We start from the raw sequence: 72,089 nt of genomic DNA on the forward strand, positions 1-72,089 counted from the left end.
GGGACGAGCACGCGGAGTCTACCATATGTCCGGTGTGCGGCGTCACTCGATACAAGAAGAGGAAGAAAGCTCCTCGAAAAGTGGTGTGGTACTTTCCGATCACTCCTTGTCTGCAGCGGTATTTCGCGGACCCTAAGGTAGCAAAGCTCTTGCGTTGGCACGCGGATAGAGAGGAGAAGAAGCGAGAAGATGACGCAAATGATCCGAAGATAGATAAAAAAGACAAGATGCTGAGTCACCCTAAGGATGCGAGCCAGTGGCAAGCGTTGAACTTCGAAGACCCAGAATTTGGAAACGATCCAAGGAACATCGTGCTGGGCGCAAGCACCGATGGAGTCAATCCGTTTGGCAGCCAAAGAAGCACATAGTACCTGGCCTGTGTTTGTGTGGATGTACAACCTTCCCCCCTGGTTGTGCATGAAGAGAAAGTACATTCACATGAGTATGCTAATTGAAGGACCGAAACAACCAGGGAACGACATCAATCTGTATCTGGGGCTGCTGAAAGAGGAGCTTGACATGCTGTGGAAAACGCCAGCCAATACGTGGGACGCCGCAGAGAAAGAATATTTCCCTATGAGAGCCGCGCCGCTCACGACGGTGCACGACTATCTCGGTTACGGATATGTCGCGGGGCAGGTGGTCCATGGATTTTCTGGATGCGTTAGGTGCATGGATGACACAACATATCGCCAGCTAGATAGAGATCCCGGGACTTCGAAAACCGTGTTCATGGGACATCGAAGGTGGCTTCGCGACGATGACCTGTGGAGAAAATGCAAGGATCTGTTCGATGGTGAAACCGAACCCCGAGGACGCCCGCGTACGAGGATCGGCGAGGAAATAGACGAGCTATTGAAAAATTGGAAAGACTGCCCACTGCCGGGAAAGAAGTAAAAGGCGCCAGAGCCGGGAAAGAAGCGAAAGGCGCCAGAGCCGCTGCTGAAGGTATGAAAAACGAGGTCTATTTTCTGGGACTTGCCGTACTGGAAGATCCACCGTGTGCCTCACAGCCTTGATGTAATGCATATCATGAAGAACATGTGCGAGAGTCTGCTTGGTACCCTGCTCAACATGCCAGAGAGGACCAAAGATGGGCCGAAAGCAAGGGCATACTTGAAATCAATGGGCATCAGGCAGGAGCTTCACGCTATATATGATGATGATGATGATGATGATGATGATAAGGCGAAGCAGGACACGGAAAGTCGTCGCAAAGGCAAAAAGGCCAAGAAGACCGGAAATGACTACCCTCCCGCGTGCTTCACTCTAAGTCAGGAGGAGATCGAGCAGTTTTTCACCTGCCTCGTAGGAGTAAAACTTCCTTACGGTTACGCGGGGAAGATAAGCAGATACCTAGACCCAGCGAAGCTGAAGTTCAGCGGGATGAAGTCTCACGACTGTCACGTGCTGATGACGCAGATACTTCCAGTTGCAATCCGTGGGATCATGGACGCGCACGTCCGTGAAACCCTATTTGGCCTATGCAACTTTTTCGACGTCATCTCTCGGAAGTCTGTTGGCGTGAGGCAACTCAGAAGGCTACAGGAAGAGATCGTGGTGATACTATGCAAGCTTGAGATGTACTTCCCGCCCGCATTCTTCGACGTTATGGTGCATCTGCTAGTCCATATCGTGGACGATATCATCCAACTCGGGTCGACGTTCCTGTTGGGGAACGTTGCAGAAAACAAAAATTTTCCTACTCGTTTCACCAAGATTCATCTAGGAGTTCATCAAGCAACGAGTGTTCAGATTTCATCTACATACCTTTGTAGATCGCGAGCGGAAGCGTTCCAAATCACCGATGACCAGCGCCGAACGGACGGCACCTCCGCGTTCAACACACGTACGGGACGGGAAACGTCTCCTCCTTCTTGATCCAGCAATGGGAAGGAGAGGTTGATGAAGAACCAGCAGCACGACGGCGTGGTGGTGGATGCAGTTCGTCACAGCAGCAGGGCTTCGCCTATACTACGCAAGAGGGAGATGTAACAGGGAGAGAGGGAAGCACCAAAAGCCGTGGGATCAAGTCCCTCCTCTCCCCCACTATATATAGGGGTGCTAGGGGGGCGCCGGCCCTAGTAGATGGAATCTACTAGGGGGGGGGGGGGGAGGGGCGGCGGCCTAGGGTGGGGCTTGCTCCCCAAGGCAAGGGGGCGCCCCCTCTAGGGTTTCCCCTTAGCCCTAGCCGCATGGGCCCCCTAGGGGCTGGCGCCCCAGCCCACTAGGGGCTGGGTTCCCTCCTATTTCAGCCCATGGGACCCTCCGGGATAGGTGGCCCCACCCGGTGGACCCCCGGGACCCTTTCGGTGGTCCCGGTACAATACCGGGTACCCCGAAACTTGTCCTGATGGCCAAAACTGCACATCCTATATATAATTCTTTACCTCCGGACCATTCCGGAACTCCTCGTGACGTCCTGGATCTCATCCGGGACCCCGAACAACATTCGGGTTACTGCATATACTTATCTTCACAACCCTAGCGTCACCGAACCTTAAGTGTGTAGACCCTACGGGTTCGGGAGACAAGCAGACATGACCGAGACGACTCTCCGGTCAATAACCAACAGCGGGATCTGGATACCCATGTTGGCTCCCACATGCTCCACGATGTTCTCATCGGATGAACCACGATGTCGAGGATTCAATCAACCCCGTATGCAATTCCCTTTGTCAATCGATATGTTACTTGCCCGAGATTCGATCGTCGGTATCCCAATACCTCGTTCAATCTCGTTACCGGCAAGTCACTTTACTCGTACCGTAATGCATGATCCCGTAACCAGACACTTGGTCACTTTGAGCTCATTATGATGATGCATTACCGAGTGGGCCCAGTGATACCTCTCCGTCATACGGAGTGACAAATCCCAGTCTTGATCCGTGTCAACCCAACAGACATTTTCGGAGATACCCGTAGTCTACCTTTATAGTCACCCAGTTACGTTGTGACGTTTGGTATACCCAAAGCACTCCTACGGTATCCGGGAGTTACACGATCTCATGGTCTAAGGAAAAGATACTTGACATTGCAAAACTCTAGCAAACGAACTACACGATCTTTATGCTATGTTTAGGATTGGGTCTTGTCCATCACATCATTCTCCTAATGATGTGATCTCGTTATCAATGACATCTTATGTCCATAGTCAGGAAACCACGACTATCTGTTGATTAACGAGCTAGTCAACTAGAGGCTTACTAGGGACATGTTGGTGTCTGTTATTCACACATGTATTATGATTTCCGGATAACACAATTATAGCATGAATAAAGACAATTATCATGAACAAGGAAATATAATAATAATGCTTTTATTATTGCCTCTAGGGCATATTTCCAACAGTCTCCCACTTGCACTAGAGTCAATAATCTAGTTACATTGTGATGAATCGAACACCCATGGAATTCTGGTGTTGATCATGTTTTGCCCTAGGGAGAGGTTTAGTCAACGGATCTGCTATATTCAGGTCCGTATGTACTTTACAAATATCTATGTCTCCATCTTGAACATTTTCACGAATGGAGTTGAAACGACGCTTGATGTGCCTTGTCTTCTTGTGAAACCTGGGCTCCTTGGCAAGTGCAATAGCTCCAGTGTTGTCACAGAAGAGCTTGATCGGCCCCGACGCATTGGGTATGACTCCGAGGTCGGTGATGAACTCCTTCACCCAAATTGCTTCATGTGCTGCCTCCGAGGCTGCCATGTACTCCGCCTCACATGTAGATCCTGCCACGACGCTCTGCTTGCAACTGCACCAGCTTACTGCCCCACCATTCAAAATATACACGTATCCGGTTTGTGACTTTGAGTCATCCAGATCTGTGTCGAAGCTAGCGTCGACGTAACCCTTTACGACGAGCTCTTCGTCACCTCCATAAACGAGAAACATTTCCTTAGTCCTTTTTAGGTACTTCAGGATATTCTTGACCGCTGTCCAGTGTTCCTTGCCGGGATTACTTTGGTATCTTCCTACCAAACTTACGGCAAGGTTTACATCAGGTCTGGTACACAGCATAGCATACATAATAGAACCTATGGCTGAGGCATAGGGGATGACACTCATCTCTTCTATTTCTTCTGCCGTGGTCGGACTTTGAGCCGAGCTCAATTTCATACCTTGCAGTACAGGCAAGAACCCCTTCTTAGACTGATCCATATTGAACTTCTTCAATATCTTATCAAGGTATGTGCTTTGTGAAAGACCTATGAGGCGTCTCGATCTATCTCTATAGATCTTGATGCCTAATATATAAGCAGCTTCTCCAAGGTCCTTCATCGAAAAACTCTTATTCAAGTAGGCCTTGATGCTATCCAAGAGTTCTATATCATTTCCCATCAAAAGTATGTCATCTACATATAGTATGAGAAATGCTACAGAGCTCCCACTCACTTTCTAGTAAACACAGGCTTCTCCATAAGTCTGCGTAAAACCAAACGCTTTGATCATCTCATCAAAGAGAATGTTCCAACTCCGAGATGCTTGCACCAGCCCATAAATCGAGCGTTGGAGCCTGCATACTTTGTCAGCATTCTTAGGATCGACAAAACCTTCCGGCTGCATCATATACAATTCTTCCTTAAGGTAACCATTAAGGAATGCCGTTTTGACGTCCATTTGCCATATTTCATAATCGTAGAATGCGGCAATTGCTAACATGATTCGGACGGACTTTAGCTTCGCTACCGGTGAGAAAGTCTCATCGTAGTCAACCCTTGAACTTGTCGATAACCCTTAGCGACAAGCCGAGCTTTATAGATGGTCACATTACCATCCGCGTCTGTCTTCTTCTTAAAGATCCATTTATTTTCTATGGCTCGCCGTTCAACGGGCAAGTCAGTCAAAGTCCATACTTTGTTTTCATACATGGATCCTATCTCGGATTTCATGGCTTCTAGCCATTTGTCGGAATCCGGGCCCGCCATCGCTTCTTCATAGTTCGAAGGTTCATCGTTGTCTAACAACATGATCTCCAATACAGGGTTGCCGTACCACTCTGGTGCGGAACGTGTCCTTGTGGACCTTCGAATTTCAGTAGCAACTTGATCAGAAGTTTCATGATCATCATCATTATCTTCCTCTCCAGTCGGTGTAGGCACCTCAGGAACATTTTCTTGAGTTGCGCCATTTTCCGGTTCAAGAGGTAACACTTCATCAAGTTCTATTTTCCTCCCACTTACTTCTTTCGAGAGAAACTCTTTCTCTAGAAAGGATCCATTCTTGGCAACAAAGATCTTGCCTTCGGATCTGAGGTAGAAGGTATACCCAATAGTTTCTTTTGGGTATCCTATGAAGACACATTTTTCCGACTTGGGTTCGAGCTTTTCAGGTTGAAGTTTCTTGACATAAGCATCGCATCCCCAAACTTTCAGAAACGACAACTTAGGTTTCTTCCCAAACCATAATTCAAACGGTGTCGTCTCAACGGATTTTGACGGAGCCCTATTTAAAGTGAATGCAGCAGTCTCTAAAGCATAGCCCCAAAAAGATAGTGGTAAATCGGCAAGAGACATCATAGATCGCACCATATCTAATAGAGTGCGATTACGACGTTCGGACACACCGTTACGCTGAGGTGTTCCAGGCGGCGTGAGTTGTGAAACTATTCCACATTTTCTTAAGTGTGTGCCAAATTCGTGACTCAAGTATTCTCCTCCACGATCTGATCGTAGAAACTTGATTTTCCTGTCACGTTGATTCTCAACCTCACTCTAAAATTCCTTGAACTTTTCAAAGGTTTCAGACTTGTGTTTCATTAAGTAAATATATCCATATCTACTCAAATCATCAGTGAGGGTGAGAACATAATGATAGCCACCGCGAGCCTCAACACTCATTGGACCGCACACATCAGTATGTATGATTTCCTATAAGTTGGTTGCTCGCTCCATTGTTCCTGAGAACGGAGTCTTGGTCATTTTACCCATAAGGCATGGTTCGCACGTGTCAAATGATTCATAATCAAGAGACTCTAAAAGTCCATCTGCATGGAGCTTCTTCATGCGTTTGACACCTATGTGACCAAGGCGGCAGTGCCACAAGTATGTGGGACTATCGTTATCAACCTTACATCTTTTGGTACTCACACTATGAACATGTGTAGCATTACGTTCGAGATTCATAAAGAATAAACCATTCACCATAGGAGCATGACCATAAAACATATCTCTCATATAAATAGAACAACCATTATTCTCGGATTTAAATGAGTAGCCATCTCGTATTAAACGAGATCCCGATACAATGTTCATGCTCAAAGCTGGTACTAAATAACAATTATTGAGGTTTAAAACTAATCCCGTAGGTAAATGAAGAGGTAGCGTGCCGACGGCGATCACATCGACTTTGGACCCATTCCCGACGCGCATCGTCACCTCGTCCTTTGCCAGTCTCCGCCTATTCCGTAGTTCCTGCTGTGAGTTACAAATGTGAGCAACTGCACCGGTATCAAATACCCAAGAGCTACTGCGATTACTGGTAAGGTACACATCAATTACATGTATATCACATATACCTTTTGTTTTGCCGGCCTTCTTGTCTGCTAAGTATTTGGGGCAGTTCCGCTTCCAGTGACCGCTTCCCTTGCAATAAAAGCACTTAGTCTCGGGCTTGGGTCCATTCTTTGCCTTCTTCCCGGAAGCTTGCTTGCCGGGCGCGGCAACTTCCTTGCCGTCCTTCTTGAAGTTCTTTTTACCCTTACCCTTCTTGAACTTAGTGGTTTTATTCACCATCAACACTTGATGTTCCTTCTTGACTTCTACCTCTGCTGATTTCAGCATAGCAAATACTTCAAGAATGGTCTTTTCCATCCCCTGCATATTGAAGTTCATCACAAAGCTCTTGTAGCTCGGTGGAAGCGACTGGAGGATTCTGTCAATGACCGCATCATCCGGGAGATTAACTCCCTGCTGAGTCAAGCGGTTATGTAAACCAGACATAGTGAGTATGTGCTCACTGACAGAACTGTTTTCCTCCATCTTACAGCTGAAGAACTTGTCGGAGACCTCATATCTCTCGACCCGGGCATGAGCTTGAAAAACCATTTTCAGCTCTTCGAACATCTCATATGCTCCATGTCTCTCAAAACGCTTTTGGAGCCCCGGTTCTAAACTGTAAAGCATGCCGCACTGAACGAGGGAGTAGTCATCAGTACGTGCCTGCCAAGCGTTCATAACGTCTTGTTCAGCAGGGAGGACAGGTGCGTCACCTAGCGGTGCTTGTAGGACATAATCTTTCTTGGCAGCTATGAGGATGATCCTCAGGTTCCGGACCCAGTCCGTATAGTTGCTGCCATCGTCTTTCAGCTTGGTTTTCTCTAGGAACGCGTTGAAGTTGAGGACTACGTGGGCCATTTGATCTACAAGACATATTGTAAAATATTTTAGACTAATGTTCATGATAATAAAGTTCATCTAATCAAATTATAATGAACTCCCACTTAGATTAGACATCCCTCTAGTCATCTAAGTATTACATGATCCGAGTTAACTAGGCCGTGTCCGATCATCACGTGAGACGGACTAGTCAACGTCGGTGAACATCTTCATGTTGATCGCATCTTCTATACGACTCATGCTCGACCTTTCGGTCTTCTGTGTTCCGAGGCCATGTCTATGCACATGCTAGGCTCGTCAAGTTAACCCTAAGTGTTTTGCATGTGTAAAACTGTCTTACACCCGTTGTATGTGAACGTAAGAATCTATCACACCCGATCATCACGTGGTGCTTCGAAACGACGAACTTTAGCAACGGTGCCCAGTTAGGGGAGAACACTTCTTGAAATTGTTATGAGGGATCATCTTATTTACTACCGCCGTTCTAAGTAAACAAGATGCAAAACGTGATAAACATCACATGCAATCAAATAATAAACGTGACATGATATGGCCAATATCACATAACTCCTTTGATCTCCATCTTGGGGCTCCATGATCATCTTGTCACCGGCTTGACACCATGATCTCCATCATCATGATCTCCATCATCGTGTCTCCATGAAGTTGCTCGCCAACTATTACTTCTACTACTATGGCTAACGTGTTTAGCAATAACGTAAAGTAATTTACATGGCGTTTCTCGATGACACGCAGGTCATATAAAAGAATAAAGACAACTCCTATGGCTCCTGCCGGTTGTCATACTCATCGACATGCAAGTCGTGATTCCTATTACAATAGCATGAACATCTCATACATCACATATAGATCATTCATCATTCATCACAACTTTGGCCATATCATATCACAAACCACTTGCTGCAAAAACAAGTTAGACGTCCTCTAATTGTTGTTGCAAGTTTTACGTGGCTGAATTAGGGTTCTAGCAAGAACGTCTTCTTACCTACGTTAAAGCCACAGCGTGATTTGTCAACTTCTATTTACCCTTCATAAGGACCCTGTTCATCGAATCCGGTCCAACTAAAGTGGGAGAGACAGACACCCGCCAGCCACCTTATGCAACTAGTGCATGTTAGTCGGTGGAACCGGTCTCACGTAAGCGTACGTGTAAGGTTGGTCCGGGCCGCTTCATCCCACAATACCGCTGAAGCAAGAAAAGACTAGTAGTGGCAAGAAAGTTGACAAATCCACGCCCACAACAAATTGTGTTCTACTCGCGCAAGAAGAACTACGCATAGACCTAGCTCATGATGCCACTGTTGTGGAACGTTGCAGAAAACAAAAATTTTCCTACTCGTTTCACCAAGATTCATCTAGGAGTTCATCAAGCAACGAGTGTTCAGATTTCATCTACATACCTTTGTAGATCGCAAGCAGAAGCGTTCGTTAGAACGAGGTTGATGTTGTCGAACACGACGTGATCCAAATCACCGATGACCAGCGCCGAACGGACGGCACCTCCGCGTTCAACACACGTACGAGACGGGAAACGTCTCCTCCTTCTTGATCCAGCAAGGGGAAGGAGAGGTTGATGAAGAACCAGCAGCACGACGGCGTGGTGGTGGATGCAGGGCGTCACAGCAGCAGGGCTTCGCCTATACTACGCAAGAGGGAGATGTAACAGGGAGAGAGGGAAGCACCAGAAGCCGTGGGATCAAGTCCCTCCTCTCCCCCACTATATATAGGGGTGCTAGGGGGGGCGCCGGCCCTAGTAGATGGAATCTACTAGGGGGGGGGGGGGGGCGGCGGCCTAGGGTGGGGCTTGCTCCCCAAGGCAAGGGGGCGCCCCCTCTAGGGTTTCCCCTTAGCCCTAGCCGCATGGGTCCCCTAGGGGCTGGCGCCCCAGCCCACTAGGGGCTGGGTTCCCTCCTATTTCAGCCCATGGGGCCCTCCGGGATAGGTGGCCCCACCCGGTGGACCCCCGGGACCCTTTCGGTGGTCCCGGTACAATACCGGGTACCCCGAAACTTGTCTCGATGGCCGAAACTGCACATCCTATATATAATTCTTTACCTCCGGACCATTCCGGAACTCCTCGTGACGTCCTGGATCTCATCCGGGACCCCGAACAACATTCGGGTTACTGCATATACTTATCTTCACAACCCTAGCGTCACCGAACCTTAAGTGTGTAGACCCTACGGGTTCGGGAGACAAGCAGACATGACCGAGACGACTCTCCGGTCAATAACCAACAGCGGGATCTGGATACCCATGTTGGCTCCCACATGCTCCACGATGTTCTCATCGGATGAACCACGATGTCGAGGATTCAATCAACCCCGTATGCAATTCCCTTTGTCAATCGATATGTTACTTGCCCGAGATTCGATCGTCGGTATCCCAATACCTCGTTCAATCTCGTTACCGGCAAGTCACTTTACTCGTACCGTAATGCATGATCCCGTAACCAGACACTTGGTCACTTTGAGCTCATTATGATGATGCATTACCGAGTGGGCCCAGTGATACCTCTCCGTCATACGGAGTGACAAATCCCAGTCTTGATCCGTGTCAACCCAACAGACATTTTCGGAGATACCCGTAGTCTACCTTTATAGTCACCCAGTTATGTTGTGACGTTTGGTATACCCAAAGCACTCCTACGGTATCCGGGAGTTACACGATCTCATGGTCTAAGGAAAAGATACTTGACATTGCAAAAGTCTAGCAAACGAACTACACGATCTTTATGCTATGTTTAGGATTGGGTCTTGTCCATCACATCATTCTCCTAATGATGTGATCTCGTTATCAATGACATCTTATGTCCATAGTCAGGAAACCATGACTATCTGTTGATTAATGAGCTAGTCAACTAGAGGCTTACTAGGGACATGTTGGTGTCTGTTATTCACACATGTATTACGATTTCCGGATAACACAATTATAGCATGAATAAAGACAATTATCATGAACAAGGAAATATAATAATAATGCTTTTATTATTGCCTCTAGGGCATATTTCCAACAGTTCCTGCACAGCATGATGCCGTTCGAAAGGATGAATGATGTCATCAAAGGACACGTTCGCAACATGTCACGTCCAGAGGGAAGCATAGCCAGGGGCTTTCTGACCGAAGAGTGCATCTCCTACTGCACGAATTATCTAGGCATCGAGAACCCCGTTGGTCTGCCCGTCAACAGGCACCTCGGCAGGCTCGCTGGATGGGGTCACCGTGAGGGTCGCCGCGAAATGCATGTCGACTTCGAGGGTCGACTCGCCGACTTTGAAAGAGCAAACCTAGTCGCGCTACAACACATAGACGTGGTCGATCCTTGGGTGGTAGAGCACAAAACCTTTATTAAGAAGACGTACAATGACCGAGGCCAACGGAGGATGGACGGAGATATACTCAAAGAGCACAACTCATGTTTCACGCGTTGGTTCAAGCAGAAGCTTCTGTCGTACCCTTTACATGAGGATTCTTCCGCGGAAGAACAACTCATATTCGCCTTGTCACAGGGCGCCGAGCACAACCTGATGACCTATGAGGCGTACGATATCAACGGCTACACATTCTATACCGAGGCCAAGGACATGAAGAGCGATGGTTATCAGAACTCCGGGGTAACGATGGAATCCTACACTGGTAACGACAAGGAAAGATACTACGGAAGGATCGAGGAGATCTGGGAGCTGAGCTACGCTGGAGAGAAGGTCCCGATGTTCCGTGTCAGATGGGCGAAGAGCGTCCTAAAAGAAGACCGGTATTTCACCACCATGGTTATACCCGAAGCCAAATCCAAGATCGCGGGCGCAAACGTCACCGCGAAAAATGAGCCATGGGTACTGGCTTCCCAAGTGGACCAATGCTTCTTCATTACCGACCCGTCAAAGCCCAGTCGTGTTGTCGTGAGGAGAGGCAAAAGGAAGATCATCGGAATGGATGGAGTAGCCAATGAGCAAGACTTCGACAAGTACGGCGACCCGAGGATCGAACATGACGACGATGATGAAGTAGCAGCATACACCACAAGAAGAAGCAGAACCACCCTACCTAAAGGACGTCCGTTCCACAGAAGAACTCCATTTGCGAAAAAGAAGGGCAAGAAGATTGTGAACAGATAGCTAGCTAAGATCGATTGTATTTAAATCGTAGCCTTCATTTCTCGATTGTATTTCATGGGCACTTTTTGAACTATCATGAATATTTTTAAATTTCATGGACACTCGATCTCGACCCCCCTCCATCTCGATCGCTATCCCACCTCGCCAGAGCCGGTCCCCCTCGCCGCCGAGCACCCCCCGGTCCACCGGCCGCCGCCGCCGACCCCCCGCACCCTCGATTCCCCTACTCAACCGCCGCCGCCGACCCCGCGCACCCCTCCCCTACTCAACCGCCGCCGCCGACCCCCCGCACCCCGCGCACCCTCCCCCGCTCCACCGGCATTACTGTTTGATGATATTTTTTAAAAAATTATTACTGTCTTATAAAAAAATATTACTGTTGCAGTAGCCATCTTATAAAAAAAATATTATTACTGTCTTATAAAAAAAATTATTACTGTCTTATAAAACAAGTTTGAACATATTTAAACACAAATACTAATGGCGCACCGGGGTGAGGTGCGCCATTAGTATGGATGTACTTATGGCGCACCGAGGGGTGGTGCGCCATTAGTATTGTGCCGCCCCCATCCATATTTCCACCCCGGCCCAAACCTATCCCCTCTATCTCCCTCGCCCTTGCCCTCGATCCCCTTCCCCTCTCCTCTCTCGACGCCGCTGCCCCGTCGCCTCGACGCTGCCCCGCCACCTCGACGCCGCCTCGACCCCGCCGCGACGTCTCCAACCACCGCCGCCTCGACGCTGCCCCGCCGCCCCGACGCCGCCCCGTCCACACCACCGTCGCCGGAGCACCACCACCACCCGGACCTCGTCGCCTCCTCCCCTGCGTCGTCGTCGTCCCCGACATCCTCCCCGCGCCCCACTGCCCTATCCCTACGGCCACCGTGAGCTCCCCCCCTCCTCTCCTCCTCTCCCCCTCCTTCCTCCTCCGGATATGTTCTTCTTAGTTATCTGAATCTATTCAAGTCTGAAACTGTTAGTGTGAGGTGTCTGCAACTGTTGCAATCTTGTTGATAAGGGAAAGATGATCTGAAATTGAAACCCCAAATCACATGATTCACAATTAGATGATCTGAATTTATTAAGCAGTTTTAGACAATGGTATGATTTCTGAGTTGGACCGACCAGGAGAGATTGTTCATGATTAGTATATCCCCAAATTCAACTGTTGCTAACTTCCTAGCTATAGTTCTTGATACATACTTAGAATTGGTCCACTGATTATCTAGGTTTGATGCACCGTATTTGTCCCAAGGTTGTCGATGGTTTTCACCAATTGATTGCGTGTTTGCATTGCCTGCTCATGCACTTTACTTTAAATCTGAGCATCCAAGTACTTATATTTACTACAATAGATCTAAATCCAGTAATGTCATGTGTGATCAAGGCTGCATAATTATGTAGGGATTAAGAGTTTCACTTTGATGATGATGCCCTTTGCTGCTCAAGAATTTTCATATATGGGCACTGGAACTCAAGCATCTATTATTTCGCAGTGAACATGTAACCTTTTCGCTTTTGCTCTGCATGTGCTTCTCAGTTTGCTAGCTATATCTCTAGGTTCTTGATTGGCTTCACTAGTTGATTGGTTGTTACAGACAGAGAGTTGGTCCACTAGTTATGTAGTTTTTAGGAAAATGCTAGTAACTTGTGCTTTCATATCCTAGTTATGTAGTTTTTAGGCAAATGCTAGTAACTTGTGCTTTCATATCTCTGTATTGGTTCGTGTTGCTGTTGTAGTTCTTGAATTTGTTCAGTTACCTCCTGGTAGGTTAGATGCAGGTGATTAGTTTCCCTAGTTTAGGGTTTTCTCAGTGTATCAGATTTAATGAGTCAGCTCTGCTTTATTCCTGTGTCTATATGGTTTTCTAGTGCCTTTCACTGGATGTTTTTAAGTGTAATCCCGATGTGTTTTTAGCCCTGTATTGGTTCAGTAGGTGTTTCCTTTATTTTGTTAGTGTTAGATCATCTCACTGAATTTGTGTGTACAAGCCCTGCAGTGCAGATGTATTTTAGTGTAAGCTCAGCAACTTTTGATGAATTCTCAGTGTAATATACCCCAGATGTCAGGACCCCGATCCTAGGTCACACCGATCTAGCATGTAACACATCATATCACTTTGTGGCCTCACGCATGGTATTCCCACGGGTGCCACCTTACCTGGCCCGGGACCGTTTGCGCCTTTTGGCTCACGTATATGATAGTGTCGCTAGCATCCATATGATAAAGAACCCAGGACGACATGGCTAGTCGTGAACCCAAAGCGGCACTAACCCATGGGGACAGGCATACATGAATCAACCTCGAGCATGTCGGTCAACAGCGTGTGAATCCGGGCTGTAGCACTGGGCTAACAGGACTCCGGATGTCACCGCGTGACATTTCCCCGAAGGGACAGACACAGGAACGAAGTGAAACACATGCCGGCCAGTCAAGTGTCCTAAGCAGTAGTGCTGGGCTAGCAGGACTCCGGTGAACCGGGCTGTAGCGGACTACTATCGCTCAGAAAGCACTAGACTACATTTCCCCATATGATAGGCTGCCAAGGATAAACAACTAGATTGTCGGATCCCACTCATAGCAAGCATTTCAATCATACACACAATATGCCCGATATGAGTACATACAACATGGCATCACAACAAGACTCTACGACTCAAGTATTTATTCATTAGGCACTTCTGAAGATATCATTGGGTCTTCATCAGTGTCAACGATCACATCGTCGGAGCAGCGTCTACCGAGAGGGGACAATTACCGGCAAACAAGGAAGAACACAATCAATGCGATGCAACAATATGATGCATGATCATGACATGGCAATATGCTGTTGATTGAGCTAATGCAACTAGCATCAAGTTAAATGGAGTTGGTTTGAACACTAGGTTCAAATTCAAACTCCATATGTGCTTATTTAATTGTCATTTATGCAAATTGCCCTGTACAGCAACCCTAGGTTGTTCAAACATGCATGCAAATGCCATAAACAGATTCCTTGAATTTTTTCTGATAATTTTTCATATATAAATTATTTCATTTGGAGTTACGGTTGAATTTCTATGAATTTTACAAGTTTTGGGTATTTTCTGAAATTTCCTGAATAAGAATAAATCCAGAAAAGCCTATTACTGCGTCAGCATGATGTCGGGGTGACGTCAGCAGGTCAAAGGAGTCCACCAGGTCAAACCTGACCAGTGGGACCCACTGGTCAGTGACTCAGCTAATTGACTGAGTTAATTAGCCCTAAGCTAACACTAACTAAAATGTCAGCAGGGCTGGGCCCACATGTTAGCGAGTCAGTGGGTTAACTAAGTTATTTTTAACACTAATTAAACTAACAGTAATTAACAGGGCCTGGGCCCACACGTCAGGACCCAGGGGAGGTCAACCCGGGGTCTACCCGGGCCAGCGGGGTCAACCCTGCCGGTCAAAGTGGTCAACCCGCCGGCGTTTAGCCACCGACGACCAATTCGCGCAGCGGAGGGCGTCGGGTTTGAGCTACGGTCGACGGTTTCGAGCGCAGTTTGCGGCTATGGGTTGCTGGCACACGCGCGCATCTAAAGGAGGCAGCGGGAGTTGCCGGGGTGCAGTGTAGCGGCGGCGGCAACGGGCGGAGCGGCGGCGGCAACGGGCGGAGCGGCGGCGGCAACGGGCGGAGCGGCGGCTGGAGTTCGTGCGGGGACGCGGTTGCGGTGCGCTAGGAAAGGAACTGGCGGTGGCTTTGGCTTCCTGCGGAGCCGATGAGCATGGTGATGTGCGCGGATGCGGGCTACGGTGGCTCAGACCACGGCGGTGCCATGGTCGGCGGCGACGAGCTCTCGGGCTCAACGGAGCCCGCGGTTAGAGGATGAAATTCGCAGAGGGAAGAGAGGGGTTCGGTGCCGAGGCTCACAGCGAGGCTAACGAGCGCGAGGGGGAGGTCGGGGATGCACTGACGACGGCGTACGGTCGCCGGAGATCTTCACGGCCGAGGGTTGAAGAAGCGGGTGAGGACGACGGTACGGGGCTCCCGGTGTCGTGCGGCTCGGCTATGAGGAAGAGAGGGACGAGGCGGAGCTCGTGGGCGCGTCGGTGAGGCGTGGGGAGCTCGGTGGGCACGGCTATGGTGAGCGTCATCGGCGGTTGCGCTCAGGCGCGAGAGGGGGAGAGAGCAGAGGAGGGGAGGGGCACGGGAGAGGGTGAGAGGGGCCAGGGCTGCGTGGCGTCGCCCGGTGCATCGAGGAGGAGCCAGGCAGGCTGGGAGGGAGGAGGTGGAGGCCTCGGGCGCGCTGGCGTCGACACGCCTCTGCCTACTGGCAGAGGTGGAAGAAGACCAAGGCGCCCCTGGTGGGCTGGCCGATTCTGCTGGGCCACCAGGTAAGTGGGCCTCAGGTAAACGCCAGGTTAGTCCTTCTCTCTCTCTTTTCTTATTTCTGTTTTGTATTTTTATGTAATTGTGTTTGGATTTATTTAAAATGCCAGAGCATTTCCAAAAATCATGCAACTGACTGTGGCCACTGTTTGGAATATTTCCAACAGTAAACATTTCAGTTTGTGATTATTTGGGCATTTAAAATATTTTATAGGATTTAAATGCTCAAATGGAAATACTGTATGATTTAATTCAGTGACCCCCAATTGACCTAGAAAAATGTGCAATATTTTTGGCAGAGGTTCAATACCAATCCAAAGATGATGAACATTTTAGAGGGGCATTTTGGGTTCAGTGAAATGATTTTTATTTGGACCCTAGTTGAGTTTCATTTGCTGCTAGGGTTTATCAGCCCCCATTTCAAAATTAAAAGAAATTGAAATTGATGCATGGATGCAATGCCACTAATTACAAGAAGATTTCTAGGGCTGTGACAACTCACCCCCACTAAACAAGAATCTCGTCCCGAGATTCAAGATGTGAGGTAAGAACACAGAGGGGACACAAAACCGACACGATCTTCACGATCCCGGTTGCATCTCATAAGGTTGTTGACTCGATCACCATCATTGTCTTGATGTCTTGCTCTGAGAACTCCAACCAACATGACAACGAGAGGGAAGGGAAAACTCTAGAAGGATTGATCTTATCGAAGATCGAACAACTCAGGATCAACTCGGGGAGTGAGACGCTGAAACAACTCTTGAGCTGAGACACGAAGCATACATCGAGAGGAATGGAAGAACAACGACGGGGTTTGATTTGGCGGGCAACAATTACACGCCTAAATAGATGGTGAGGGGGTTTCAAAGTAGCGAGAAGTTATGTTGCCCATAATACCATAACGAGGCACCTTAGGAAGGTGGCTCGCAGAAATATTCCCTTAAGTGGAAAAAAGAATTACTTTTGATTCAAAGATCATTGAAACTCTTTATACCAGCCTGAGGTAATCACAATCGATCGTTGGAAGGGGTTCGAAAGAATGGCATACTCCAACTAGGATGGATGATGTGGACTACCTTGTTGAAGACACCGCAATGGATGATTTCTAGCTTATCATTGGAAATGGATGGGACCCATGGTAAGTCCACTTTGAAGTTGATCCTGATCAGCAACTACTGAGGTGCAAGCTAGGAACAAAATGCAAATGTTGGGAATGATTCTGGTAACTGGGGAAGAACTCAACAGTCGAGAGTGAGTCCACTGTTTGAAAAGGTTATAACATAACCGAGGAAACTGGAAGCAAATCCCAGTTATCGCCAACGGTAAATCCTAGTGATTGCGCGTGCTCTCAAGAACTTGAGCATTTCCATATTCATCAAGGTTTTACCAATATCCGTGTCAGGGATCCGGGCGACACAACATACCACCATGATGAATGGTGATGGATGATGCAGATGCAAAGGAAGGTAACACTTTTTCAGATTTCACCTTAGCGAGGCCAAGGAAACAAAATCTGGATGATCGATCGAGAGACATTTAGCACTCCGCTTCTAATGTTCTCCTTGATGTGCTAGGATAACCCATTTATAGATATGGTTTGATATATAGAACATCAAGTAAAAGGTCGGACTTCGGAAGCTCAAGAATCCATAAGGAATAACTATGAAGGCAGATCCTGCGAGATCCTTATGGGGAGGTGACTAACTTCTTCAACCAGGATACTACCATAATAGGCCTTCCGGTTAGGTGTGTTGGCCACGACATCCACGTTACCGGTTACAGAGGGACCAACAATATAGTTCTTGGAGTACGTTCCAACCATCATATCTGCCCGAGATTCAGATCCGGTTGGTGTTAGGATATTCCAGACTCATCGAGTCTAGAAAGAAAATGAAAGTTTGCAACACAAATCGACGAGATGTCATTGCGAGATTCTCAGGAAATGAACTACGATAGCAAGCTCCAAAACATGAGCAGCTTTGCTACAACATGTGAACACGCTGTCCCAGACAAGCATGACCATATAGTAGTCTTATAATAAAAATACTACCGAGTTTGGGTGGGGAACCATCATCAAGGATATTGAAGCATTTACGCGCGCTAGACTCCTTTTCCTTGAACAAGTCAATCAGTGGCTTGGGTGCTAGGAATTCATATGGAACGAAGATGATCAGTCTAACATACCACAGAATACTTTGCACGTGCATGGCTGACTTGGGATGATTCCAGAGGAAGCAAAAACAAGCTTTCTCGAATTCACGGTGACAACTTACATCAAATGCACGTGAATCAAAGGAAGTCACTTATTTCATCCAAACATATACTTCATGAACGGGGCATGAAGAAAATGCTTACACAAGTTTCCAACACTAGCTGGATGTTCAACATGAATCATGGAGGAGACAAGATGCTGCTGATGGTCTCAACAACAACTCATCAGAATTTCCATATCACTGGACTTCCACCATCATGTGAACACGGTGATAGCATTGGTCAGACCAAAAGATATAATGGTGTACGCTCGAGGGATCAACCACGAGTAAGACAACATTACGAACATCGTTGGTTCTGATTTGACTCGATGATAGCCCATACTCAAGTCTAGGTTTTGACAAGGCAATAGATCCAACAACTGATCACGGGGACCAATCGATGGAGATATCATCTTTCTTCAACACACACACACACACACAAAAATTATCCCTTAATGTGAACTAAGTCAGACAAGCTTTTTATCTTCCAACTCTCCAAGTTGTTGTTTAGCTTAACCAACTAGCTCAGGGATATCCAACACGGATTCCTGGAGAAGGAGTGATTTATAAGAAAATCAACTTGATCACGAACTCAACATAGCGGTCAGGTGACAACCTGGTAACACTTCCGAGAAGATATTCGGAAAATCACGAACCACCGATATGTTACTAAGCTCGAGAACAATCTTGCTTTTCAGGGCAAGATGATGTGATCAAGAGAGTGATGGATTGACACAATCCTATCTCATTGATCGAGGAGTGCACCAGGAAAAATGGACTAGGTAGCACGATCAATCTTAGAATGATGATTCAATAACCAACACGCTAAGGATGATAATATTGTCCATTAACTACCAAGCAACATGGTTGCTAGGAGCATTGATTTCACACGTCCTGGTTCACTTGTCGGCATTCCGGTTGTGACAACACGGGACCGAGGGATGAAAATGATAGCGAGAAGTATCATTGCGTCAAGAATTCATAAGAGGTGGTGCAATTCTCATGACAATCATGACATAAGGAGGCAACACTCCAAGGTAGAACAGAACAAAAGCTGGATTGGCATTTCGATCTGCGGAATACAACTGCTTTGACCCAATCTTAGGAATGAATGAGGTACTGGAGTTTGTTTCTCCTAGTCATTCTGGAATAGAATGGCTTGACGGACCACAAGAGTAAAAGGCACCGATAAACACGAATGCACACATACTCTTGACTATCAACTGATAGGCTAAGGTCGGAATACAACTAAAGGGGGACAACTCAAGGAATATATTAACTTTCTGAGTTGTGGATGCATAGGTTAGTATGTCGAACAAGTTCAACATATTTCTTCCGGATAACCCATGCTAGGAGGTAGGTCTGGCAGAGTCACAATTATGAACGGAGAACTCCTCAAGAGTGCTCTAATGGTGATCTTTTGGTTCAAAGAACTTCTGCCTTAATGGTTCATGGTATTTGGAAGAAGGAAATACCATCGACCTCGAGGACTATCGCAAAGGTTACTAATATCCTGAAGGAACGAGCAAACACTATCAACATGAAGTAAGTAGGGTGAATCTCGGGTTCAAAAACCCACGAATAGAATACCTCCTAACTAATAACATCACGGGATGATTTCGAGAACGATGGCCAGAATCATCACACTGGGAATACAAAACATTGCTAGATTACTAGGTGACTCCCTAAGACACCTAGGGTCATAATAATAGCTGCAACATATATGCCGAGGCAACACAGTACCTCAACTCACTGATTAGTGTGCTTATTCTGACCCAAAAGGACATCGGGAACGAAAGAAGGGATTTGCAAATGCATCAGACTATGTAGAGACCTGGGATGACTCGGACAGCATAACAACCGTAAATTCTCAAAAAGATTTGAGACATCCTGCAAAATGGTGGCATAACCACTCAATACACAATATCAAGGTTCTGAGGCCAGCTATGAACATATGGAAGTAGTAGGAACTGAACTGAGGCTTGAACTCAACAATCCTAGGCAACTACGGTTTAGTAACACGTCATCCTGAGAGATAGAAGAGAAGCCTAGTTCTTAACCCCCGTAGAAGAGAAGGGGTTGACTCAGATCAGAAGGCCATGAGGTATAAGGAGTAAAAAGAGCCTTACATTCCCTTCCACAATCAATTCCCTTATATAACTAAAGCATTTCTAGACACGACTTCGACCAGAATGGCTTGGTAACCCTACAGGCAGTCAGGCTCTGATACCAAAGCTGTCAGGACCCCGATCCTAGGTCACACCGATCTAGCATGTAACACATCATATCACTTTGTGGCCTCACGCACGGTATTCCCACGGGTGCCACCTTACCTGGCCCGGGACCGTTTGCGCCTTTTGGCTCACGTATATGATAGTGTCGCTAGCATCCATATGACAAAGAACCCAGGCCGACATGGCTAGTTGTGAACCCAAAGCGGCACTAACCCATGGGGACAGGCATACATGAATCAACCTCGAGCATGTCGGTCAACAGCGTGTGAATCCGGGCTGTAGCACTGGGCTAACAGGACTCCGGATGTCACCGCGTGACATTTCCCCGAAGGGACAGACACAGGAACGAAGTGAAACACATGCCGACCAGTCAAGTGTCCTGAGCAGTAGTGCTGGGCTAGCAGGACTCCGGTGAACCGGGCTGTAGCGGACTACTATCGCTCAGAAAGCACTAGACTACATTTCCCCATATGATAGGCTGCCAAGGATAAACAACTAGATTGTCGGATCCCACTCATAGCAAGCATTTCAATCATACACACAATATGCCCGATATGAGTACATACAACATGGCATCACAACAAGACTCTACGACTCAAGTATTTATTCATTAGGCTCCGAAGAGCGAGATATTACAAACATGGGTCTCATGACCCAACATACAGAGCATACAAGCAACAAGCACATGCGGAAGCTTAACTTGTCTGAGTACAGACAACTACAAATGAAGAAGGCTGAGAAGCCTGACTAACTACCAGATCCTGCCGAGGGCACAAGATCGTAGCTGAGGTAACAAGCTAAACGTCGAAGTCCACGTGCAACTACTAGCGAGACTGAAGTCTCTCTGCAAAACATAAAATAAGCAAACGTGAGTACAAATGTACCCAGCAAGACTTACATCAGAACTAACTACATATGCATCGGTATCAACAAGGGGTGGTGGAGTTTAACTGCAGCAAGCCAGCTTTGACTCGATGGCTATCCTGAACTACGACTGCAAGTAACTCTTTTGAGGTGGCGCACACGAGTCCACAAATTCACCATACCAATACACCACTATGGATCCGCTCCCGTCTCCCTGCGAGAACGCCATCCATAGCACTCACGCTTATCTTGCGCATTTTAGGGTATCCACTTTCACTTGTCTATGAACTGTACAAGGGTTCCAAGTTTCCATATCCGAGGAATCCGGCTATTCGAATAGATAATGATAACCCTGCAGGGGTGTACTTCTTCACACACGCTCTCGCCACTTATAGCCCTGTACACATCATGTACCTCGGCAACCTTCAAGCGGAAGCCAGGCGAGGGAGTCGGCCACGACCTGACTAACCAACAAGTCTCTAGTCCAGGTTTATCACCTATTCGGGTTCCATGCGCAAGGATATCCGGTCGGGGTGTCGCTCACGGCCCCAAACGATGTGTACAGGGTTCCCAAGCCCACCATCCGGGTGCCACTTGGTACACCGTGCCACTATGCCTAGTCTGTCCCAAGCCCACCTGTACCGGGTGCCACTTGGTAGACTACTAACACTACCTACAAACACCAGAAACTAGTTGCAACTCATGGACAGATATCGAGTTGATTAATAAGTCGAGAGGGGCACTTAAGCATTCCAATGCGTGGTAGTAGCTGTTCATGGATCACAAACACAGAACTCAGTTCCTAAGGACGGCTGAAATGAGACAACCCACCATGTAGTCCTACATGGCCTCTCACCGCTACCTTTACCAAATCGTGTTCACACACTTAGCTCTCAACAGTAGGACATGTTCACAACTTTCCAATTCATCCCCGATGAATCAGACCTGACACAACTCTAAGCAATAGCAGGCATGACAAACAAGCATGAATGAGTAGACACATCAGGGATCAAACAATTCCTACTCATACTAGTTGGTTTCATCTATTTACTGTGGCAATGACAGGTCATGCAGAGGAAAGGGGTTCAGCTACCGCAGCATGTAACAGTTGAAACGGTGTTGTCCTATGTAGTAAAAGAGAGCAAGAGCGAGAGAGTGGGATTGTATTGGAATGAACAAGGGGGTTTTTCTTGCCTGGCACTTCTGAAGATATCATTGGGTCTTCATCAGTGTCAACGATCACATCGTCGGAGCAGCGTCTACCGAGAGGGGACAATTACCGGCAAACAAGGAAGAACACAATCAATGCGATGCAACAATATGATGCATGATCATGACATGGCAATATGCTGTTGATTGAGCTAATGCAACTAGCAACAAGTTAAATGGAGTTGGTTTGAACACTAGGTTCAAATTCAAACTCCATATGTGCTTATTTAATTGTCATTTATGCAAATTGCCCTGTACAGCAACCCTAGGTTGTTCAAACATGCATGCAAATGCCATAAACAGATTCCTTGAATTTTTCTGATAATTTTTCATATATAAATTCTTTCATTTGGAGTTACGGTTGAATTTCTATGAATTTTACAAGTTTTGGGTAGTTTCTGAAATTTCCTGAATAAGAATAAATTCAGAAAAGCCTATTACTGCGTCAGCATGATGTCGGGGTGACATCAGCAGGTCAAAGGAGTCCACCAGGTCAAACCTGACCAGTGGGACCCACTGGTCAGTGACTCAGCTAATTAACTGAGTTAATTAGCCCTAAGCTAACACTAACTAAAATGTCAGCAGGGCTGGGCCCACATGTTAGCGAGTCAGTGGGTTAACTAAGTTATTTTTAACACTAATTAAACTAACAGTAATTAACAGGGCCTGGGCCCACACGTCAGGACCCAGGGGAGGTCAACCCGGGGTCTACCTGGGCCAGCGGGGTCAACCCTGCCGGTCAAAGTGGTCAACCCGCCGGCGTTTAGCCACCGGCGACCAATTCGCGCGGCGGAGGGCGTCGGGTTTGAGCTACAGTCGACGGTTTCGAGCGCAGTTTGCGGCTATGGGTTGCTGGCACACGCGCGCATCTAAAGGAGGCAGCGGGAGTTGCCGGGGTGCAGTGTAGCGGCGGCGGCAACGGGCGGAGCGGCGGCTGGAGTTCGGCCGGGTGCGGGGACGCGGTTGCGGTGTGCTAGGAAAGGAACTGGCGGTGGCTTTGGCTTCCTGCGGAGCTGATGAGCAAGGTGACGCGCGCGGATGCGGGCTACGGTGGCTCAGACCACGGCAGTGCCATGGTCGGCGGCGACGAGCTCTCGGGCTCAACGGAGCCCGTGGTTAGAGGATGAAATTCGCAGAGGGAAGAGAGGGGTTTGGTGCGGAGGCTCACAGCGAGGCTAACGAGCGCGAGGGGGAGGTCGGGGATGCACTGATGACGGCGTACGGTCGCCGGAGATCTTCACGGCCGAGGGTTGAAGAAGCGGACGAGGACGACGGTACGGGGCTCCCGGTGTCGTGCGGCTCGGCTATGAGGAAGAGAGGGACGAGGCGGAGCTCGTGGGCGCGTCGGTGAGGCATGGGGAGCTCGGTGGGCACGGCTATGGCGAGCGTCGTCGACGGTTGCGCTCAGGCGCGAGAGGGAGAGAGAGCAGAGGAGGGGAGGGGCACGGGAGAGGGTGAGAGGGGCCAGGGTTGCGTGGCGTCGCCCGGTGCATCGAGGAGGAGCCAGACAGGCTGGGAGGGAGGAGGTGGAGGCCTCGGGCGCGCTGGCGTCGACACGCCTCTGCCTACTGGCAGAGGTGGAAGAAGACCAAGGCGCCCCTGGTGGGCTGGCCGATTCTGCTGGGCCACCAGGTAAGTGGGCCTCAGGTAAACGCCAGGTTAGTCCTTCTCTCTCTCTTTTCTTATTTCTGTTTTGTATTTTTATGTAATTGTGTTTGGATTTATTTAAAATGCCAGAGCATTTCCAAAAATCATGCAACTGACTGTGGCCACTGTTTGGAATATTTCCAACAGTAAACATTTCAGTTTGTGATTATTTGGGCATTTAAAATATTTTATAGGATTTAAATGCTCAAATGGAAATACTGTATGATTTAATTCAGTGACCCCCAATTGACCTAGAAAAATGTGCAATATTTTTGGCAGAGGTTCAAGACCAATCCAAAGATGATGAACATTTTAGAGGGGCATTTTGGGTTCAGTGAAATGATTTTTATTTGGACCCTAGTTGAGTTTCATTTGCTGCTAGGGTTTATCAGCCCCCATTTCAAAATTAAAAGAAATTGAAATTGATGCATGGATGCAATGCCACTAATTACAAGAAGATTTCTAGGGCTGTGACACCAGAATTATAGTGCAATTTATCCCATATTTTGAGTGTATTTGTCAGTGTAATATACCCTAGAATTACAGTGTAATTTAGCCCATATTTTCAGTGTAATCTCCATGATTAAATTTTCTGGTTGCAGTGCAGTTCTTGTTATATATTTCTGGTTGTTAGACTGTTCAGCTATGCAGAGTGAAATACAAGTTCAACATGTCGATAATGATTTTGGCAGCAGTGTGAGGCAGCAGTGTGCGGCACAATTCCTTCATTGGATAATGATTTTGCAGGTACCCCGAGAGGCCCTTGAGTTTGCCGGAATGTCGATTAACTTCCGTTCCGGCAAATTCGGGTACTCCATATGTCCTATTTTCAGCAAAGGTCATGCTGAAATTTTCCGTGAATTTTAGCATGACTTTGCTAAAAATAGGACATATGGGGTACTTGTGACTAATGCATGGGCCGGGTATCTTAGTAGTTAATTAAGTAGGATCAAGTGCCCCGGCGTACTTGTGACTAATGCATGGCTTTTAGGGTGCCTCGGTGTCGATAAAAACCGAAATGATGAAAGCTTAGGCTTTTAGGGTGCCTCGGCGTCGAAAAACCCTCGATGATAAAAGCTTAGCTTTTAGGATGCCTCGGTGTCGACAAACCCTAAATGATGAGACCATGATCTTGTTCCTTGACAATAACCAACTTTTTGACCAAACTTTGTTCCTATTTAGAGAGAAACATGGCCAACAACGATGAGGCCGGGGGTTCGGGCGGCAAGGCATTCTGGCAGCTGTCCCAGGAGATGGAGGAACAACCTCACTTGTATGAGGACACCGCCTTCCCCACCGATCCTGAGACCACTGATGGTACCGCCAAGGATGACCCCACTGATGCCACCATTGATGGTGCCGCCGAGGATGCCACCACTGATGATGGTGGCTCATGCACAGATGGCAGCCAACCGAAGAGGCAACGGAAGGACCGACGCCCGACCGTGCTCCGCACCCTCAAGGAGGAAGTTACTGAAGTGGACTCCCAAGGGAATCCAACGGCGCCCGAACGAATAGTCAAGGGGTACTCGCTTCAGCTCGGGTGCATTCTCCAGAGCACCGTCTCGATCAACACCGAGAACCTGAGGCATCCTGACTGAGGGAATTTGCGCAACCTCCTCTTCACGAAGCTGCACGAACGATACAAGTTCCCCGCTGAATTTGAAAACACAAGCCTCAAAGGGAATAAAGTGAACAGTGCTACCCTCACGAAGATGAGCACGGCCCTGTCTACTTGGAAAAGCAATGTGAAGAGAATGATCGAGAAAGGTGAGAGTTATGAGAAGATCAAGGAGAAAAATCCTTCGATCACCGAAGATGACTACAACGACTTCAAGATCAATTGCTCGAGCACCGCAAACTCCAAATCAAGTAAGTGGGGGAAAGAAATGCGGGAGCTGAACTTAGGGGAACACACACTCGGTCCCGGCGATTACAAAGTGGCGGAGCCTATATGGGACAAGGAGGAGGCGGACCGTGCCGAGCAAGGCCTACCGCCCCTTTTCGATAAATACGGTGACAAGCAGACCAGGAACTTTGTCAGGGCCTGGTACAAGAAGGACCCGAAAACAAAGGAGCTTACCACGGATCCGAAGACCAGGGCGCTTGAGCTTGTTCTGGTAAGGAATACACCGCCGCGTAATTAGCTACATATGGTTGCATTCTAATTAATGAAGCCAAATTTCTAAATGGTTCACATTCCTTCTGCAGGCGACTGAAAGCAGTAGCGCGGGGTCGACTAAGAGCAACCCTTGGGACACCACTCTAAATAGGGCGTTGAATGTAATGAAGAACAAGGATAAGCTCAGTAAGCCGACGTCAGCTGGTCGTGTGGCCGGCAAAGGCTTGTCGACAAAATGGTCGTCATACTATAACACTGGTGGGCGAAAGGAGAAAAAGACCAGCTCGGAAAGCCAGGCGCGCGAGGTTCAAGAACTCAGGGCACAGGTGGCACGGATTCCGGAGATTGTCCAAGAGCAAGTGCAACAACAACTCGGAGCGACGATCACCGCCATTGTGCCTACCTTGATCCAGGGGATTAGTGCGTGGATTGCGGGCAGCCAACAGGGGCCGCCCCCGATTCCTAGCTTCACGGCCAGCAACTCGCAGAACGCGATGGCGGGGCCATTGGTGTCTCCGGCGGAGGCGGCATTGGTGTCTCCGATGCCGGCACGGGAGCTTAATGCACCCGGGTGTATGCCGGCCGGCACCTCTGCAGCAAGCGGCCCCTCCGTCAACTGCACGTCCGCCGCCGTTGGCGGTGCCTCGACATTAGCCGAGCTCGACGCCATCATCACGGTAACTAATTAAGCCTCTCTCGGCCGAGGACTTCATCTCCTTGCCTTTGACTGGGCATCCCTGACGCCCTACATGTTTTCGCAGGGCGCCGCCGACGTTCCGTGCACTCTCCTGCACTTCGTGAACAACGAGTTGGTCGATGTCGCCAAGGGCAAAATCGTTCAACCGGGCAACCCCTTGTTCCACGGTACCCAGATGCCACCCAACTTGTTTAGGGTTCAACTGGTTCGGGTGCTGCCAGGCTGCGACGAGTTGTTATGTCCGATTTGACCCGTCGGGGCCGACGATGATGACGTGATGACCCTCAGCGCCTGCCTGAGCTGGCCCCTGCTTTGGCCGAAGAGCCAGATTCGTTTGGGGGCGGGGGACACCACCCCAAAGAAAACACCGCCAGTCGTGCCGGCGCCAAGTCGGCCCCATGGCAAGACCGCCGCAACGGTGTCGGACATCCCTATGCCACTGGATCCAAACATGGATATGGCACAGGATCAGAACGACGACGACGACGATACATTTGCCAACGTCGATCAGTACTTTGCCGATCATGGGTACGGTGGCGACTTCATGGGGCCTCCTTCTCAAGAACCCAGCCCAACAAAAGACATGCGCGATCTAGCTGGTACCGCGGAGAAGCCAAGTTGCAACAGGCGTCGTCTGCCGTTCAGCTCTCAGGAGACGCCTCCAGCTGCCGACTTCACCGAGCCTCAGATAGGCGAGGTGCGAAATATTATCAGCCCCAACACACTCAGGAAGGCGGTCTGTGAGCAGAACTCGGTCCCATTACAGGAGAAGAAGAAGGCACGCAAAAGAAAGACTAACAAGGGTGCGGGCCAGCCGGCACCGAGTACGATCCGTGCTCAGGACGGGCCACCTTCACCTGAGGATTTAATGAGGAGGCTGCATGTGGCGGGTAGGCCGATGCTACCGAGAAATATGCTTGATGCTGCAACCGGTGCTATGCGGAGTCTGCATGACAGTGTTCTTTCTTTGGAGAAGCGGCGTCTCAGAGAGAAGGATGTGGCATACCCGGTTTTCGCGGCCAAGGTGCCAGAGGGCAAGGGCTTTGTGGATAACTCCATCGGGGGTACGATCGTCCTGCGGTTTGATGACATCCATGCTATGTTGAACCTTCATCCGCTGCACTACACCTTCGTTCGGCTATTTTCGCTGAGTATGGAGATGCAGATCATTCGCGACAAGACCCCGGACATCGTGATAGTCGACCCCTTCTACATGCGTGCCAAGATCTTGGGCAGCGCTGGGGACCGGCAAGTCGCGAGTTCTTACCTCGAAGGCATCATTCTGGCAAACCAAGATAAGGATAACTTCCTCGTGCCTTACTTTCCCGAGTAAGTCCTCCCCTCAACCGCCCCGTAACATATGAATTCTTAGATTTCGATCGTTTTTCTTTTAACATTCCGTGTTTTCTGCAGTGACACACATTGCACGCTCATCCTCCTAAGCCCCAAATATTCCATGGCCACGTATTTCGACCCGGACCGTCAGTTGAACGTAGACTACACAAATGTCAAGAAGGTTCTTGATGATGTTCTCCCCGGCTACGCCAAATCTGGAGGCACCTTCACCAGGCCTATTCGTAAGTACGGCAAGCACGTGTTCTCCCACAATACGACGTTCTGCTGCGTCAAGCAGCCGCCTGGCGGTCAGAAGGGTGCCTACTACGCCATCCATCACATGCGGGCGATCGTACGGGACCAGCATCAACTTCTGCTACCGAGTAAACTCAAAGATTGGGCCGCTAGCGTGTCGGCAATCCAGGACGCGGACATCAGACAAGAATTCTTTCGCATCCAGCCGGAGTTTGCGGAAATCATCCATCAAGATGTCCTTCGTACCTCGGGGCAGTTCTACCTCAGAAATCAACCGTCCAACAGTGACATCGACACAATGCTACAAATGCAGGCTGACAACGACCGTTATTTCATGACTCCCATGATAGACGGCGGCTTCATCCACGCTCCGGTCCCTTGAGTCGAGTCGAAAGCAGTGATGCTGTGTCTAGTTCTGAAATATCGATTGGCTCATGTTGTAATTAAACTTTAATGAACATGTAGTATGTCTCTTTGGTTTCGAGAGTCGTTCAACTTAGATGTAATCGATGCTATTAATGTCTTGCTTTTCTCTTCCGATCGTTCTGTTGCATACTTATATATTGCTTATGTATTGTCTGTGAATTGGTACTAACGTTTCGTTTGGCTACTGCATAGCGATGTCATCGTATGTCGTGTACAAGGGTAAGGTTCCCGGAGTCTACGACGACTGGGAGGAGTGTCGGAGACAGGTTCACCGATTCAGCGGTAACAGTTACAAAGGGTACACCACTAGGGCCGAGGCTGAATCTAGATACACCCGCTATCTAGCGGGAGAGGGGAGGGAGCGCTGGAGGAACCGGATGAAGACGAGTTTCATCGTGATGATGCTCATCGTGATGACCGCAGCTCTCTTTTACGTGATGGTAGTTTAGATGATCGACATCGACTTGTAATGTGAAGACAAACTCGCTACTCGCGATCTCGAGACTTGTAATATAATGTTCTATCTTTTTCGGACTTTTCAATTCGGAGACTAATATGATGAATTGTATTCAGAGACTAATCTTCTATTGTATTCGATGAATCTGTTGTTGATGTGTGATGTCTATATTTTGTTCAATTATACATTTTGTAACCTGTGCAAAAAACAAAAAAATAAAAAATAAAAAAACTTAATATTCATACTAATGGCGCATCACATCACAGTGCGCCATTAGTATGCCAAAGGATACTAATGGCGCATCATTAAACAATGCGCCATTAGTATGCCGAAATTACTAATGGCGCATCTTGTTGTTGTGCGCTATTAGTATGCCAAAGCACCTGGGTATACATGGCCCCCTGGGAGGCATACTAATGACGCACTGTTGTATATACTAATGGCGCATCTGAGATGCGCCATTAATGGCCAAATTAGATGCGCCATTAGTAGCCCTTTTTCTAGTAGTGCATGGACCATTCCCAACGACTGAACAACATCTACTTTATTTCGCAAAAAAAAGAACATCTACTTTCACGTGCGTATTAATTCCTGGCTTCCTTGTGCCTCCGGCCAGCGGCTCCCGTAGCATCTTGATCTCCCCTTTGCCTAAAGCTTGCAACTTCTGATCATCTCGGAGCTGTAAAGACTACCGGTAATGACCCAAATTGACCATGACCCCTTCCTCACAGTAATAAAATATATTATATATCATATGAGGAGTGATATGCGTCAGCCGGCAGATCCTTCGCGACGTGCCAGATCTGGCACAAATCTAATGCCGAGCGTCGTTCTTCACTTTTGCACCATACACTATGTTATAGAACTTTTTTGCAAATGTTGCAACTGATATTTCTTACAAAGGTTGTGTTGTATATATATTTTTGCAACAGATATTATGTTGTAGAATTTTATTTGCATCAGAGGTTATGATCTAGAAATGTTCTCTTGCATCGTCGAGCTGCCACTGCAACATTACCCATGTTTCAGAAACATAGATGATGTTGCAAAAACCTTGTGATATACGGTGGGCGCGGAGCATAGAATCGTCCCGATGATTCTAATCATTTCTCATATCATATAACCAAGTTTTTAAGGAAAACTTTCGATTTATTCATCATCTGTGAAGGCAGTAAAAATACCACTATGAGTAAATATTACACCTACGTCTGTAGACCACCTAGCGCGATGAGGACTGAGCCGAAGGAGGACAGTTGGCGTCACCCCTCCCTTACTGGAGCAGGACAAATATTGTTGTAGTAGACAATTAGAAAGTCGTGGTGCTAAGCCCAATAGGACCAGCGCACCAGAATAAAAACCGCTGCCGATGAAGAAAAGTGTAGAGCGAAAGGATCCAACCTGAAGACACATGAACACTAGCAAACATTGTTGGAGACAAATCAGCGGTGACACCGGTGGGAGGCGGGGAAACCCTAGTCGCCGTGTGGGGAGGAGGTGAAAAAACATTTCCCCGTGAACCTTCCAACCTATATATCATATAGCCTAATATAATAAAAATATATGACCATGTACTAAGCTGCATGCGTGTTACCATGGAGTGAAATAAGGGGACCAGCACCGGATCATGGAATAGGACCAGCATGCGTGCATGCACATGAATGAACCTCTTTTTGTACGTACACACCTGTCTAGCACGCGGAATGTGGCATGCAATGCAACTTTTGCAAGTAACGTATCTCTGCGAATCAACCTGTGGTTGAGTTGGTTAGGTGGACAGTGGTATCCCCAATTCATCAGGGTTCAAATCCTGGTGCTCGCATTATTCCTGGATTTATTTCAGGATTTCCGGCGATGCGCTTTCAGTGGGAGGAGACGTTCTCGTCGACGACGAGGCGCCTACGGTGACTTCGTAAATCTCAATATGATATGCCGGCTCAGTCTCTTGGAGGTGCTCATAGGGGTAGGGTGTGCGTGTGTGCGTTCATAAGGGTGAGTGTATGCGTGTGTATATGAGCACTTGTGTCTGTACTGATGCTAAAAAAAAAAGTAACGTATCTCTCTACGTAGATATAGCTAGCCCTGCTCTGCATCGGCCTCCACAATTCCATATGCATGCATAGATCAGTACTATCTGACTGCTATCCTAGCTATAGCAACCATATATCTTGCATAAATCAATCAATCGCAATGGCGGCGGCCGGCGGCAGCAGCAGCAAGAGGACGTGGGTGGTGGACGTGGAGAAGAAGCTGAAGGAAGCCGACAAGTCGGCGGAGGTGGCGCGGTGGGAGCGCCACTGCATCTACCAAGTGCCGCCCTGCATGACCAACATCAAGAGCAAGGCCTACCAGCCGCAGGTGGTGTCGCTCGGCCCCTTCCACCACGGCGACCGCGACCTGCGCCCCATGGAGGAGCACAAGCACCGGGCGCTGCGCCAGCTGCTCCTCCGCGCGAACCGGCCGCTCGACGACTTTGTCGCCGCCGTGGAGGAGGTGACGGAGGAGCTGGAGGGCGCGTACATGGACCTCGACAACGAGTGGCGTGCCGACGGCGGGGGCAGGGACCGGTTCCTGGCCATGATGATCTTCGACGGCTGCTTCCTGCTCGAGGTGATGAGGTGCACCGCTGCCGACGGGAAGCAGGTCGGCGACTACGCACATAACGACCCGATCTTCAGCCCCCACGGGATACTCTACATGGTGCCCTACATCCGGCGAGACGTGCTCATGCTCGAGAACCAGCTACCGCTGCTCCTGCTTCAGAAGCTCGTTGAGGTTGAGAGCGGAAAGCCTCAGGTACCCTGCCTTTCAATACTGTTGTAAAAAAATATTAAACAATGAAATTGCACACAGTAATTCTATAAAAAATGAACAAAAAGGTACATTATAAATATTCCTCAAATTGTTTTGAAATATGACATGCAGTAATTCACATCATCCTAGTTAACATATATGCAATAATAGTTTTGTTGTGAAGGCCCCGTTGCCAAAAATTTAATTATGTAAAAAGTGGGATGCTAAATCTCAGGCAATCGAGACTTAACCAAGTCTCATGCTTTATTCTGAAGATCTTACATGAAGATTTGTACAAACATTTTTTCATTGAAACTTGATTAAGCCTCGGTCGACTAAGACTTAGCCACACCCATATAAAGTAGGGCACATGGTTATACTACCTTTGATCCATATTATTTGCCCTAGATTTATCTAGATATCGATGTATCTAACAGACAAGTAATATGGATTGGAAGGAGTATGCATATTGCCTAAATTTACAATTTGGGTAAGTCGATTTCGTGATAGAAGGAAGAAGGAGGCATGGCAGACCTTCGAGGTCGAGACAGAGGGGTTAGCTTCTCTCTTTTTTGAGAATTACAGAGGGGTTAGCTGTCCTGTGTTTATTTGCTCCTGCAACCAAATGAGGCCTTAGTGTTGATTCCCACCTGATTTAGAGCGCCCCCTCGCTGGAGGCAAGGACGGCATGGTGAGCTGCAATGAGGCCTGCCATCATAGACGGACGAGAGGAAGAGAGATCGAAGGAAGAATAAAAAAAGAATGATGGAATCCAACATCCCTGAAAATTGACTTACCCAAAATAAAGTTTCAGGCACAAAAATGGGTGTGCTTCGGGACACACCTTTCTTTTTTAGTACACAGTAGATATGTAAGCTGACTGATTTGCAATTTTAGTACTACCTACTATGCCGAGCTGAGATCGGCAGGACACCACCTTGCTTCTCCTGCTAGCTGCCTATTTTCCACCCGTGTCGCTTGTTTTCTCTTTAATTTTGGGCATTTTTGTTTTGTTGCCCCAGCAAACTTATAATTACTTTCGTTACACCTGAACATTTTATATGGACTCGTGATGGTTGATTTATCTATAAGGCGACTATTTCAATGGTGTCTCTTTCTCTTCAACTAATGGATGTTGATGATTGCATGCATGGATGATGGCCAGAGCGAAGACTTCATCAACCGAATGGTGCTGAAATTTCTGGCCCAATCATCTGGGACACTACCAGCAGGCATCGGCCTAGGGCTCCACCCGCTGGATGTCTTTCGCCGGAGCATGCTCACTGGTAAGCACCACAAAATCCGGAGCCCCCAGGACATTGAGGACGACAACGCCATCATCCGGTCAGCAGTTGAGCTCTACGAAGCCGGGATCCAGTTCAAGCCGAGCAAGACACTGAGCCTGCACGACATCCGGTTCCGGCGCGGCACGCTGAGCATGCCGACCGTGTCGGTGGACGACTCCACCGAGTACATGTTCCTCAACATGATGGCGTTCGAGCGGCTGCACGCCGGCGCCGGCAACGACGTGACCGGCTACGTCTTCTTCATGGACAACATCATCGACTCGGCCAAGGACGTGGCGCTGCTGAGCTCCAAGGGGATCATCCAGAACGCCATCGGCAGCGACCAGGCCGTGGCCAAGCTCTTCAACACCATCTCCAGGGACGTGGTGCTCGAGCCCAACAGCGCCCTTGACGCCGTGCAGCGGCAGGTGAACGGCTACTTCCGGCAGCCGTGGAACATGTGGCGCGCCAACCTCATCCACACCTACTTCAGGAGCCCCTGGGCGTTCCTCTCCCTCGCCGCCGCCATCTTCCTCCTCGGCATGACCATCATGCAGACCGTCTACACCGTGCTGCAGTTCTACGGGGGCGACAGCAACAGCCCACTGCCATCGGCACCATCTCCCATGTGATCCATCGCCGCAACAACTTAATAACTAGTACCTGCTACTCGGTCCTGATGCATGAATTCGTTTCGTTTTCTGTTTGAGGTTAATGTTGTTGTCGTACATCATCAAGCCTCTGGGTTATCTACACTGTGCAGGAGCGAAGATAGCATGTGTTGTGTCGTGTTTGTGACTTTGTGTCGCGTTCGTCATGATTCAATTTATTTTTGCAATTCTACATGAAACACGATCATTGCTGAGTATTTGGGCGTGTCCCGGTGTAAACATTACGCCCTATGACCAATGGGTCATTCCTCCCCTAGCAACAAACTAGCTAAGTGTCCGTGCGTTGCCACGGACTAACAAATATATATATATATATATATATATATATATATATATATATATATATATATATATAAAGAAAATTCATGTGACATGAGAGTCAAAGGCCATTTTTATGGGATGATATCTCATGGTCATGATCTAGTAGGTACATACATCTCGTCATTGTCTTTCTTCCACACTCCATGTCTGAGCTACCACACGACACTCGACTTCCTTCTCCCACCATGCATGCTTTTATCTTCTATTTCTCCTACCTCTACCTTGCACGACAGTACCAAGTTTCTTGTCCAACTATCATAATCTTCTCCGTTAGGGCACCCCCTTAGATTATTACTGACTTGTACATGTTGCAAATAAGATCAACGAAAATGGATACTAAATTTCTGATGAGAAATGAGAATTCAGGGCAATATCTTCCCAAGAAAATAATAATTCCAAGACAATCTTTTTATACCTTCTGTCAACATTGGGACACACATTCCACACAATAAGCATGCAATGATGTTGATACTTGATTAATTGTCAATATATGTCTACAGTAAAGATAACTTTACTCAAAACCGCCTACCTTAGCCAAATCAACAAATCTCTCTCATTAATGCAATTTTCTTTAGAAAATAAATAATAGATTCTTTCCTACCTTAGCCAAATCAACGGATCTCTTTCATTAATGCAATTTGCTTTAGCAAACAAATAATAGATTCTTTCCTACCTTAGCCAAATCAACGGATCTCTCCCATTAATGCAATTTGCTTTAGGAAACAGATAATAGATTCTTTCCTACCTTAGCCAAATCAACGGATTCCTCTCATTAATGCAATTTTTCTTTAGGAAACAAATAATAGATTCTTTCCTACCTTAGCCAAATCAACGGATCTCTTCCATTAATGCAATTTGCTTTAGCAAACAAATAATAGATTCTTTCCTACCTTAGCCAAATCAATGGATCTCTTCCCGGTTCGCTGGGCGCGTTTCGCTGGATGGGCGTGGGTGTGGGGGTAATTTGATGGAAAAAACCGGTTGAAAATAAACCGGTTGAAACCGGTTAAAAATAAACGGATCATGTCTCACTCTTCACTTTCTTTACAATAAACTTCAGAATAGCAATCTTGGCGAGTGATCTCGACGGGGTTCAATCGGCGTGGCGCGCCGCTGATTCTTCCAGGAGTGGGTGCTGAGAGGAAGGATCCCAAACCTCCATTGTCAATCGGCCGGAGCTGCATCGTCCTTTGGATCAGAGCGTGGACGGGATCAAGATGGTAGGGTTTGAGGAATTTGTAGGACGTGAGGGTTTATGGTTGGCAGCACGAGAACTCACCCATATCTTGGCAGATGACAGGCCCAAGGTGCGGTCGTGTTCATGCTTCGGGAGCTGCCACGTGCTGTCCTCGCCGCCATCAGCGACACCACCGCCATCGCCTGTTGCCACCACTTCAGCGCCATGAGCGTGGGACCGAGGGACAAAGGGAAGGGAAGGAAGTGAATTGACGTACCTATGTTTGGTATATATCACACGAGGAATCAAACTGGATGCACGTGAAAGCATAGAGATGGGAGAGGAGGACAGAGGAAGGGAATGGCAAGAGGAACCTGAGGATGTGCGATGAAGGAGCGATGCCAAAACATCACAAAGGGGGACCCGTAGCTCGTCACGTAGCGCGGCCGCCTCATTGCCGGCTGCCACCCCGCGCTACCGCCTCCGTGCGCAGGTTCCGTTCGTGGAGTGTGAGGAGCGCATGACCTGCCTTCACCGCGGCCCGGTCCTCCCCACTATCGTGAAGCTCGCCTGCATCGCAGCCCCAATTGCTCAGGATGACGGATGAAGATCCTGCAACAGCGACGTGGGTGAGGGATGCAGCCGACGATGGAGGGATGATTTTCGTGGCTAAACCCTCCCTATCAAAATAACTACTTAAAAAAGGCAAAGATCGATGCATTAGGAAAATTAGGATTTGGAATTGATTGTCATAAAACAAAATTTTATTAATTGATAACGTGCGATCGGTACCTGCCCGTTTATAACGTGTCTAGTTAGGAAACTTTAGAAAAGTTAGGAAAGTTTTTATTGTGAGGGTAAAAAAATCAATGTGAGGAGATATGGTGGTAGGATATGAGAAGAAAATAAACCGGACGAAAATAAACCATGGACGCAATCCTACCAACTGCTCCATTAGGAGTAGAGATTAATGCAATTTGCTTTAGCAAACAAATAATAGATTCTTTCCTACCTTAGCCAATTCAATGGATCTCTCCCCGGTTCGCTGGGCGCGTTTCGGTGGGTGGGCGTGGGGGTGGGGGTAGTTTGATGGAAAAAACCGGTTGAAAATAAACGGATCCTGTCTCACTCTTCACTTTCTTTACAATAAACTTCAGAATAGCAATCTTGGCGAGTGATCTCGACGGGGTTCAATCGGCGTGGCGCGCCGCTGATTCTTCCAGGAGTGGGTGCTGAGAGGAAGGATCCCAAACCTCCATTGTCAATCGGCCGGAGCTGCATCGTCCTTTGGATCAGAGCGTGGATGGGATCAAGACGGTAGGGTTTGAGGAATTTGTAGGACGTGAGGGTTTATGGTTGGCAGCACGAGAACTCACCCATATCTTGGCAGACGGCAGGCCCGAGGTGCGGTCGTGTTCATGCTTCAGGAGCTGCCACGTGCTGTCCTCGCCGCCATCAGCGACACCACCGCCATCGCCTGTTGCCACCACTTCGGCGCCACGAGCGTGGGACCGAGGGACAAATGGAAGGGAAGGAAGTGAATTGACGTACCTATGTTTGGTATATATCACACGAGGAATCAAACTGGATGCACGTGAAAGCATAGAGATGGGAGAGGAGGACAGAGGAAGGGAAGGGCAAGAGGAACCTGAGGATGTGCGATGAAGGAGCGATGCCAAAACATCACAAAGGGGGACCCGTAGCTCGTCACGTAGCGCGGCCGCCTCATTGCCGGCTGCCACCCCGCGCTACCGCCTCTGTGCGCAGGTTCCGTTCGTGGAGCGTGAGGAGCGCATGACCTGCCTTCACCACGGCCTGGTCCTCCCCACTATCGTGAAGCTCGCCCGCATCGCCGCCCCAATTGCTCAGGATGACAGATGAAGATCCTGCAACAGCGACGTGGGTGAGGGATGCAGCCGACGATGGAGGGATGATTTTCGTGGCTAAACCCTCCCTATCAAAATAACTACTTAAAAAAGGCAAAGATCGATGCATTAGGAAAATTAGGATTTAGAATTGATTGTCATAAAAAAAATTTATTAATTGATAACGTGCTATCGGTACCTACCCGTTTATAACGTGTCTAGTTAGGAAACTTTGGAAAAGTTAGGAAAGTTTTTATTATGAGGGTAAAAAAATAAATGTGAGGAGATATGGTGGTGGGATATGAGGCAAAAATAAAACGGACGAAAATAAACCAGACGAAAATAAACCGTGGACGCAATCCTACCAACTGCTCCATTAGGAGTAGAGATTCATGAGGGGGAACCTCCCCATCTGACGTTCGACATGTAATGGGATCCTATGTAAGCTGCTAGCTAAGGGCATCTCCAGCCGCGCCCTCAGGAAGGCCTCCCCAGACGATTTTTTCGCGCCGGCGCCGAAAAAACGGCCCAGTCGCGCCCCAGGAGCCCGATTTTCGCTGGCTTGGGCCAAAAACAGCCGGCAGATCCAGGCCGAACCCGGCGCGCTGGGGGGCGCCCGGGGGCGCCGGGGCGAGCTGTTTTGGCGCGAAAAAGACGCGGGCCAGCCGCGTCAGCGACTCGGCGCCTCGTCTTCCCCCAACGGCCTCGGTTCCCGCGGGGAATCAATGGCAAGGCTGTCGCCGGTCAGCCTTGCCATTGATTCCTCACGGGCGGCGCGTTCACGGGACGGCGCGCCGACGCCTCCACTCCCTCGCACACATACACACGGGCACGGCCCGGCTATAAAAGCCGGCGGCCTCCGCTCACCTGCGCCCACACCAGCCCCGCCCCTCGCCGCCGTCCAGCCCTTCCTCTCCCTACCTCTCCCCGAGCGCCGCCGCCCAGCCCCTCCCTCTACCTCAGCCGAGCCCGCCCAGCCCCGCCTTCGCCATGGCAGAGCGTTTCCCCGGAGATACGGCGGCGGCCAACGGCTTTGGCCGCCGTTCGCTGCAAACAGGAGTCGTGGCTCCTGTTCCAGGCGAACATCCCGGCGCCGCCGGACATGCGCGCCGGGCCGACGGGGTGGAGACTCAGCGCCGGGGGAGTGCCCATTCTCCCGTTGCCCGACGCCGCGGCGGACCCGAGGTACTTCGCCGAGGAGGTCGACATCGTGCGCGTGTCCCTCACCGACGCCGAGCTCTCCCTCCCCCAATACGCCGCAGACAACCACGCGGCCTGGGCGGCGTATTTCGAGCGCCGCCAACAGCAGTGCTTGGCGTCCACCAACGGCGCGCCGGTGGTCGGCAGCCGGCAGAACAGTGAGGGACGCTACCTCTGGTGGGGCGTCCCCGACCGCACACTCGAGGGCGTGCTCACGTACCTCGAGAGCGGCAACGACCCGCCGTTGGCGTACCCCCCGGCGCAGCACCGACGCGTCGGGCCATGGGCTCCAAGAAGGTTCGGCGCCTCCTCTTCTTCCTCCTCATCATCCCGTTCTTCTTCACACTCCTCCGGCTCTCCGGCGCTGCTCGGCGTCAAGGCCGAGCCCGCGGCGGAGACGCCGCTCGACCGGCGCACTCGCAGCGCCGGCATCGTCATCAACGAGGGCGGCCGGCGCGCCCCCTCGTCGGCTCCTCCGCGCTTCGTCAAGCCAAAGACGGAGCCGGGGCTGGCGCCGGTGAAGGCCGAGTTCGCCGACGACGGCGACGCCGCCCTCGAATGGGCGCGCCAGGACTCCATTGCGATGGAGAAGGCGCGCCGCGAGAAGGAGAAGGAGCGCCAGCGCGCCGCCCTACGCCGCTTTGAGGAGCGCCGACGCGGCCGCGAGGAAGGTGGGGTCGTCGTCTTATGCGACAGCAGCGACGACGACGACGCGCCGCCGCCTGTTCGCCATGGCGATGCCGGGCAGGGGTCCAGCAGGTGCGCCCGCGTCAAGGAGGAGAAGGCCGACGACGACGATGGCGGGCGATGGCGGCGACGACTTCCCCCTTTCTTTTTTTTAGAATAGGTTAATGTAATGTTTGGACGAATTTCGCCGAAATTTGCCATGTTTGGCCGAAATTTAACTAGTTTTTATCATAACTTCGCCGAACGTTTTTTTTTGTTTTTTAATACGCGCCTGGGGGCGGCCCTGAGGGCCGACGGCTGGGGACCGACTCATCCTCAGGGCCATTTTTTGCGCCGGCTCACCCCCAGGCGGCGCTTTTAGACGCCCCCCGGGGGGCCAACGGCTGGAGATGCCCTAATTACCTAGTGTTGTTGCTTGAGTTCATGTTCGTGATGGTGATCGATCATCACTGCTTAAGAGTTGAGTTAGGTGTCATGGCTTGAGTCCGCCCGTATACCCTGGGTCTGGTTTGGAGTTTGCTAGTGTTGCCCATTGAATTCACGTTCAAGAGTTGTATGTGCAGGTGATGGATATCGTCACCTATTAAGTGTTGAGTTTAGGGATCTAGGCTTAGGTTTGTGTATATATACACGGACATGTATGCGAGTTTTGTAACTTGCGAATTCAGAGTTTAAGAAATACTAGTTTGTGATATTTTGATGTGATTTAACCATGGGCGAAAGCAAACAATGAGACACCACACTCTCGATGAGATGCCCAAGAGGATAACTGGCTCGGGGAGGATAGGTGTCACAACTTTGACGAGAGAGTGACTCCGACAATAACATCCCCCGAGTCACCAGGAAATCGTAGCGCCACAAACATGAAAACCAGACCTATGCTAGGTGACGGCACTAAACTGATGTAATGACGCGACACAATGGAAGTGACAGGATGGATGTGGTCCGCAGACAGAATACCAGAGTGAGCCGTCCAACACTAATTATAAAGTACTATTCGGCTGGAAGGAGAAAAGGTAGGTGAGGACCATGTATGTGGTGACTATTCGTGGTGTGGAGTGTGGTTGGGAGGAGAGAGAGGAGAGTGGGACCATGCATGTGAAGAGAGAGAAAAGAGAGAAGGACCACGCAGAGGCTTTTAGTTGGTCAAGTGAATGTTCGGACTTTGGTATATCTCCCTTACTTTTGTCTCTACTTTACCGGTAAACTGACGTCCCCACCACTTGGCGAATCGATACAGGTCCCTATTGAATTACAAAAATGAACAAATATGTCCGATAGAATATATACCGGAGCTTTGCGAGTCTCCCTTGGAGATACCCTAGGACCGCTCTCAGTGCTCCACCATGTCACTATCTATATGCAACACTCCTTTGTTTTTGTATACAAAGCCATCATTTTTCTCGTGCAAAATTTGGACTTATATTTTTTGTCAATAAAATATGGTTTATATGTCATCAAAAATATATGATCGAAAAATTCTTTGAAATGAGCATTCAATGACAGACTTTTTAGGTGCATGAACAATTCCTCATAATCCTTGTAGCACAGTAATATGGTCTCAGCCAATTTTTTATGGCGGGTCGGGAATTTATTCTCCAAAAGCTTGCCTGTTCTTAGTGCATAAACCCTTGTGATCATTTCGTGACCTTTCGCATGTTGTGGCCGGAGTGAAAACCGTCGAGGTTGCTCAAGCAAGGCTTGCCCTTTGTGCCTTTGTCGAGATAGCCGAGAGCGTGGGGCAGTGTAGCGGCGATGGAGGTAGTCGTGTGAAGGACGCTGTGGTCGATGTCGAGTCAGAGTTGCCAGTGTCGAGGTAGCCGCATGTGGAACCGTGGGCACAAGGAAGCGTTCTGTAGTCAGAGGCACGGTCGTGCGCCAGAAAGAAAACAGTGATCCGATCCAGGCAATCATTATGGAGGGTGTTGATGCCGAAGACGATATTATCGAAGCCGTTGTAGACGAGGTGTCGCACTGGGGTTGCCAAGGTCGGGGACACGTCAGGGATGAAGACACACGACGGTGTTGTCAGCATGGACATGCGTAGACGGGGATCAATATGAACTGTTGCCATGTCAAGGGACCAACAAAGGAGGCCTCCAAGAGAGCAGTGGTGCAAACATGCATGGGATAGAAGGTGGCGATGTTGCTCACGGTTTCCAAAGTAGACAAAGTGGTTGGGGAAATAATGACAACACTGGCAACGAGTGTGTGCTAGACGAAGACGAAGGGTGGTCGGCGGAACCAGAGGTAGCCTGAAGGGGCCACGTTGGTTGTCTGTAGAAGTGTGGAGGGTATGCTCGAAGTACACCAGGAAAAACCCAAAAGCATGATGAAGACCATGCGCGCACAGTGGTGATCCTGTGCGTAGACAGGTGACGAGACGAGCACCATGATAGATGTCAAGGTGCGTGAACGACTAGGTGGACTGCATGTGGGGACACTATGGCTCGTAGGAGTGACATAGCTGCAGCCGTGTCTTGGTGTAATTAGGGAAGGACCTCGAGGCAGCGATGCTGCGATCGGAAGAGACGACAAGTCGACAACCCGTTGCTCGATGGGTGAAGAATTGTGCATACTCGATGACGACTTTCACGGAATCCTATGAAGGTGCACACCAGTAACTGATCAGACCGGAAGTGTGAGGTGTAGGACAAGGTCCTGCGCTGTAGCGCATAAGACCTCTCCCAATGTAATGGTGTTTAGATGAGGTGTTAAGTGCATTAAATACCTTAGCAACTCAACTCCCTAATGCATAGGTGCTTAACTTATTGTTGCTAAGCACATTTTATTTAATGAGTTAACACCTAAAGTCTTTCATGCATTGATCAAATTGTTTCATTTAAGTGGTTTGCCTAGGTTCTCACGCTTGGCATTGGTTCTTTCTGAGGTTATCAAAGTGCTCTCTTCCCTCTTTAAATGAGGTGCCATGTCATTTTTTCGCTTATGTGGTATGCTTAGCACCTGTTCATGATGGAGCCCCGGGAAAGACCTAAGTAGCGACAGACTATTCGACGCGGGACGGCGGGCCACCGCTGGAGGACACCGGCGGTGGCCGCCACCAACACGTCCAACTTGGCTGCATCAGACATTGTGCAGGAGGCTAATCAAGACAGGTACATGAATGTGAGTAGCCACACCTGCAAAGGATGCAACCTATATATGCCAAGACCTGCATCGCATGAGTGGCTCGGGCCACGCTGTGCGGACGAGAAGCCAGGGCAGGACCCTGCGAGCGGCTGCCACACCAGTGCACACGCGCCACGCGTGAAGCCCAGGGTGCCATTGAACATGATGTTAGGTGCCAAGATTCGACGGGTGACGGGCAACAGAAACTGATCTTAGATCAGAAAAAAAAACAATTAAGCAATCTACAAGAGAAAAAAAATCCTGATCAATGGATCAATTAAAAACTCTAGAGCAACCAATCAACACGATCGTTGAACAAATCCTAGCTACGGTTGTGCAGCCCCCAGGGGAGATCATGGAGGTTGACCTCCTCGGGGGCAGCACGATGTGGAAACTATGGTGGAGCTAGCAGAAATTTGCGGTAGATACCATTTAAGAGGATTAGAGGGAGGAGAATGATGAAACCGTTGTTGTATTGCTGAGCCCCGTGGACGAGTATAGATAAGAAGACATCATAGAGAAAGGGTAGGAGAGAGGTATGAATCCTATATTATCAAATACACTAATTAAGTATGTTGTCGCATTTCATCATGTTCAAGTCTTGTCTGTGAGGTGATGGAGACCATCACCTGTTAAAAGTTGAGTTAGGTTCTAGGATTGGGTCTATGTAATAGTCAGTATCATTGTGTTCAGCTTGGAGTTTGCCAGTTAATTACCTAGTGTTCCTGCTTGAGTTTATGTTCAAATCTTTTCCATGTAGATGATGCAGTTTATCGTGAATTAAGAGTTGAGCTAGTTGGCCATAGGCTCAGGTCCGTGTAATAGTCAGTACCCTGTATCTTGTTTGGAAATTTGCAAGCTAATTACCTTGTGATGCCGTTTGAGTTCATGTTCAAGTCCAGTATGTGTAAATGATGGAGATGTCACCTATTAAGATTTGAGTTGAGGTGTCTAGGCATAGGTTCATGTATATAAACACAGACTTGTGTGTGAGTTGTATAACTTGGATTGTTCAGGGTGGCAAATTTTAACATGCTCCCTCTTACCCCTTCTTTTTACATGTGAGGTAAGAAGGTAAGAGTTAATTAGACCACTAATTAATAAGATCAATGGCTCAAATCTAATATATACTCTTACCTCTCATGTGAAAAGATGAGGTAAGAGGGAGCATGTTAAAACTGCTCGTTCAGAGTTTAATAAGTAAGAGGAAAAGGGAGAGTGGCTACAAGTTTACAATGTGTGTTTGTGTTATTTTGATTGATGTTATCGGTCTGTAGGAAAAATCAAACAATGAGACACCACACTCTTGATGAGATGCACAAGATGATAGGAGGCTCGGGAGGATGCGATGCCGCGATCTAGACAAGAGAACGACTTGGACAAGAACCTCCATGGAATCGCCAGAAAACACTAGGGCCACAAGCCTAAAAACCAAACCTACCCTAGATGACGATGCTAACTGATTTGATTGCACGAAGCAGTGGAACGGCCTGATCATGGGAAGTTATTGGCCAGCTGACGACGTAGCGTTGGCTACTAAGGCCACTCATTGCTCTACTTTGTTCATATCTGTATGCAATAATAAGGTCTCAACCTCCTTGTGGAGGTATTCAAGATACAAAGCATATTATCTTTAGGTGTGTCCTGGCAGGTTCTTTTGGAGCTATGTTGTGTCTGAACCTTAGCTGGGGCCCAAACAACTTTTGTGACCCCTCTTCGGTATGCTTGTTAATGTTTCAGTTCAGCTCTCCGTGTTTTCTGGTTTGCTTTTGCTGCACAATCCTTGTCGCTTTGGATGACCCATAATAAGTTTAGGACCTTGTTTATGCAGCAATGTTTAAAATGATTACTTTTATGCAGCATCGACCACTGATTGCCTTGATCCATGTTGCAGTATAGTATAAAAGATTACTTTTATGCAGCAATGTAGTATGCAATAATATGTATAGATGATTAAATTTTAATTAAGCTATCAACCAATATGACTCATGCAATCTAGGAGTACATAAATGTAGCTTATATACTACTCTGCTAAATTTACCAAGTATTGGAATAGTTGTCTACATCTTCTTTGAGAGCGCATTAACAGATGATGCATTGGGATCTTCCCAAGAAATCTATACGGATTTCTGGAACAGACGACAATATGAATACATGTAATGCAAACTATGAATTTGAGTACGATGCTGCACTAGGAGAGAGGTAATGCTTGCCAGCAAATTTGAGTTACTTGTCTTTCTTTGCCTTTCTTGTCTTTATGTGCGATGTTTTCATTCGTGTCTTTCTCGTCTTTCTTCGTCTCGGCCGCAGTGTATGTAACAAGCCTTCCTCGAATTCTTGTCTTTCTTCCTCAAACTTTTGCCTTTCTTCCTCGATGTCCCAAGACGATGGTGCCAATGTGAGAGGTGAGAGTAGGGTGGGGCGATAGCCCCCGAAAATGTTCCATTGGCAGTTATGCGGCGCTTGCGGCAGCCGCAGTCGACGGTCACATTTTGGGCAATCACCGTCGGGAGACAGCTCCGGCAAGTGTCCTCTTGTGCTGTGCTTGAACAAGGCATTATAATCCTTGTAGCACAGTGTCATCTCGCGGTCATCGAACCAGGCGCTCCTCGTTTGTAAGAAACAGTACTCGTCGTCGACATAGAAGCTATAGCGCAGGTTCCAGCTCATGTCGTTGTCGCCGCCGCTCGAGACGAGGACCCAAAACTGGAGCTTCCGGACAGAGGTCTTCTTCTCCCAGAAAATTTCCACTACAAGGCCTAGTTGCCCGCTCATCTCGAAGGCGATCACGTGCGGATCCCAGGCTGAGTGGTACTCGTTCCTCTTGAATGGGAGATGGTACGGGCGGTGCGCCTCTGTTGCCACATCGACCTCCAGCCACCCATCAGGGTTCCGTGGCTTGCCTGGTCCTGTACGGCCAGTTGTGACCAAGTAGAGTTTGCCTTGGACAAGCACCGGGGGCAATGTGATCAGTGGAGCACACTCGGAAATGTACGAGCGCTTGCGCCATCTGCCCCCGGCAGCAATGCCATCTAAGGTGTACACACGCTGGTCCACGTTGCTCCCAAGGATGAGGCTGGGGGCCCAGAAGGTGAAACTGAATAGTTTGTGCTCCATTGGTGGAGGGGCTGAATGCTAAGGCTAAGTGATGGAGTGTGGTGTGCCGCAGTGGTGCCCTTGGGAGTGTGGCTGTCTCACCGGTGACAGGGTTGCAGACGAATGCTGGCGCCTTGGAGTCATCATGGCACACAAAGCATGTTAAACATTGTATAGTTGTGGCGTGTGTGTTGTAATCTTGTTAGGATAGGTTAGGTATTGAGATAAGATCCTAGTAGTTAGTTTAAAGCGATCTATCTCTACCTAACCTAAACCCTAACTTCCTGTACTCCTATCGCCGCCGCACCTTGTGGCTATATTAACATGCAGCGCGCCCCTGCAGATGCATGCGCTTCATCACCTCTTTTCACATGGTATCAGAGCCTAATTCTTCCATACTTCTAGATCATGTCTTCCTCCTCTTCCTCCCACGCCGTGGCTATGCCCTCCCTCGCCTCCCTCGGCCACACCATCACCGAAAAGCTTACCCGCAAAAATTTTCTGGTGTGGAAGGCTCAAGTGCTCCCGCATGTCAAGGCAGCGGCGATGACGGGCTATCTTGATGACTCGATCAAGGAGCCCGCCGCTGTCATCATCACCGAGAAGGACAACGCTGGGAAGAAGGAGATCACCGAGGCGCCCAACCCAGAACACGCGATCTGGGTCACTCAAGATCAGCAGGTGCTTACCTTCTTGCTCGCCTCTCTATCCCGCGAGGTTTTGATGCAGGTGTCCAACCACACCACCGCCGCGGGAGTCTGGAAAGCCCTGGTGGAAAGCTTTTCTGCCCAGTCCCAGGCGCGCCAGATACAGCTCCGTTCTGCGATCGGGAACGCACGCAAGGGCGACCTCTCCACCGCCGCCTACTTCACCAAGATGAAGGGGCTCGCCGACGAGCTCGCTGCTGCAGGAAAACCGCTTGATGAAGACGACATCGTTTCACACATCGTGGAGGGTCTCATGCATGAGCCCGACTACAGCGGCTTCGTCACCGCCATCTCCACGCGCCATCACCGATCAACCGATCGGCCTCAGCGAGCTCTTTTCACTACTGCTCGCCGCTGAGTCTCGGATCGCCACCCAGCACACCGCCTACACCGCCCATCACTCCATCAACCTCGCCGCTAAGGGTGGTCGAGGTGGCTACGGCGGTGGACGCGGCGGTCAGGGTGGTGGACGCGGCGGCTACTGAAGGAAATATGCCCTAGAGGCAATAATAAAGTTATTATTTATTTCCTTATATCATGATAAATGTTTATTATTCATGCTAGAATTGTATTAACCGGAAACATAATACATGTGTGAATACATAGACAAACAGAGTGTCACTAGTATGCCTCTACTTGACTAGCTCGTTAATCAAAGATGGTTATGTTTCCTAACCATGAACAAAGAGTTGTTATTTGATTAACGAGGTCACATCATTAGTTGAATGATCTGATTGACATGACCCATTCCATTAGCTTAGCACACGATCATTTAGTATGTTGCTATTGCTTTCTTCATGACTTATACATGTTCCTATAACTATGAGATTATGCAACTCCCGTTTACCGGAGGAACACTTTGGGTACTACCAAACGTCACAACGTACCTGGGTGATTATAAAGGAGTACTACAGGTGTATCCAATGGTAGATGTTGGGTTGGCGTATTTCGAGATTAGGGTTTGTCACTCCGATTGTCGGAGAGGTATCTCTGGGCCCTCTCGGTAATGCACATCACATAAGCCTTGCAAGCAATGCAACTAATATGTTAGTTGTGAGATGATGTATTACGGAACGAGTAAAGAGACTTGCCGGTAACGAGATTGAACTAGGTATTGGATACCGACGATCGAATCTCGGGCAAGTAACATACCGATGACAAAGGGAACAACGTATGTTGTTATGCGGTCTGACCGATAAAGATCTTCGTAGAATATGTAGGAGCCAATATGGGCATCCAGGTCCCGCTATTGGTTATTGACCGGAAGCGTGTCTCGGTCATGTCTACATTGTTCTCGAACCGTAGGGTCCGCACGCTTAACGTTACGATGACAGTTATTATGAGTTTATGCATTTTGATGTACCGAAGGTTGTTCGGAGTCCCGGATGAGATCATGGACATGACGAGGAGTCTCGAAATGGTCGAGACGTAAAGATTGATATATTGGAAGCCTATGTTTGGGCACCGGAAGCGTTCCGGGTGAAATCGGGATTTTACCGGAATACCGGGAGGGTTACCGGAACCCCCCGGGAGACTAATGGGCCTATTGGGCCTTAGTGGAAAAGAGAAAAGGGAAGCCCACTAGCTGGCCGGCGCCCCCTAGAGTCCTATTAGGAATAGGATAAGGGGCCGGCCCCCCTTCTCTCTCTTTTCCCCCGGGAGTCCTAATAGGATTAGGATTGGGGGGAGGAGTCCTACTCCCGGTGGGAGTAGGACTCCCCTGCGCCTCCTCTCTCCTAGCCGGCCGAACCCCCTGCCCCTGGCCTTTATATACGGGGGCAGGGGGCACCCCAAGACACACAACTTGATCCTTGAGATCGTTCCTTAGCCGTGTGCGGTGCCCCCTGCCACCATATTCCACCTCGATCATACCGTTGTAGTGCTTAGGCGAAGCCCTGCGTCGGTAGTACATCAAGATCGTCACCACGCCGTCGTGCTGACGGAACTCTTCCTCGACGCTTTGCTGGATCGGAGCCCGGGGATCGTCATCGAGCTGAACGTGTGCTAAGAACTCGGAGGTGCCGGAGTAACGGTGCTTGGATCGGTCGGATCGGGAAGAAGACGTACGACTACTTCCTCTACGTTGTGTGATCGCTTCCGCAGTCGGTCTGCGTTGGTACGTAGACAACACTCTCCCCTCTCGTTGCTGTGCATCACCATGATCTTGCGTGTGCGTAGGAAAATTTTCGAAATTACCACATAACCCAACAGTGGCATCCGAGCCTAGGTTTTATGGTTTGATGTTATATGCACGAGTAAAACACAAGTGAGTTGTGGGCGATACAAGTCATACTGCCTACCAGCATGTCATACTTTGGTTCGGCGGTATTGTTGGATGAAGCGGCCCGGACCGACATTACGCGTACGCTTACGCGAGACCGGTTTCCCCGACGTGCTTTGCACATAGGTGACTTGCGGGTGACTGTTTCTCCAACTTTAGTTGAACCGAGTGTGGCTACGCCCGGTCCTTGCGAAGGTTAAAACGGAGTCTATTTGACAAACTATCGTTGTGGTTTTGATGCGTAGGTGAGATTGGTTCTTGCTTAAGCCTGTAGCAGCCACGTAAAACTTGCAACAACAAAGTAGAGGACGTCTAACTTGTTTTTGCAGGGCATGTTGTGATATGATATGGTCAAGACATGATGAGATATAAGTTGCTGTATGAGATGATCATGTTTTGTTGAAGTTATTGGCAACTGGCAAAAGCCTTATGGTTGTCTCTTTATTGCATAAGATGCAAGCGCCAAATAATTGCTTTACTTTATCGCTATGCGATAGCAATAGTTGCAAGAGCAATAGTTGGCGAGACGACCGTGTGACGACACATTGATATAGATCAAGATGATGGAGATCATGGTGTCATGCCGGTGATGACAGAGATCATGACGGTACTTTGGAGATGGAGATCAAAGAAGCAAGATGATGATGGCCATATCATGTCACATATTTTGATTGCATATGATGTTTATCTTTCATACATCTTATTTTTGCTTTGATTGACGGTAGCATTATAAGATGATCTCTCACTAAATTATCAAGAAGTGTTCTCCCTGAGTATGCACCGTTGCCAAAGTTCGTCGTGCCCAGACACCACGTGATGATCGGGTGTGATAAGCTCTGCGTCCATCTACAACGGGTGCAAGCCAGGTTTGCACACGCAGAATACTCAGGTTAAACTTGACGAGCCTAGCATATGCAGATATGGCCTCGGAACACAGAGACCGAAAGGTCGAGCGTGAATCATATAGTAGATATGATCAACATAACGATGTTCACCATTGAAAACTACTCCATCTCACGTGATGATCGGTTATGGTTTAGTTGATTTGGATCACGTGATCACTTAGAGGATTAGAGGGATGTCTATCTAAGTGGGAGTTCTTAAGTAATATGATTAAATTGAACTTAAATTTATCATGAACTTAGTCCTGGTAGTATTTTGCAAATCATGTTGTAGATCAATAGCTCACGTTGTTGCTTCCCTATGTTTATTTTGATATGTTCCTAGAGAAAATTGTGTTGAAAGATGTTAGTAGCAATGATGCGGATTGGATCCGTGATCTGAGGTTTATCCTCATTGCTGCACAGAAGAATTATGTCCTTGATGCACCGCTAGGTGACAGACCTATTGCAGGAGCAGATGCAGACGTTATGAACGTTTGGCTAGCTCAATATGATGACTACTTGATAGTTTAGTGCACCATGCTTAACAACTTAGAATCGGGACTTCAAAGACGTTTTGAACGTCATGGACCATATGAGATGTTCCAGGAGTTGAAGTTAATATTTCAAGCAAATACCCGAGTTGAGAGACATGAAGTCTCCAGCAAGTTCTATAGCTAAAAGATGGAGGAGATTCGCTCAACTAGTGAGCATGTGCTCAAATTGTCTGGGTACTACAATCACTTGAATCAAGTGGGAGTTAATCTTCCAGATAAGATAGTGATTGACAGAATTCTCTAGTCACCATCACCAAGTTAGTAGAACTTCGTGATGAACTATAATATGCAAGGGATAACGGAAACAACTCCCAAGCTCTTCGTGATGCTGAAATCAACGAAGGTAGAAATCAAGAAAAACATCAAGTGTTGATGGTTGACAAGACCACTAGTTTCAAGAAAAGGGCAAAGGGAAGAAGGGGAACTTCGAGAAGAACGGCAAGCAAGTTGCTGCTCAAGTGAAGAAGCCCAAGTCTGATCCTAAGCCTGAGACTAAGTGCTTCTACTTCAAAGGGACTGGTCACTAGAAGCGGAACTACCCCAAGTGATTGGCGGATAAGAAGGATGGCAAAGTGAACATAAGTATATTTGATATACATGTTATTGATGTGTACTTTACTAGTGTTTATAGCAACCCCTCAGTATTTGATGCTAGTTCAGTTACTAAGAGTAGTAACTCGAAACAGGAGTTGCAGAATAAACAGAGACTAGTTAAGGGTGAAGTGACGATGTGTGTTGGAAGTAGTTCCAAGATTGATATGATCATCATCGCACACTCCCCTATACTTTCGGGATTAGTGTTGAACTTAAACAAGCGTTATTTGGGTTTTGCGTTGAGCATGAATATGATTTGATCATGTTTATTGCAATACGGTTATTCATTAAAGTTAGAGAATAATTGTTGTTCTGTTTACATGAATAAAACCTTCGATGGCCATACTCCCAATGAAACAAGTTCGTTGGATCTCGATCGTAGTGATACACATATTCATAATATTGAAACCAAAAGATGCAAAGTTAATAATGATAGTGCAACTTATTTGTGGCACTGCCGTTTAGGTCATATTGGTATAAAGCGCATGAAGAAACTCCATGCTGATGGGCTTTCGGAATGACTTGATTATGAATCACTTGATGCTTGCGAACCATGCCTTTTAGGCAAGATGACTAAAACGCCGTTCTTCGGAACAATGGAGCGAGCAACAGATTTGTTGGAAATCATACATACTGGTGTATGTGGTCCGATGAATATTGAGGCTCGCGACAGGTATCATTATTTTCTGACCTTCACAGATGATTTGAGCAGATATGGGTATATCTACTTAATGAAATAGAAGTCTGATACATTTGAAAAGTTCATATAATTTCAGAGTGAAGTGGAAAATCATCGTAACAAAAATAAAGTTTCTACGATCTGATCGTGGAAAATAGTATTTGAGTTACGAGTTTGGTCTTCAGTTAAAACAATGTGAAATAGTTTCACTACTCACGCCACCTGGAACACCACAGCATAATGATGTGTCCGAACGTCATAACCGTACTTTATTAGATATAGTGCTATCTATGATGTCTCTTACCGATCTACCACTATCGTTTTGGGGTTTATGCATTAGAGACAGCTGCATTCACGTTAAATAGGGCACCATCTAAATCCGTTGAGACGACACCGTGTGAACTATGGTTTGGCAAGAAACCTAAGCTGTCGTTTCTTAAAGTTTGGAGTTGCGATGCTTATGTGAAAAAGTTTCATCTCGATAAGCTCAAACTCAAATCGGAGAAATATGTCTTCATAGGATATCCAAAGGAAACTATTGGATACACCTACTTTCACAGATCCGAAGGCAAGACTTTTGTTGCTAAATTCGGAAACTTTCTAGAGAAGGAGTTTCTCTCGAAAGAAGTGAGTGGGAGGAAAGTAGAACTTGACGAGGTAACTATACCTGCTCCCTTATTGGAAAATAGTACATCACAGAAAACTGTTTCTGCGACACCTATACCAGTCAGTGAGGAAGCTAATGATGATGATCATGAAGCTTCAGAACAAGATACTACTGAACCACGTAGATCAACCAGAGTGAGATCCGCACCAGACTGGTACGGTAATCCAGTTCTGGAAGTCATGCTGCTAGATCATGATGAACCTACGAACTATGAAGAAGCGATGGTGAGCCCAGATTCCGCAAAGTGGCTTGAAGCCATGAAATCTGAGATGGGATCCATGTATGAGAACAAAGTATGGACTTTGGTTGACTTGCCCGATGATCGGCAAGCAATTGAAAATTAATGGATTTTCAAGAGGAAGACGGACGCTGATAGTAGTGTTACTATCTACAAAGCTAGAATTGTCGCAAAAGGTTTTCGACAAGTTCAAGGTGTTGACTACGATGAGATTTTCTCACTCGTATCTATGCTTAAGTCTGTCCGAATCATGTTAGCAATTGCCGCATTTTATGAAATCTGGCAAACGGATAAACAAAACTGCATTCCTTAATGGATTCATTAAAGAAGAGTTGTATATGATGCAACCAGAAGGTTTTGTCAATCCAAAAGGTGCTAACAAAATGTGCAAGCACCAGCGATACATCTATGGACTGGTACAAGCATCTCGGAGTTGGAATATACGCTTTGATGAGTTGATCAAAGCATATAGTTTTATACAGACTTGCGGTGAAGCCTGTATTTACGAGAAAGTGAGTGGGAGCACTACAGCATTTCTGATAAGTATATGTGAATGACATATTGTTGATCGGAAATAATGTAGAATTATTCTGTAAAGCATAAAAGGAGTGTTTGAAAGGAGTTTTTCAAAGAAAGACTTCGATAAAGCTGCTTACATATTGAGCTTCAAGATCTATAGAGATAGATCAAGACGCTTGATAAGTTTTTCAATAAGTACATACCTTGACAAAATTTGAAGTAGTTCAAAATAGAACAGTCAAAGAAAAAGTTTCTTGCCTGTGTTACAAGGTGTGAAGTTGAGTAAAGACTCAAAGCCCGACCACGGCAGAAGATAGAAAGAGAATGAAAGTCATTCCCTATGCCTCATTCATAGGTTCTATAAAGTATGCCATGCTGTGTACCGGATCTATTGTATACCCTGCACTGATTTGGCAAGGGAGTACAATAGTGATCTAGGAGTAGATCACTGGACAGCGGTCAGAATTATCCTTAGTGAAATAAGGAAATGCTTCTCGATTATGGACGTGACAAAAAAGTTCGTCGTAAAGGGTTTCGTCGATGCAAGTTTTTGACACTGATCCAGATGATTCTAAATCTGGATACATATTGAAAGTGGGAGCAATTAGCTAGAGTAGCTCCGTGTAGAGCATAGTAGACATAGAACTTGCAAAATACTTACGGATCTGAATGTGACAGACCCGTTGACTAAAATTATCTCACAAGCAAAACATGATCACACCTTAGTACTCTTTGGGTGTTAATCACATAGATATGTGAACTAGATTACTGACTCTAGTAATCCCTTTGAGTGTTGGTCACATGACGATGTGAACTATGGGTGTTGATCACATGGTGATGTGAACCATTGCTGCTAAATCACATGGCGATGTGAACTAGATTATTGACTCTAGTGCAAGTGGGAGACTGAAGGAAATATGCCCTAGAGGCAATAATAAAGTTATTATTTATTTCCTTATATCATGATAAATGTTTATTATTCATGCTAGAATTGTATTAACCGGAAACATAATACATGTGTGAATACATAGACAAACAGAGTGTCACTAGTATGCCTCTACTTGACTAGCTCGTTAATCAAAGATGGTTATGTTTCCTAACCATGAACAAAGAGTTGTTATTTGATTAACGAGGTCACATCATTAGTTGAATGATCTGATTGACATGACCCATTCCATTAGCTTAGCACACGATCATTTAGTATGTTGCTATTGCTTTCTTCATGACTTATACATGTTCCTATAACTATGAGATTATGCAACTCCCGTTTACCGGAGGAACACTTTGGGTACTACCAAACGTCACAACGTAACTGGGTGATTATAAAGGAGTACTACAGGTGTCTCCAATGGTAGATGTTGGGTTGGCGTATTTCGAGATTAGGGTTTGTCACTCCGATTGTCGGAGAGGTATCTCTGGGCCCTCTCGGTAATGCACATCACATAAGCCTTGCAAGCAATGCAACTAATATGTTAGTTGTGAGATGATGTATTACGGAACGAGTAAAGAGACTTGCCGGTAACGAGATTGAACTAGGTATTGGATACCGATGATCGAATCTCGGGCAAGTAACATACCGATGACAAAGGGAACAACGTATGTTGTTATGCGGTCTGACCGATAAAGATCTTCGTAGAATATGTAGGAGCCAATATGGGCATCCAGGTCCCGCTATTGGTTATTGACCGGAAGCGTGTCTCGGTCATGTCTACATTGTTCTCGAACCGTAGGGTCCGCACGCTTAACGTTACGATGACAGTTATTATGAGTTTATGCATTTTGATGTACCGAAGGTTGTTCGGAGTCCCGGATGAGATCACGGACATGACGAGGAGTCTCGAAATGGTCGAGACGTAAAGATTGATATATTGGAAGCCTATGTTTGGGCACCGGAAGCGTTCCGGGTGAAATCGGGATTTTACCGGAATACCGGGAGGGTTACCGGAACCCCCCGGGAGACTAATGGGCCTATTGGGCCTTAGTGGAAAAGAGAAAAGGGAAGCCCACTAGCTGGCCGGCGCCCCCCTAGAGTCCTATTAGGAATAGGATAAGGGGCCGGCCCCCCTTCTCTCTCTTTTCCCCCGGGAGTCCTAATAGGATTAGGATTGGGGGGAGGAGTCCTACTCCCGGTGGGAGTAGGACTCCCCTGCGCCTCCTCTCTCCTAGCCGGCCGAACCCCCTGCCCCTGGCCTTTATATACGGGGGCAGGGGGCACCCCAAGACACACAACTTGATTCTTGAGATCGTTCCTTAGCCGTGTGCGGTGCCCCCTGCCACCATATTCCACCTCGATCATACCGTTGTAGTGCTTAGGCGAAGCCCTGCGTCGGTAGTACATCAAGATCGTCACCACGCCGTCGTGCTGACGGAACTCTTCCTCGACGCTTTGCTGGATCGGAGCCCGGGGATCGTCATCGAGCTGAACGTGTGCTAAGAACTCGGAGGTGCCGGAGTAACGGTGCTTGGATCGGTCGGATCGGGAAGAAGACGTACGACTACTTCCTCTACGTTGTGTGATCGCTTCCGCAGTCGCTCTGCGTTGGTACGTAGACAACACTCTCCCCTCTCGTTGCTGTGCATCACCATGATCTTGCGTGTGCGTAGGAAAATTTTCGAAATTACCACATAACCCAACAGCTACAACGGGGGCAACTACAACGACAACTTGGGCGGCAGTGCGCCGCACCAGCAAGGTGGTGACCGCGGTGAGCGTGGTGACCGCGAGCGCTGCCAAATCTGCAAGGAGGACGGCCACGCTGCGTGGCGCTGCAAGAAACGCTGCGACAAAGGCTACAACAATAACGTCCGCAACCCCGCAGGTGGCAGTGGTGGCGGCGGACGCGGCGGCGGTGGGCGCGGTGGTGGCGGCGGCAGTGGCAATTCTCGCTCCGCCAACTCTGCCCACTCCTATGGTGTAGGTACTAATTGGTATCTTGACACCAGCGCCACTGATCATGTCACCGAGGAGTTGGGAAAACTAGCTGTTCGAGATCGCTACACCGGCACCGACGAAATCCACACAACAAGTGGGCAAGGTATGGACATAGAACACATTGGTCATTCGGTATTATCCACTCCCTCCGGTTCTCTACAGTTAAACAACATACTTCATGCTCCTAGTGCCGACCAGAGCCTTCTTTCAGCTTATAATCTTATGCGAGATAATGATGTTTTCATTGAACTTCACCCTGATTTCTTTCTTGTCAAGGATCAGGCTACCCGGAGAACTATCCTTCAAAACAAGAGTAGGTGGGGGTTGTTCCCCGTGACCGGACGGCAGAGTGCTCCCCAACGCCAAGTCCTTGCTGCCATCAAACCATCCACGTCTCGATGGCACAAACGCCTAGGGCACCCAGCTCTTCCGGTAGTTCAAAAGATTCTTCGCGACTTCAACCTTCCTGTTTCAAATAAACAAGATCACCTCCTAGTGTGTGATGCATGTCAACTGGCCAAGAGCCATCAGTTACCTTATTCTCGTTCAACTAGTGAGTCCACTGCTCCTTTAGAGCTTATTTTTTCAGATGTTTGGGGTCCTGGACCCGTCTCTGTAGGAAGACAGAAATACTATGTCAGTTTTACTGATGATTTCAGCAAGTTTAGCTGGATATATTTGCTCAAAAATAAATTTGATGTCTTCGAAAAATTTCATCTTTTCCAAGCTCATGTTGAACGTCTGTTTGATCGTAAGATCATTGCCATGCAAACCGATTGGGGTGGGGAGTACCAACGGTTGAACTCCTTTTTTGAACGCATTGGCATCACACACCACGTTTCTTGCCCACATGCTCATCAACAGAACGGCTCCGCGGAGCGGAAACATAGACACATCGTAGAAGTCGGCCTTTCTTTGCTTGCTCATGCATTTATGCCACTCAAGTTTTGGGACGAAGCGTTCCTCACTGTGGTCTATCTTATAAATCGCATCCCAAGTAGAGTTATCAAGAACCAAACTCCTCTAGAACGACTATTTGGCACCAAGCCCAACTACTCCTTCCTTCGTATCTTTGGGTGTGCCGTTTGGCCAAACTTGCGCCCTTTCAACAAGCATAAGCTTGAGTTTAGATCCAAACAATGTGCCTTCCTAGGGTACAGTACTCTCCATAAGGGCTACAAGTGTCTTGATATCTCCTCCGGTCATGTTTATGTTTCACGTGACGTTGTCTTTGATGAGCAAGTTTTTCCCTTCACAAGTCTCCACTCCAACGCCGGCGCCCAACTCCGCAAAGAATTGCTTCTCCTACCCTCTCATCAACTGCCATCTCCTAACTTTGCTCACGGGGGAGCTGGTTTTGCTGCTGACAATGTGTCCGTGTCTAATACTAATGCCCATGCTGAAAGTGTGCAGGAAACAGGCCAGCCAAACGTTGAGGATTTTGGTGAAAATTCATATGATTTTATGCAGGAAAATGACAATTTGCATGCAGCCACAGAGGATCCTCCGGTGGCCTCGGGATCAACCGCGCCAGGAGAATCGGCCGCGGGATCGGAGCCTGCAGCAGCCGCAGGCGAATCCACCGCGTGATCAGCGCCTGCAGTGCCAGGCGAATCCACGCCAGATTCCGCATCCACTGGCGGGCGCCCTGATTCGCTGCCTCCGCGTGGGCCTGCATTGGATGGTGTGCGGTCCCCGGGCGGACCGACCAGGCGTGGCCCCCGTGCCTCCCACGAGGCGGGGCGTGTGGCTCCCGGCGCTGCCCACGAGGCGGGGCCCGGTGCGGCGCGGTTCCCTTCCACACCCGTGGCCAACTCGGAACTGCCAAGTGGCAGCGTGCCCTTGGCTGCCGCACCAGATCCTCCTGGTTCGCTGCAAACAGAGGATTTGGGATCTTCTGCTGCTGTGTCCGCGTCGGACTCTGCTGTTTCCTCTACACAAAATCGCCTCCAACTACAGCAAGCTCGACCAGCTCCACCTCCTCCTGCCCGATCGCATACTCGGTCCCAGAGTGGTATTGCGAAACCCAAGGTATATAACGATGGTTGTGTTCGTTGGGGCTCTTTCTGTGCCACAGGTGAACCGAAGAACCTTCATGATGCTTTTGGTGACCCCAAGTGGAAGCAGGCCATGGATGAAGAATTTTCAGCTCTTGTAGCAAACAAGACATGGCACTTGGTGGCTCCGGTTAGAGGGAGAAACGTGATTGACTGCAAATGGGTGTACAAGGTAAAACGCAAATCTGATGGCACGATAGACAGGTATAAGGCACGTCTTGTAGCCAAAGGATTTAAGCAAAGGTATGGCATTGATTATGAGGATACCTTTAGCCCTGTGGTAAAAGCTGCTACTATTCGCTTGATCCTTTCTGTTGCAATATCTAGCAATTGGTGCATACGACAACTAGACGTAAAGAACGCGTTTTTGCATGGTGTTCTGAAAGAAGAAGTATATATGAAGCAGCCTCCTGGGTATGAAAGTTCAGCTTTACCACGACATGTTTGCATGCTTGATAAAGCAATCTATGGTCTGAAATAAGCACCTAGAGCATGGTATTATCGTTTGTACTCCAAGTTACAGTCCCTTGGTTTTGCTGCATCCAAAGGAGATACCTCATTGTTCTTTTATCATCGGCATGGAGTTACTATTTTTATGCTTATTTATGTTGATGATATTATCGTCACCAGCTCCTCCTCTCGAGCAGTTGAAGCTCTCCTTCAGGATCTCCGCATGGATTTTGCTCTCAAGGATTTGGGCAACCTTCACTTTTTCCTTGGCATTGAGGTAAAACGTGTGGGCAGTGGAATTATTTTATCTCAAGAAAAATATGTGCATGACATCCTTGAGCGAGTGGGCATGAAAGGCTGTAAACCTTCTCCAACTCCATTGTCTACATCAGAAAAGTTGTCTCTCCATGATGGATAGGTGCTTGGGGCTGAAGACTCAACCAGGTACAGAAGTGTTGTAGGAGCATTGCAGTATTTGACCTTAACCAGACCAGACATCTGTTTTTCAGTAAGCAAGGTTTGTCAGTTCTTGCATGCACCTACCAGTACTCATTGGACAGCAGTTAAGCGAATACTTCGTTACCTCCAAGCAACTAAGAGTCATGGTCTCAAACTTGCTAAGTCAGATTCCACACTCGTCAGTGCTTTCTCAGATGCAGATTCGGCAGGTTGTCCTGATGATCGGTGATCCACTGGAGGCTTTGCGGTTTTCTTTGGAAGTAACCTGATTTCTTGGAGTGCGCGCAAGCAAGCTACTGTGTCACGGTCAAGTACAGAAGCTAAGTATAAGGCTCTAGCAAATGCCACTGCTGAAATCATTTGGGTGCAGAATTTACTGACAAAGTTGAGAATTCGTCATTCACCTGCAACTTCTCTTTGGTGTGACAACCTTGGAGCTACTTATCTCTCGGTCAATCCTGTTTTTCATGCAAGGACAAAGCATATTGAGATCGATTATCACTTTGTTCGTGAGAGAGTTGCAAACAAGCTTTTAAACATTCGGTTTGTGCCTACTGGTGATCAAGTGGCAGATGGCTTTACCAAACCATTATCATTGCGGCAGCTGGAGGCCTTTCAACACAATCTCAACTTGGATAGTTGTGATTGAGGAGAAGTGTTAAACATTGTATAGTTGTGGCGTGTGTGTTGTAATCTTGTTAGGATAGGTTAGGTATTGATAAGATCCTAGTAATTAGTTTAAAGCGATCTATCTCTACCTAACCTAAACCCTAACTTCCTGTACTCCTATTGCCGCCGCACCTTGTGACTATATTAACATGCAACGCGCCCCTGCAGATGCATGCGCTTCAGCACCTCTTTTCACAAAGCAGAGAAGGCCGACGTTGGAGAGGCTGTAGGGGTTAGGGATGATGACACGGTGTGGCATGGGCGCGGGCCTCGACGAGGAGACGTTGAAGAAGCTGGCCTCGTCGGGTCAGTCGGGCTCCCGCGTTATCGAGACAAGCAAGGCCTCCGAGGCCGCGGAGACATGGTTAGCCTCCGCCTCGGCGTGGAGGCTGCGGAAGTTAGGATCGGCGACCACGCGGCGCCATAGCCTGGAGACGCCACAGCAGCGGATCACGCCCCTGGTGGGCAGCTTGAGCAGGATCTCTTGCACCATCTCTGCCGATTCCGGCGGCGGGGCAGGAGCAGGTCTCCTCGTCATCGTGGACACCAAGATAAGATGGAGATCGGAGGCACGGCTTGAATAATATAGCCAGGGCCCAGTCGCCGACCTAGCTTGATTTTTTTTGAAGGTTTTTCTTTTTTAGGGGACGCCGACCTAGATTGATGATTATGTAAACGTAGACCCATTGTGTCTGTATATGTCGGCAAGCCGTGCTTACCTAGGATTGCAATCGCAAAAAAAAAAAAAAGATTGCTGGGATCACGTGGTCGTGTCTCGTGTGTAGTTACCATCCAGGTAACGCGCGCACGTGTTTGTATTGTGACTCGCAAGTCCGGCGTTTCTGGCCGCTCGGACGAGGAGAAGAGAGAATCCACACCGGCAGACCACTGGACATGGCGATGTGTAACGTATGTACCTACTTCCGGCTAGATCTGACAAGTGAGAAGAAGGGAGAGGTAGGAGATAATGCGGAGAGGGAGCAGGTAGGAGGAAGAGATATGTTGAGAGGAACGGGCGGCTTTATCTCTGGTATGCCAGTCAATCATTCGATGCCACACCCTGGCATCGCCACCCTCCTTGACGACTGACTCGATGGTGTCACCATTTTCTTGCTGGCGAAGCACTGCGCCCCCGACTCCTTGACGCTTCCTTGCGCCCGCGGCTCCACCTGTGGCTACCTCGACACCTGCATTTGTACTGCTACTATATCTACACAAGACATGATGGCCCATGTATCTGTACACACGCATACGGGGTGTTCTAGAAGGCTTGTCAGGCCGTGATGGGATGAGACTCAGGTGCGGAAAAGGAAGAAATCACGTTGAATCCAGCATGTAAAACCAACCAAGACATATCTTTCCTTAGTTTGGTAGCATCTGTTAGAGTTGTGTCAAATATTATTGTACAAGGTAGGTTACAGTTGGAGTTGTAGTTGTATTGTGTTTAGATAGGATATAGAGTCGTGTCCTAGTAGGACACTTATATCCTAGGCCTCTCATATATAGCGGGGATAGACACACGATGTAACCTATGCCAACATAATAGCACGGGCACGCGGGGGAGCCGGCGGCGTGTGCCGGCGCCCGGGCGGCCGGGGTGCGGTATTGTGACGGTGTCACGGGGAGGAGCGCCCGTAGTCAGGCCCCGGGGATGTAGCCATGATGGTGAACCTCGTTAACAAATCTCGGTGTCGTGCTCGTGTGATTGCTTGGTCCTAGGTAGATCGACGGTGGCCTCGAATTTATTCTAACAAGTGGTATCATGAGCAAGGTTCGAGAAGGGCGCTGATTGTTGATCTAGAGGAGAGCGCGATGGAGATCGGCTGCAGATGAGCACGACCTGTCGGGCAGCGATCGGAGATTGTCATGGTGGAAAGCAATCGGAAAGCAGGCAGAATCAGCGGAACGTGCAACAGCAGCGGTGTGGCGCTAGGTCAGGCGCACGGTATCTAGCGAGCCAGCAGGGCCTAAGGTGCGGAGCAACGTACAGGCGCATGAGTGCGGCGGCAGGAGTCTCGGACGTAAACAGCGGCTGCAAAATCGTACTCGAGGTCATCTCGGCGAGAAGCGTTGGGCAGTGGTGGCCGCGGTAGCAGGCAACCCTAGTCAGCGCGTGGGGAGAGATCGGATCGACCGGATCCGAGGCAACGCGCGTCGTATGCGAGGAGAGCTAGGGCCGCCAGAGGCTAAGGCCGCAGTGCGGCGCACGGCTGGCCTAGCTGGGGCTGGCCTGTGTGAGGCCGAGACGGGCTGAAGATCGTATCAGTCCGCGTGGCTGGAGGCTGATCTGCAACCTGGGATGTGTGGCGAGGCACGAGAAGGTCTGTGTTGCTGAGCATACAGATGCAATATGAGATTTGTTGGTTAAAAAAAAAGAGGGCTACGTGATGGACTGATGCTATCCATCAAGCGGAAGAGATGAAAAGCAAATTGATTTACGTCCTACAGGAGCACGAGGTGGAGTCTTGGAGTTTTTCCATTGATCTTCACGGTGAAGTGCACATGGGAAAGCTTACGTGGTGCAGTTTGGCTTTATTTCTTTTGTACATGGTCGTGTACGAGGATGGTAGCGTGAGGGTCCGTGGTATGTGTGGCAAGGAGGATGACGTGCGTATAAGGCTTGGAGAAGTCTGGAGCATGTCGTGACAGGGATCATGCATACACAGGGCGTCAAGCAATGCACGGAGGTGTGCGGGCGGACACGACGCAGGGTGGGGCATGGTTGCAGTCGGATAATTCGGCTGGGTCGGACTGGACTGTTTGACGGATCGACGGGGATGCCGGTCAAAGCAGAAGACGGCGGCGATTTCAGCGACGACGACATAGGAGCGTGATGCTGATGGTAACCAACTTCTGGGGCGTGGAAACACGTGGTGCGGGCCTGAGGGCTTGTGCGGCTTCGACAGACTAAGGCGCGGGGTTGATTCAAGGCAGTGTACACATGAGAGCTTGAAGTCGACAGGGTGCGGGGTAGCACATGGCCAGCTACATGGAGTCATGTTGAAGGTGGAGCTGGAGTCTGATGGATGACTACACTTTGAGCTGATGGAGGGGCTACGGAGTAAATGCATGGAGAGTCGAAGCCTATTTCAGTGGGATAGCGAGAGACACGTGGATCGGACTGGGGCCCAATGGTCTGATGGAGGCGTGATACTCGGCATCGGTCGGTGATGATCGGTGGTTCTCTGTCGTAGGGTTTGAGTGGTGTGGGTCTGCAGCCCTAGAGACTCGACCAGGACAGCAGAGGCTCGACGCGGTGATAGCGGCGAGGCGTGCGGTAAGCACGGGACACAGCGACAGGCCAGGGCACCGGTGGTCAGATATGTTGTTAGACAAAGTGTGCAGGGGTGCTGAAGTAGTGTTGACGAGTACCAGATTCAAGTTGGTAACTGGGTCTGTCGATGCTAGTTGATGGACATGAGTTGACCATAGAGAGTCTGAGGAAGTGGCGGAAAGTCTGAAATTGTTGAAAACTGGGAGAGTACATGGCCGTATATTCCGCGGTGTTCAGTGCACATGGCAAAGTGCAGATGACAAGTACAGAAGGAGGCGGAGTGCTATAGTTGTGGGACATGTCAGAGACTATCCGGGAAAAAAGGGTGAGACAACTGCGAATTTGACTCAGGGTGACACAGGGCAACGGTGAAATTCTTTCAAGTTTCAGACAAGCGGTCAAGAAAGGAGCGGTGATGTTGAGTTCAGGTAACTCTTATATGTGGCGTCCAATACGTGAGTTGTTCATTTTCACGCAGACAGTGGTTGGTGTGTGATTGCGTTGAACGGATACTCCGGAAGTTGGGAGCACAAAGTAGAGTAATGAGGAACTTAATTTTTGCTCGAGTGTTGCCTGTGATGAAGACGAGAAGGGATTACAGTTGCAGGTGGAGTCATATGGAGTCTGAGAGTAGCAGCGGTGCTCATGGTGTATATCAAGTCCAATGTACATGGAGGTCCGACGCACGGACGAATTCAAGGTGATGAAGAATATTCGCCTAGGTGGAGTTTGTTAGAGTTGTGTCAAATATTATTGTACAAGGTAGGTTATAGTTGGACTTGTAGTTGTATTGTGTTTAGATAGAATATGGAGTCGTGTCCTAGTAGGACACTTATATCCTAGGCCTCTCATATATAGCGGGGGTAGACACACGATGTAACCTATGCCAACATAATAGCACGGGCACGCGGGGGAGCCGGCGGCGTGTGCCGGCGCCCGGGCGGCCGGGGTGCGGTATTGTGACGGTGTCACGGGGAGGAGCGCCCGTAGTCAGGCCCCGGGGATGTAGCCATGATGGTGAACCTCGTTAACAAATTTCGGTGTCGTGCTCGTGTGATTGCTTGGTCCTCGGTAAATCGACGGTGGCCTCGAATTTATTCTAACAGCATCTTATATTCTTTTTTTATTCGAAACCATATTGATCTCCACTTGGTGGCCAAGATAGGACGTGTTAAAGAACATGGAGGCATGGTGAAGAAACAAGCAACTCTTAATAAGCCTTGAAAAGCCATCGAACCTCCAACCGATCTAGGGTTTTGTCTTTAACCACAAACACTTTTTTAACCTCATCTACACTAAGAAGAGTTGAGTTAGGTGTCCATGCTTGGGTCTGTGTGTACGGTCGGTTTGGAGTTTGCTACCTAGTTAGGTAAGCGTTGCCGCTTGATTTCACGTTCAAGTCTTTGTCCGTATAGGTGATGGAGATCGTCATCTATTAAGAATTGAGTTAGGCTCCACGCTTAGGTTAGTGTAATGGTCAGTATTAATTAGTTCATTCGGTCTAGAGTTTGCCATCTAATTACCAAGTGTTGCTGCTTGACTTCATGTTCAAGTCTTGTCTGTGTAAGCGATGCAGTTTGTCCCCAATTAAGGGTTGAGTAAGGTGTCTAGGCTTGGGTCCGCTTAATAGTCCAATACCAGTGTGTCTAGTTTGGAGTTCTCTAGCTAATTACCTAGCATTGCCGCTTGAGTTCACGTTGAAGTCTTGTCAATGTAGCTGTGAAGGTGATGGGGTTCGTCACTGATTAAGAGTCTAGTTAGTTGTTTAGGCTTGGGTCCCCGTGATATTCAGTGCTACTTTGTCGGGTTTGGAGTTTGCTAGCTAATTACCATGTGTTGATGCTTGAGCGTTCAAGTCTTGTAACTGATGGTGATGGAAATCGTCACTGATCAAGAGTTTTGCTAGCCTGCTAGGTGTTTACAATTCGGTGCGTGCAATAGTCAGTAGTAATTTTGGAATTTGCCAGCTATACCGATTGTTGCTGCTTGATTTCATTTTCATGATGGAGATTGTCACTGATTAATAGTTGACATAGGTGTCTATATATGGCTTAGCTAGGTCTGTGTAAATATACACGGACATGTACGTGAGTCTTGTAAACTTGGTGAGTTCATAGTTTGAGAAATGATAAAAGGAATCAGGAGAGCGGCTACAAGTTTTTCACGTGTTTGTGATATTTGATGTGATTAACGTGTGGGCGAAATCGAACAATGAGAGAACCACACTCTCGGATGACATGCTAGAGAGGATAACAGGATCAGGGAGGATGTGATGCCACAACTTGGACGAGCGAGCGGCAACGACAAGAACATTCCCCGAGTCACCAGGAAACCCTAGCGCCACCAACCTTGAAACCCAAAAGTCTATCCTAGATCATGGAGTTAACTGATTTAGCACGAGACGGCGGAACTAGCTAATCATGGGACGTTATTGACCGGCTGACGTAGCCTTGGTTAGTAAGGCCGCTCTCAATGCTCCAATATGGCACCATCTGTATGCAATAATATTGTCTCAACCAATATTACTCATGCAATCTTAATAAAATGTAGGGTCTAGCTACATACCAAGTATTGGAATCGATCGAGTAGAGAGAGTGCGCTAGATAATCCATTCTGGGTGGCTCAAGAGAGCTATTACTAGTCTTATTAAACAATAATATAAAACTAAAAAGGGGAATATATAAGTAATACAAACCATGAATGTTGAATTATCGATGCTGCACTAAGAGAGAGTTCCTGCCCGCAGATATGAGTTATTAGCTGAGCGTATGCGATGCTTTCATTTGTATCGTATCAAGCTACTCTTGTCGCCGTTGGAGCGTATGCAACAAGGCATGCTCGAATTCTTGTCTTTCTTCCTCGAATTCTTGTCTTTTTTTCTCGCTGTCCCAAGATGATGACGGCGGTTCCAAGGTGAGAGGCGAGAGCAGGCTGGCGCGATAGCCCCCAAAAATGTTCCATTGACAGTTCGATGGCGTTCGCAGCAGCAGCAGCCGCTGGTCACATTTCGGGCAATCAGCGTCAAGAGACCGCTCCGGCAAATTTGTGTTGTGCTTGTACAAGGCCTTATGATCCTTAAAGCACAGTGTCATTTCACGGTCGTCCAACGTAGAAAAGATAGTCGTCGTCAACGTAGAAGCTATAGCGCAGGTCCCAATGCACATTGTTGTCACTGTCGAGTGATGGATACGACATGAGTACCTAGAACTGGAGCTTCCGGAAACAGGTCTTCTCGCCCTTGAGGATGTCCACGACAAGGCCCAGTCGCCCACTCATCTCGAAGGTGATCACCGGCGGATCCCAGGCTGAGTGGTATTGGTTGTACTTGAAAGGTAGACGATGCGTGCGGACTTCCTCGGTTGCCACATCAACCTCCAGCAACCCGTCAGGGTTCCGGGGCTGATATGGTTCTGTACGGCCGGTGGTGACCAAGTACAGTTTGCCTTGGACAAAACCATGCGGGTTCCAGCAAAAATTATACCCCGATGCAGCTATCATGGTGCCGCTCCCAGTTTGGTTGCCGCAACATATCGTTTTCCAGCAAAATTGACCTCGCCCGCCGCAACAACTGACGTTGTCAGTTCAAGCAAAGCAACTCACCGCTTCCAACAAATTGCATCATAGGTTCGAGCAAAAATTTGTGTCTTCCTGGTTCCAGCAAATTGGATCACAGGTTCCAGCAAATTGAATCACTGGTTCCAGGAAAGAGGAACACCGGTTGTAGCATCACACTTCCTGTCACCGCGGTGCTCGGGCGCACCACTGATTGCATCCCAAAAAATCTATCGCCGGGTTCCAGCAAAAATTGTCACCGGTTGTAACAAAAATCGATATGGGATGTAGCAAAATAAGATAGCAAGTTGCAAATCTCCAGCAAAAACGATCGCCATTTCCACCAAAAATCTCCGACGGTGGTAGCAAAACAAAACACAAGTTGTAGCATCGCGCCGTTTGGGCGCAAAATAATGCATCTCCTGCCGGGTCCATCGCCCTCCACAAAGCCGGCGGCAGCACCGATATTCGCGGGTCCCAGCACCGGAACCTCGAGGGGTTCCAACGCCGGCAACCAACAGTCCCAGCAGCCACCGAGCACAGAATCTTTCACGGGTTTGCTGCGGCAGCCACCTCTTCCCTTGGTACCATGGCCGTGAGAAGAGGTAGGTGAGGATATGTGTAGCGTGAGGAGGAAAAGGGAAAAGAGGTAGGAGATAAGGGAGAAGCAAGTGGGTGGACGAGAGCAACCCAAGATGCGTCCTGGTTGAGCGATAGGATCAAGGCTGGAGAAGCTTTGCGAGGGGATCAGCATTCGGGTAGCTGTTCAATCGGGTCTTATCTGGTGGCTCGCGCTCGTCCGGCTGAAATTTCGGCCGGCGCACCGGGTGTAACCGTTTACCTTCTTTTTTAGGGCTCTTTCTTTCTCCCCCTATTCTATCACCGCTCGTCTCGCCATCCTTGCCCATGACGACGGCGAGGTGAAAGTGTGGGCCCATACCATGTGCTTCGATGAAGTGGAGATATGGGCCAAATAAGATGGATTTCTGGGCAGGGCTGTGTGACCGTGGACTGTGCTAAAATCTCAACACAAGACGACCCGGTCTGAAGATACAGGCGACTCACATACCAGAACTTGGGATCGCGTGGCAGACGCACATCCAATTGTGTCATGGAAAAAGAAAGAGTTTGAAATCTTGAAGATTTGCTCATTACGTTATTTTCAATTCGCTGTTGTCAGCTCATGTATCTCCACCAAGTATAATCCGCTACTATAAATATATCATATGGTATGAAATATCATGTAGCCCGAGCTCTATACGACATTTTCAGATAGATAGACAAATAGATTACTCTGAATATTGTACATAATGAACTACTAAAGTAGACAAATTGAAATTTCCTTTTTAAGTAAAGCAAAACATTATTCCAGAGATTTTATTCTTCATTTTTTGTCCAACACTGCTAGGCCGTGCCTTTGCACGGGTTGACGGGCCTTAGTTTGGGTACCGGCAGTCACGGCGTATCTCGCCATCAGCGGCCGTCTTGACCCCGACCCTGCCGAGCTTCGTCATGGCAATGGCGAAGTCGGAGAAGAAGGTGCCCTGGTTGGCCGCGTAGAAGTCCACGGTGCCACGGGACCTCTCATCCGTGTACAGCACCTGGTCGGATCCCAGGAGCCCCCTGCCGTTTTGCAGGTTCCGGTAGTACAAGTTGTCGAACCCTATCGGTGTCACGTCATCCAGGAACGCGAAGTTCTGTTTGGCACATGTGCCTTGGAGCTGCGCGTCGAAGCTCGGGTTCATGCTCTGGTCGTTGCCACCAGTCCTGTACTTGAAGAAGTCGCAGTCTGCCGCGCCCAAGGTGTGGCCACCTGAAGCGATGCGATATGGTGGTTATCGTATACTCGCAATAACAAGTCCACGACGAGTTGAGTTGAATTGAATCATGTTCATCAGTTCATGTACCTGATAGTGCGATCATGTCGGTCTGGGAGAGGCCCAAGGTTGAGAAGAAGGCGTTGAGGCTGTCCAGGTTGTCGCTGGGGTGCGGCAGCCTGACACTTCTGTCCGTCGACTTTCTCCCGTCGTACCTGCCCAGCTCCACCGTGTAGTTCGGCCCTCCGCTCTGCAGATTGCAGACACATTTGTTCAGGGAAGAAAGAAGTCCATATTACACCCCCAAATTACCGCCAAAGTTTAAAACGCAATACGAAGTCGTCTAATTTACAACTCTCAACTTTCAATACCGGACGAAAAACAGCCCTGAGGTGGTTTTTCACTCTTTTTCTTTGACTAGTTTCGACCAATCGACGTCCTAGTCAGCGCCTAGTCATACGCCATGTCACCATCTCATGAATCTGAAATTTGCTTGTACTATGTTTTTATCCATTGGGCAAAACTTCTTGAAACTTTCACAGGTTGAGTCAAAGAATTGTGTGATACGCCATGTCACACATTCCTTCAGCCAATAGTCATCCTACCTGGGAGACGGACTCTCTTGTGGCGAGGGCGATTATGTCGGCGCAGGACACCTTGTAACGGCACTGCGGGTCGCTGTCCACGGCGGCCTTGGCGTCGAGGATTGTCTGGAAGCCCTCCAGCTTCAGCGAATATCTGTCGGGGTTCTCGTCGTCTCCGGTCGAACCGATGATCATGACCGACGCGTCACAGCCCTGCACGCATGACGTGCGTCGGTCTGTCAGTCTTGCACAATAGCCATCAATTAATTACTTGCGTCAATGTGTACCATACCGTGGTGGCGCAGTCGTGGAAGAAGAGCCTGAGGGTGGCGGGGGCGGAGATGGGGGACTTCACCATGGACTGCTTCACGGAGCTCCGGACAAAGCCCTCCAGGTTGGGGCAGACGCCGGCGTAGTAGTCCGGCCTCAGCTGCGCGGCCGCGAACGGCGAGAGGACAGCCACTTTGAGGACGACGACAAACACGATGGCGGCGAGATTCGCCATGGAATGCATAGACGGATCGACCCCTTGAACTGCTTTTGTCAACACTGTTACAAAATTTCTTAATTAGCTGTTCGAAAGTGATGGCTTCTGCCCTACTCCAGTCCTAGTAGTAAGGCTGCTGCCAATGCATGGGTGTTTAGATGAGGTGCTAAGCACATTAAATAGGTTAGCAATTATACTTCCCAATGCATAGGTGCTTAGCTTATGGTTGATAAGCTTGCTTCATTTAATGATTTAGCAACTAAAGCTTTTCATGTATTGGTGGGTTCCCTTCCTTTAAATGTTTTGTCTAGGTTCACGCGTTTAGCATTGGTTCTTTCTGGGGTTATCACACTCATATCTCTCCTCTTAAATAACTTGCCACATCAGATTTTTTGCCTACGTGGAAGGGTTAGCACCTGTATAAGGTGGAGCATTGAAAGGGGCCTAATGGCACTGTTCGACGGAAGGAGCCGCGCGTCCACCGGCCGGCGTGACTAAAGCAAGCAAACTGCACGGAAGCTCACGCTACGGTTACTTGTCACGTCACGATTCAGTTGGTGTCTCGGTGATGTTCAAGTACGTCGGATACTTGGATATACATATGCTGCTGGAGAATTTTCGACCCGGAGTGTCTCACTCACATGACATCCGAGGATTCATATCGAAAGTGACAACTGGATTTTGCTTTTCTTAGGCTGGATCTGCCGCGGACACATGACAAAGCATGGGGAGATTATCTGAAAAAGAACGCACATGCCGACGCCTCTCCACGAGGTTTAATCCTCACGACTCCACTGCCTCCCATATCTGTCTCAAGTGGCAGACTCCAAGCTCTCCCTCTCTCTCTCTGATATCTCTCTCTCTCATGTGGCAGACAGCCCAGCGTTCTGGAAACGTACAAGTTAAGGACGATTTCTTTGGATGTGAACGGCCGGAACACGAGGTTTTGGGAAAGCTGCGTGGTTGCGGACGCTCCACCCAGCCAACACCGTCCCGAAAACCGTCCCAAGAACCGTGGTTGGGGCATCTCCAACACCGTCACGAAAACGCCTGCAAACATCTGGACCGGCATGTTTGGATCGTTTTTCGTCATCCAACGTGTTATCAGACAAGTCCGCAGACGTGTCCGCATGTCCGAACTCCCACAAATCAGAAGTAAATATGGGAAAGGTTTGCGACTGCCTGGCTAATCAAAAGAATCACGTACTCCTCTCCTCTTTGTGTGAGTGGCAATTAGCGTTGGCGTTTGACGGAAGGCTGCTAGCCTGTTTGGCAAAAGCCACTAAGGTGATTTGCATGCCTACATTGGCGGAAGGTTTTCTAGCTAAGAATGCATGCGTTCACTTTTTTTCGGAAGCTACTAATGATTACTATTGCATTTGGCGGAAGGTTTGCTAGCTACTAGCATATGTTTGGCGGAAGCATGCTTATAGAGATAGGGTTTGTGTGTTCGTAAGGGTGAATGTACGCACGTATATATAAGTGCCCGCGTCTGCATTGTGTTCTAAATCAAAAGTTGACCCCTCTTTGACAGCGTACCACTCAAACATGCTAACATTTTTTTCATAATCCCAATCATACCCTTGACCCATCTGTCAATAACTGACCCTCACCACATACATCCGAGCGAACCGGTACAAACACACACCACCACGGCACACAACATGCACACCCAAGGCAAGATATAAAGGTGTCGGGCGCCCGCACACCACTCGAATGACAACCAAACAAACTAGAGATGAGCCAAGAAAAACAACTTGGAGCCACCGAGGGGTGGGGCAGACAACAATGACGTAGCAAGGATTCCAGGACGGTGCCTCCCAGAAGGGTATGACCACGGATAGCCGCCATCGTCCGATCCAAAGATCAAGTTTTCACCCTGAGCCACATGAAGGAGTGGGAGCACTGTGATGGAGCCTTCAAGAAGGATACGACGTCCATAGATGCCGCCGCTGACGGCCAGTACGAGGACTGGGCAAGTGATGTACCCGACCCTCACACCCCTCCGACATACCCCCGCTCTGCCAACCACCCGCAACCAAGCCCCCCAGGAAGCCATGGCTGCCCGCCCGCACCTGAGACGGAGGTTCTGCCCTCGAACGCCACGCCTGCCGGCGCCAGCGCCGCCGCCCAACATCCACACACCCCCAAGACCATCCAACGAGGCCAGCTTTGTACCAGAGGGACGCCCCTGACTGACGTCCTGCAGCAAACAACCCGCCTTGAACATCGCCAGAGTTGCGACAACCTGCACGCGGCTAGGGAAAGGGGGGGGTGGGGGAGCGGACGCATCTAGACCGGCACACCCCTAAGCCAGTTACGGGTGCCCCGAGCACGTCAGCACCGCCCATTCCTCCAGCCCCCCCCCCCCCCCCCGACCGGACACACCCCAGTGCTGCATTATCTCAGTTGTCATCGTAAAATGCATAAAGCCACCGTCGCAGGCCCGACCACCGGTGAGGAGGGACCCCGAGGACCGCCGCTGACCGTCAAGAAAACTCACCGGGGAGCTCTCTACACTGCCGCCGCCGTCCAGCCGGCGGGACTTCTGACAAGCACGCCCATCAGCCACCTATATCTGTCCCGCACTAGGCACAACCTTCTTCGCCTGAGTCTCTCCTCCCATGATCCAGCCACTTGCCACTGTCGCCATTCCTGCTTCAGCCGCGCCGGTCCCGGTCACCCTCCCCATCCGGTGGCCGCCGCACTCCTGCCAGAAGACGGCCCTGGTCTCCCTCCCCAGCCACTGGCCCTAGTCACCCCACCCCCACACACCAGCTATCGCCTCCTCGATCAACCACTTGCAGCACGGCGCGCAGGAGGGCCGTGGGGGCAGCAAGCACAACGGTCGCTCCGGCCTTGCCCTCTTCCCACACTGCGGCGGCAAGGTCCTCCTCCGGCTTCTTCTTCCACCATCTCACGCTCGGCGTCTTCCTACGCAACAGCCATGGCCACGGCGGTAACAACTTCATACCTTCTCTCCTTGTCCGGTCCCTGAGCAGCAAGGACTGCTTGGGGCTATACACATGCGCCCTTCTCACCGCCGCCGTTGGGCTCCACCTTCACCGCGTGATCCTCATCTGCAACCACTGCAGCTACACGGTGCCCCGGTGCAACTCGACCTCTCCACTGTG

The 72,089-nt window shown here is 48.7% G+C and overlaps 2 protein-coding genes across 2 annotated transcripts; one reads left to right on the forward strand and one right to left on the reverse strand.

Moving 5' to 3' along the window:
* The first annotated feature begins 31,455 nt into the window (after window positions 1-31,455).
* LOC123130020 (UPF0481 protein At3g47200-like) lies at window positions 31,456-34,057 on the forward strand. The gene is made up of 2 exons (XM_044549974.1): window positions 31,456-32,122; window positions 33,285-34,057. The coding sequence occupies exons 1-2, from the start codon at window positions 31,517-31,519 to the stop codon at window positions 34,035-34,037; spliced, it is 1,359 nt and encodes a 452-aa protein (XP_044405909.1). The 5' UTR covers window positions 31,456-31,516; the 3' UTR covers window positions 34,038-34,057.
* A 33,412-nt stretch (window positions 34,058-67,469) lies between these two features.
* On the reverse strand, window positions 67,470-69,083 carry LOC123130021 (peroxidase 45). The gene is made up of 4 exons (XM_044549975.1): window positions 68,761-69,083; window positions 68,490-68,681; window positions 67,975-68,134; window positions 67,470-67,880 (listed from the first exon to the last, which is right to left on the reverse strand). Exons 1-4 carry the CDS (start codon window positions 68,980-68,982, stop codon window positions 67,504-67,506), a joined length of 951 nt encoding a protein of 316 aa, XP_044405910.1. The 5' UTR covers window positions 68,983-69,083; the 3' UTR covers window positions 67,470-67,503.
* Window positions 69,084-72,089: the final 3,006 nt, after the last annotated feature.

Source organism: Triticum aestivum, chromosome 6A (assembly GCF_018294505.1).
Source record: "Triticum aestivum cultivar Chinese Spring chromosome 6A, IWGSC CS RefSeq v2.1, whole genome shotgun sequence".
Lineage (NCBI taxonomy): Eukaryota > Viridiplantae > Streptophyta > Magnoliopsida > Poales > Poaceae > Triticum > Triticum aestivum.

Coding starts and splice junctions, on each gene's coding strand:
- LOC123130020 (XM_044549974.1), top strand. CDS start 31,517: ATGGCGGCGGCCGGCGGCAGCAGCAGCAAGAGGACGTGGGTGGTGGAC. Junction 32,123..33,284: donor TTGAGAGCGGAAAGCCTCAG/GTACCCTGCCTT, acceptor GATGATGGCCAG/AGCGAAGACTTCATCAACCG.
- LOC123130021 (XM_044549975.1), bottom strand. CDS start 68,982: ATGCATTCCATGGCGAATCTCGCCGCCATCGTGTTTGTCGTCGTCCTC. Junction 68,135..68,489: donor CAAGAGAGTCCGTCTCCCAG/GTAGGATGACTA, acceptor TGCAATCTGCAG/AGCGGAGGGCCGAACTACAC. Junction 67,881..67,974: donor CGACATGATCGCACTATCAG/GTACATGAACTG, acceptor GCATCGCTTCAG/GTGGCCACACCTTGGGCGCG.